This window comes from Bubalus kerabau, chromosome 3 (genome assembly GCF_029407905.1).
Source record: "Bubalus kerabau isolate K-KA32 ecotype Philippines breed swamp buffalo chromosome 3, PCC_UOA_SB_1v2, whole genome shotgun sequence".
Lineage (NCBI taxonomy): Eukaryota > Metazoa > Chordata > Mammalia > Artiodactyla > Bovidae > Bubalus > Bubalus kerabau.
In genome coordinates this window covers 65,928,414-66,000,502 of record NC_073626.1, presented here as the reverse complement: position 1 = coordinate 66,000,502, position 72,089 = coordinate 65,928,414, and positions in this window count along the sequence as shown.

Genomic DNA, 72,089 nt, shown 5'->3' with positions numbered 1-72,089 from the left:
AGTTTTAAGCCAAATTTTTCACTCTCCTCTTTGACCTTCATCAAGAGGCTCTTTAGTTCCTCTTCACTTTCTGCCATTAGAGTGGTATCAACTGCAAATCTGAGGTTTTGATATTTCTCCTAGCAATCTTGATTAAAGCTTGTGATTCATCCAGCCCAACATTTTGCATGATGTACTCTGCATATAATTTAAATAAGCAGGGTGTCAATTTACAGCCTTGTCATACTCCTTTACCAATTTTGAACCAGTTAGTTGGTCCATGTAAGGTTCTAACTCTCCTAATATGATCCTAATATGGTCAGACCTTAATTTGACCACTCATCCAAGTTTTCCCAGGACAGACCTGATTTGTGCTTCTTTTTCCAGATTCTTTCATACTAGGGTTCCATTTCACTCTTTGAAATGTCCTTGGAGAAGGAAATGGCAACCCACTCCAGTATTCTTGCCTGGAGAATCCCAGGGATGGAGAAGCCTGTTGGGTGCCATCTATGGGGTCGCACAGGGTTGGACACGACTGATGCGACTTAGCAGCAGCAGCAAGTTAATGTCCATAGCTGGGTTAAAATCATACTTTTAAAAATAATGTTACAAGAGTGAGACTGCCTCTGTCACTGATGGGGCCTATGACTAGTTAGTAAATTAGGAGATGAAACAAACAAACAAAAAATGTCCTTGTTTAGGTAATTGATGTATAGTTTATCAAACCAAATACAACAGTTAAGTTGACCCCATCAGAGAAGTGGCTTAGGTAGGAAAATAGAAACCAAGTTACATAGTCAAAGCAATGTGGTGGAGATATCAGGAAATCTCACACAGAAAAATAAGCTAAAAGATGATGATTCAGCATCTTTCTATTACTAGAGAGTGAGTATTTCCAACAATGTTTTGTGAAATTTCATCTCAAATTATGTTGGTTTTGCCTAAAATATGTGTGTGATTGAACAGGAAAAATGGAAGGGAACAAATCTAGAGAATATGTTTATGTCTATCTTTGAAAGAAATGCAATCATCAGTGCAAAAGATAATAATTATACCTCAAGATAAAAATATGTACATAAATTTCTATTAAGTAGTGTATTAGGTATAAAGTAGAATTACCAAACTATGCACACTCTGAGTGGTGTTATATCTCACAATAGAATACTTTAAATAATGCTTGTGTTCATGGTAGCTCAATGAAAGCTACCAAAGCCAGTTATGATAAATAGGTGAAAGGATGTATATATTTCACTTTCTCAAGAGGCAGGTCAGGTGGTCTGGTATTCCCATCTTTTGAAGAATTTCCCACAGAATATTGTGATCCACACAGTCAAAGGCTTTTGCATAGTCAATAAAGCAGAAATAGATGCTTTTCTGGAAATCGCTTGGTTTTTCGATGATCCAGTGGATGCTGGCAATTTGATCTCTGGTTCCTCTGCCTTTTCTAAAACCAGCTTGAACATCTGGAAGTTCACGGTTCACATATTGTTGAAGCCTGGCTTGGAGAATTTTGAGCATTACTTTACTAGCGTGTGAGATGAGTGCAATTGTGTGGTAGTTTGAGCATTCTTTGGCATTGCCTTTCTTTGGGATTGGACTGAAAACTGACCTTTTCCAGTCCTGTGGCCACTGCTGAATTTTCCAAATTTCCTGGCATATTGAATGCAGTACTTTCACAGCATCGTCTTTCAGGATTTGGAATAGCTCAACTGGAATTCCATCACCTCCACTAGCTTTGTTCATAGTGATGCTTTCTAAGGCCCACTTGACTTCACATTCCAGGATGTCTGGCTCTAGGTGAGTGATCACACCATCGTGATTATCTGGTTCATGACGATCTTCTTTGTACAGTTCTTCTGTGTATTCTTGCCACCTCTTCTTAATATCTTCTGCTTCTGTTAGGTCCATACCATTTCTGTCCTTTAGTGAGCCCATCTTTGCATGAAATTTTCCTTTGGTATCTCTGATTTTTTTGAAGAGATCTCTAGTCTTTCCCATTCTGTTGTGTTCCTCTATTTCTTTGCATTGATCGCTGAAGAAGGCTTTCTTATCTCTTCTTGCTATTCTTTGGAACTCTGCATACAGATGTTTATATCTTTCCTTTTCTCCTTTGCTTTTCGCTTCTCTACTCTTCACAGCTATTTGTAAGGTCTCCCCAGACAGCCATTTTGCTTTTTTGCATTTCTTTTCCATGGGGATGGTCTTGATCCCTGTCTCCTATACAATGTCACGAACCTCATTCCATAGTTCATCAGGCACTCTATCTATCAGATCTAGGCCCTTAAATCTATTTCTCACTTCCACTGTATAATCATAAGGGATTTGATTTAGGTCATACCTGAATGGTCTAGTGGTTTTCCCTACTTTCTTCAATTTCAGTCTGAATTTGGCAATAAGGAGTTCATGATCTGAGCCACAGTCAGCTCCTGGTCTTGTTTTTGTGGACTGTATAGAGTTCTCCATCTTTGGCTGCAAAGAATATAATCAATCTGATTTTGGTGTTGACCATCTGGTGATGTCCATGTGTAGAGTCTTCTCTTGTGTTGTTGGAAGAGGGTATTTATTATGACTGGTGAGTTCTCTTGGCAAAACTCTATTAGTCTTTGTCCTGCTTCATTGCATATTCCAAGGCCAAATTTGCCTGTTTCTCCAGGCGTTTCTTGACTTCCTACTTTTGCATTCCAGTCCCCTATAATGAAAAGGACATCTTTTTTGGGTGTTAGTTCTAAAAGGTCTTGGAGGTCTTCTTCAGCATTACTGGTTGGGGCATAGACTTGGATTACTGTGATACTGAATGGTTTGCCTTGGAAACGAACAGAGATCATTCTGTCATTTTTGAGATTGCATCCAAGTACTGCATTTCAGACTCTTTTGTTGACCATGATGGCTACTCCATTTCTTCTGAGGGATTCCTGCCCACAGTAGTAGATATAATGATCATCTGAGTTAAATTCACCCATTCCAGTCCATTTCAGTTTGCTGATTCCTAGAATGTCAACATTCACTCTTGCCATCTCTTGTTTGACCACTTCCAATTTGCCTTGATTCATGGACCTGACATTCCAGGTTCCTATGCAATATCGCTCTTTACAGCATCAGACCTTGCTTCTATCACCAGTCACATCCACAGCTGGGTATTCTTTTTTCTTTGGCTCCATCCCTTCATTCTTTCTGGAGTTATTTCTCCACTGATCTCCAGTAGCATATTGGGCACCTACTGACCTGGGGAGTTTCTCTTTCAGTATCCTATCATTTTGCCTTTTCATACTGTTCATGGGGTTCTCAAGGCAAGAATACTGAAGTGGTTTGCCATTCCCTTCTGCAGTGGGCCACATTCTGTCAGCCCGCTCCACAATGACCTGCCCATCTTGGGTTGCCCCATGGGCATGGCTTAGTTTCATTGAGTTAGACAAGGCTGTGTCCTAGTGTGATTAGATTGACTAGTTTTCTGTGAGTATGGTTTCAGTGTGTTTGCCCTCTGATACCCTCTTGCAACACCTACTGTCTTAATTGGGATCTCTTACCTTGGGCGTGGGGTATCTCTTCATGGCTGCTCCAGCAAAGCGCAGCCATTGCTCCTTACCTTGGACGAGGGGTATCTCCTCACCACCGCCCTTCCTGACATTCAACGTGTGATAGCGCCTCTAGGCCCTCCTGCACCCGAAATATCAATAACCTCAGATATGCAGATGATACCACCCTTATGGCAGAAAGTGAAGAGGAACTAAAAAGCCTCTTGATGAAAGTGAAAGTGGAGAGTGAAAAAGTTGGCTTAAAGCTCAACATTCAGAAAACGAAGATCATGGCATCCGGTCCCATCACTTCATGGGAAATAGATGGGGAAACAGTGGAAACAGTGTCAGACTTTATTTTTCTGGGCTCCAAAATCACTGTAGATGGTGACTGCAGCCATGAAATTAAAAGACGCTTACTCCTTGAAAGGAAAGTTATGACCAACCTAGATAGCATATTCAAAAGCAGAGACGTTACTTTGCCAACAAAGGTTCGTCTAGTCAAGGCTATGGTTTTTCCTGTGGTCATGTATGGATGTGAGAGTTGGACTGTGAAGAAGGCTAAGCACTGAATAATTGATGCTTTTGAACTGTGGTGTTGGAGAAGACTCTTGAAAGTCCCTTGGACTGCAAGGAGATCCAACAAGTTCATTGTGAAGGAGATCAGCCCTGGGATTTCTTTGGAAGGAATGATGCTAAAACTGAAACTCCAGTACTTTGGCCATCTCATGCGAAGAGTTGACTCATTGGAAAAGACTCTGATGCTGGGAGGGATTGGGGGCAAGAGGAGAAGGGGATGACCAAGAATGAGATGGCTGAATGGCATCACTGACTCGATGGGCCTGAGTCTCGGTGAACTCCGGGAGTTGGTGCTGGACAGGGAGGCCTGGCGTGCTGCGATACATGGGGTCGCAAAGAGTTGGACACGACTGAGCGACTGATCTGATCTGATGTATTTCACTTTAAATGTGTCTCCTGATCATAAGATAATAAAATATCCATAACAAATATTAAATATTAATTGTTAATTTAAAAATTCTTTTAGCAAATGTACACTGTGGAAATAAAGCAAAGAACACAATGGATTTGTAAGAATAATTTTTTCTGTTTATCATCCAGTAGTTTCCTCAGTAGAATCCAACCAGAACCCTTATGGCATAGAAAATTTTTAGGAACAGGTTTGATGCCTAAGAGGATATGAAGACTGATTGCAAAAGTGAAATAAAAGAATAAATAGTGTTTACTTAGCCAGGAAGCATAACAATTCACAAAGGATATGCATTTTTCAGTTGACAAATCATTCTATATGTGAAAAATATTTGAGTATATACTTACTTAAAACATGTTATTCAAGCACTTGATGAAATGATTCAACTTTTATGGTATACATTCTTAATTTTTTTTTTACTTTTCTTGGATTTAAAACAGACATTGGATTGTTTACTTTTATTTATGTTCATCTTATCTTGATAAATATGCAAATATGTTGCCTTCCAGAAACTCATATGTGAATTTTTTCCTCTTAAAACTAGCAGGATTTTACTGTTATAGAAAGATTAAAAATAAGCAAATTTTTATTTGTGTTTCATTAAATTATGTAGTACCCAATATGCAGGGTATTGATGCAGTGTGGTTTGAAACATGAACAGATGGGATTTTATTTTTAGCTCACATTAGCACACCCCATCAAACACTCATTTGCCTGATATACCAGCATAATAAAGCTTACAACTTTAAAGTATAGCTTTGCCAGTGATGTAAAATTTAAATAATAAAGGAGATATATGGAATAAATATTCAGTTATAACTCTGATGACCACTGAGTTGCTACAGGTATTTATTGTAAACAAATGGTAAAAGAAAAACATCATTTATATTGTTGGAATAAATATCCAGCTCTAAGTAATGAAAAAGCAGAAAGATCTTTTTCATTTAAATTTTTTTTCAAGCAATAGAAAAAGGGAGAAAAAATTAAGAGTATATAAATTGAAGTCAATTAATGAAACAGTTTTCTGTATTTCAAGATTATAAAATTCTGTTCCCACTTTGCTTGAGGCATTATTTCTGCCTCAGAATAAACTATCAGCTTAAGAGTATTTAAAATGTTTAATACAGATGGCTGTTAATGAATAAAACCAGTTATTTTTGTCTATAAAAATTTTATGCATTATTTTATATTGAATATTTATCCTAAAAGTTTAAATATCAGTTTCCTTATCTCACCATTTCAAGAAAATTAATTATATTCCTCACTCAATACTTTATATATGGGCCAATTTCTCATTTGGATACCTAGAGTAGAGGAGTTGTGGTTAATTTTTAAATTTCACTTTGATGATTTCAACAACCTACTGTGTAACCCACTTAACTCTAGCCCATGCTTTCTCAGTAGAAGTAATGGCCCTGAGCAAGTGAAAATGAGTTCTCAGGGAGAGAACAAAAAACTTTATTGTATTATATATGAAGCATAACTATATGAAAAATATACAAATAGATGTATCTATGGTATTAAAACTTCATATACAGAGGTATGATTAGGAAAAAAGTATTCAAAAAAGCTACTGAAGGAGGGAATAATGAGAAAAGGTTGAGAAACACTGCACTAGTCTCCCTTTCATTTCTCCCCCCCTTTTGAAATGAAAGTACGTTTCATGTAACCTAGCTTATTGATCTTAATCGTGGATTTGAATGGGTTTGGCAGATGCAAGTACCTAAAGCAAAAAAAAAAAAGAAAAAAATCCATCATATCAGTCCAATTCTAGTTGATACCTTCACAGGCTCACATGATTACTTGTGTTTCTAAGCTTAATTTCTATCAATATCATCTTGCCTGTTCTTGAGCTTTGTAGCAATAGAATAATACAGTATATAATCTTTAATTCCTTTTATTTCTACATGGTTTCCATGAAGAATACATGGTATGAATATGGCATAATTTTTTTATCCTTTATTCTGCTATTTAAGTTGTTTTCAGTCTTTGGCTATTTCTTCAGTGCAGTTCAGTTCAGTTCAGTTCAGTCTCTCAGTCATGTACGACTCTTTCTAACCCCATGGAGTGCAGTATGCCAGTCTTCCCTGTCCATCACCAACTCCCAGAGCTTACTAAAACTCATGTCCATTGAGTTGGTGATGCCATCTAACCATCTTATCTTCTGTCGTCCCCTTCTCTTCCTGCCTTCAATCATCCCCAAATCAGAATATTTGAAATGAGTCAGTTCTTCGAAACAGGTAGCCAAAGTCCTGGAGTTTTAGCTTCAACATCAGTCCTTCCAATGAATATTCAGGACTGATTTCATCTAGGATGGAATGATTGGATCTCCTTGCTGTCCAAGTCACTCTCAATAGTCTTTTCCAACACCACAGTTCAAAAGCATCAATTTTTGGCACTCAGGTTTCTTTACAGTTCAACTCACATACATACATGACTACTGGAAAAACCAAAGCTGTGAGTAGATGGAACTTTGTTGGCAAAGTAATGTCTTTGCTTTTTAATATGCTGTCTAGTTTGGTCATAACTTTGCTTCCAAGGAGCAAGCATCTTTTATTTCATGGCTGCAATCAGCATCTGCAGTGATTTTGGAGCCCCAAAAATAAAGTCTGTCACTGTTTCTACTGTTTCCCCGTCTATTTACCATGAAGTGATGGGACCAGAAGCCATGATCCTGGTTTTCTGAATGTTGAGTTTTAAGCCAACTTTTTCACTCTCATCTTTCATTTTCATTAAGAGGCTCTTTAGTTCTTCGCTTTCTTACAAGTGTGGTGTCATCTGCATATCTGAGGTTATTGATATTTCTCCCGGCAATCTTGATTCCAGCTTGTGCTTCATCCAGTCCAGCATTTCTCACGATGTACTCTGCATAGAAGTTGAATAAGCAGGGTGCAGCCTTGAAGTACTCCTTTTCCTATTTGGAGCCAGTCTGTTGTTCCATGTCCAGTTCTACCTGTTGCTTCTTGACCTGCATACAATTTTCTCAGGAAGCAGGTCAGGTGATCTGCTATTCCCATCTCTTTCAGAATTTTTCAGTTTGTTGTGATCCACACAATCAAAGGCTTAACATAGTTAATAAAGCAGAAGTAGATTTTTTTTTTTTCTGGAACATTCAGTTTTTTGATGATCCAGCGGATGTTGGCAATTTGATCTCTGGTTCCTCTGCCTTTTCTAAAACCAGCTTGAACATCAGGAAGTTCACGGTTCACGTACTGTTGAAGCCTGGCTTGGAGACTTTTGAGCAGTAATTTGCTAATGTGTGAGATGAGTGCAATTATGTGGTTGTTTGTACATTCTTTGGCATTGTCTTTCTTTGGGATTGGAATGAAAACTGACCTTTTCCAGTCCTGTGGCCACTGCTGAGTTTTCCAAATTTGCATGCATATTGAGTGCAGCAGTTTCACAGCATCATCGTTTAGGATTTAAAATAACTCAACTGGAATTCCATCACCTCCACTAGCTTTGTTCGTAGTGATGCTTCCTAAGGCTCACTTGACTTTGCATACTAGGATGTCTGGCTCTACATGAGTGATCTCACCATAGTGATTATCTGGGTTGTGAAGATCTTTTCCCATAGTTCTTCTGTGTATTCTTGCCACCTCTTCTTAGTATCTTCTCTTCTGTGAGGTCAATACATTTCTGTCCTTTATTGTGCCCGTGTTTGCATGAAATATTCCCTTGGTATCTCTAATTTTTTGAAGAGATCTCTAGTCTTTCCCATTCTGTTATTTTCCTCTATTTCTTTGCATTGATCACTGAGTAAGTTCTTACTATTTATTTATTTTTGACTGTTCCAGGTTTTTGTTGCTGCACACAGGGATTATCTCTAGTTGTGGTGAGTCAGGGCTACTATTTTTTTGCGATGTTAGACTTCTCATTGCAGTGGCTTCTCCTGTCGCAGAACATGGGCTTTAGGATGCCTGGGCTTCAGTAGTTGTGGCACATGGGCCTAGTAGTTGCCACTTGAGGGCTCCAGAGTGCAGGCTCAGTAGTTGATGCATACAGGCTTAGTTGCTCCATGATATATGGGATCTTCCTGGACCAGGGATTGAACCAGTATCCCTTGCATTGCAAGGCAGACTTTACCACTGAACCACCAGAGAAGTCCAGTCTTTGGCTATTAATATAGCTGCTATGAACATCAATAAGTCTTTTTGTAAAAATATGTTTTCATTTTTTTTGGTATACACCAGGATGAGTCTGGAATTGCTTGGTCATAGTTTAAGTGTATGTTTAATGTCATTAAAAACTATTTAAGTTTTCCAAAATGATTATAAATTTTAATATTTTAACCAACAACTTAAGAAAGTTCTAATTGCTTTATACTCTTGAAAACATTTGCTATTGCTAGTCTTCTAAAATTTTGTACATTCCAATAGATACCTCATTGTGGCCCAGACAACAGGTCTTATCTTTTATTCAAACTTTTGATATGTTTTATTATTATTATTTTTTAATTTTTAAAAATGTTTCACCAAAATATCATTTATCTTAATCGCTGTGGGTTTTTTTTTTTTTATCACTCCCTTAAATTTTGTTGTGGATGAATGCCTCACCTTACTCTAGCCTGGCTTTTTAACTTGCAATATCTCAATGACTAATGAAAAAACTTCTGCATATGCTTACATCTTATCTATTAAACATGTATTCAAAAGGCAGGGTTCTTATTATTAACCTCCACTTATTGACTGCAGTTTAGCTATTTTCTGAATAACATCTTAATGTCAAATATTTTCTGCTTGTTTATATTTCCCATTGTTAATGTGGTAAGTCTAGGAGCCTTCTCTCCCACATCTGATTTCCTACTTTGGAAGTTAATCCACTAGTGTATCAATTCTGGCATCTCTTTTTTCTCTCTTTCAATCATCCTGAGGAGCAGGAAACATTTATTTTAGTGGTAATTTTCAAAGAAAAAGAAAAAAGAAAGAAAGCCTGTTGTGTTGATCCAGTCTCTTCTTTGTGGGATAAAGTCAATAGTGCTAGAAGTTTTAAAGCCATCTGCTCTGTGGGGGAGTCAATATGGTGTTGTCATTGACTATGTGGGATAGAGTACCTAAGTCATTAATTTAGTATAATGAAGCTCAAATACACAAGTAAAACTACTAACCAAGGGGAAGGAGGGAAGTTTTGGATTTCATATGTTGACTCAGTTGTTTTACTTAACATTTGGATATGATGCCAAGTGAAGCAGTGAGTGTGTGTGTGTGTGTGTGTGTGTACAACATTGTAGTACAACAACCCTGACAAAGAAACAGAGAAAGTAGAAGAAATAAAAGGATGAAATTTTTAATTTCAGAGGAAAATATTATAAAAATTTAAGACAATAAGTCATAAACCTTATATCCAAGTTATACAACAGTTCATGTTTATATAAAAATTAAATTAGTTTCAAATCAGAGGAGTTTTGAATAGAAACATATTAAATATGTCAAATATATAAAAATCTGGAAAGTAGTGATTTCAGAGGGAAAAAAAATCATCAGAAAAATCAGACAGTATTCTTTATCTTCCCCCTTTAGGCATATGCTTCCGATATTAAAAAATGTCTAGACTTGTAACAGTCAAGCAAATGGTACACACTTGTTTTTTCTCCCATGTTGCACAAAGCTGATTAGAAAATAAATAAGTTACAAATTATTGGGCAAGTTTTTCTTCAGATATTTCATCTCTGACTTATACTTGCAGATCTGAGAAATAAAGTATCCATTATAACATGTTTTCTTCATTAGCTTTTATTATTAAAGTTATACAAAAAGAATAATTAGAAATATTTTATCATAACACAAAAATGTAAATTACATATGTAATTTAAGTTAATTTAGCAAAGTTAAAATTTAACAAAGGTTTGCTTGTTGTATAAAACAATATACTAATCCGACTGACAAAACAAATTGCACAGGTGGGAGTATTGTTTTGTAAGGATTATTTCTCCTATTTTCAGTAAAGATTTTTCAAATTACTACTATTAAATCTATCTGAAAATGCATCATAGTTGGAGATATTGGAAAACATTTTTGAATGCCACAGTTATTGCTGTGCACTAAATTTACCTCTCAGAAGCATCAATCTTAATTTTTTTCTACTTCGTCTCTGTTTCATAGTTAATACTTCTTATGTTTTACACTTAAAAATAGTTAAATGTTTAACCATTTACATTATAATTACATTATATTATCATTACAGTGATAGCATTTGAAATAAAAATAAGAAAGTAATCTTAGTTTTTCACTACTTATCTCTGAAGAATACTTAGCAATATAATAGTGCAAGCTGTAAAGTGAAGCTATATTCTACATCTGTATAGTCATCAATCATTTAAGAGTCTCTTCAAACTGGCTATCACTGTCAGACCAAATGGTACCGTTGACAGTATATAAAATAATGTCATTTACTGGGGAAAGGTTAAATTTTATCAAAATATTAATGTTTTACATTGCATTAGTGCAAACTTTAAAAAACATATTATGCAACAAAATGTAATATCTAAACCTTAGACATGATAAGGATTTCTTATGCCCAACAACTACACATGATTGATTATATTATAAATTGTAACTTTATCAAAACTCTTCAAAAGCCATGTTAGGAGAAAGAAATATAAATCCACAGATTGAGAGAAATATTTTAAATCCTACTTCTGTAAAGGACTTATATCAAGAATATATAAAGAATTCTCAAAATTTAATAAACAGCAAACAAACTAATACTAATTAAAAATAAGTAAAAGTTTCATACAGATAAATGACCAACTAGTACACTTTGAAGGCATATAAGTACATGAAAAGATGTTCATCATTATTCACTGGTAAAATTCAAATTAATATCATACTAAAGTATGACTAAGACCTACTAAAATGGCTATGTTTTTAAAACAATAGTTAGAAAACAGATGATACAAAGTTTGGTGAAGCAGTTGAAGTCCCATTTTGGTGGGAATGGAAGCTGGCACAGTCATTTGACTTGAAAGATGATGTTCCAGTATGCTTCCTAAAAAACTATGTAGTTCTTAAAGCTTCAGATAGCAAATTCAGGCTAAATATACAGTATTTTAAGCATAAACATTTTATTACTATTTTATCATTAGAGAACCCAGTTTTTCCTCAACTACTCTCAATGCTCATTGAACCAATTAACAAAAGTCACCTAATTAACAGCCAGCCTAGAATAGTCACAAACCTTAGTAATTATATAGATTTAGATATTCTGACCTTTCAAGCTCTCCAACACCCATGACGCTTACTGAAGTGGCAGAGATTCAGGAGCAACTCTTTAAGGAGTAGAAAATGAAAGTTTTGCATCATGGCACAGAAAGCCTCGGCCACACATTAAGAAAAATTATGTTAGGGGATTCTTCATTTTTCACCCAGTTTTACTTAGATATAGAGGAAAAGAACAGAATGGGAAAGACTACAGATCTCTTCAAGAAAATTAGAGATACCGAGGGAACATTTCATGCAAAGATGGGCTCGATACAGGACAGAAGGTATGGACCTAACAGAAGCAGAAGATATCAAGAAGAGGTGGCAAGAATACACAAGAACTGTACACAAAAGATCTTCATAACCCATATAATCACGATGGTGTGATCACTGACCTAGAGCCAGACATCCTGGAATGTGAAGTCTAGTAGGTCTTAGGAAGCATCACTCCGAACAAAGCTGGTGGAGGTGATGTAATGCCAGTTGAGCTCTTTCAAATCCTGAAAGATGATGCTGTGAAAGTGCTGTACTCAATATGCCAGCAAATTTGGAAAACTCAGCAGTGGCCACAGGACTGGAAAAGGTCAGTTTTCATTCCAATCCCAAAGAAAGGCAATGCCAAAGAATGCTCAAACTACTGCACAATTGCACTCATCTCACGTGCTAGAAGAGTAATGCTCAAAATTCTCCAAGCCTTCAGCAATATGTGAACCGTGAACTTCCTGATGTTCAAGCTGGTTTTAGAAAAGGAAGAGGAACCAGAGATCAAATTGCCAACATCCACTGGATCATGGAAAAAGCAAGAGAGTTCCAGAAAAAACATCTATTTCTGCTTTATTGACTATGCCAAAGCCTTTGACTGTGTGGATCACAATAAACTGTGGAAAATTCTTCAAGAGAGGGGAATACCAGACCACCTGACCTGCCTCTTGAGAAACCTATATGCAGGTCAGGAAGCAACAGTTAGAACTGGACAGGGAACAACAGACTGGTTCCAAATAGGAAAAGGAGTACGTCAAGGCTGTATACTGTCACCCTGCTTATTTAACTTATATGCAAAGTACATCATGAGAAACGCTGGGCTAGAAGAAGCACAAGCTGGAATCAAGATTGCCAGGAAAAATATCAATAACCTCAGATATGCACATGACACCACCTTTATGGCAGAAAGTGAAGAGCAACTAAAAAGCCTCTTGATGAAAGTAAAAGTGGAGAGTTAAAAAGTTGGCTTAAAGCTCAACATTCAGAAAAAGAAGATCATGGAATCCAGTCCCATCACTTCATGGGAAATAGATGGGGAAACAGTGGAAACAGTGTCAGACTTTATTTTTTTGGGCTCCAAAATCACTGCAGATGGTGACTGCAGCCATGAAATTAAAAGAAGCTTACTCCTTGGAAGGAAAGTTATGACCAACCTAGATAACATATTCAAAAGCAGAGACATTACTTTGCCAACAAAGGTTCGTCTAGTCAAGGCTATGGTTTTTCCTGTGGTCATGTATGGATGTGAGAGTTGGACTGTGAAGAAGGCTGAGCACCGAAGAATTGATGCTTTTGAACTGTGGTGCTGGAGAAGACTCTTTAGAGTCCCTTGGACTGCAAGGAGATCCAACCAGTCCATTCTGAAGGAGATCAGCCCTGGGATTTCTTTGGAAGGAATGAAGCTAAAGCTGAAACTCCAGTACTTTGGCCACTTCATGTGAAGAGCTGACTCATTGGAAAAGACTCTGATGCTGGGAGGGATTGGGGGCAGGAGGAGAAGGGGACAACAGAGGATGAGATGGCTGGATGTCCTCATTGGCTCGATGAACGTGAGTCTGAGTGTACTCCGGGAATTGGTGATGGACAGGGAGGCCAGGCGTGCTACGATTCATGGGTTCGCAAAGAGTCAGACACAACTGAGTGACTGAACTGAGCTGAACTGAACTGAAAATCACTGCAGGTGGTGATTGCAGCCATGAAATTAAAAGACCCTTACTCCTTGGAAGAAAAGTTATGACCAACCTAGGCAGCATTTTAAAAAGCAAAAACATTACTTTTCCAACAAAGGTCCATGTGGTCAAGGCTATGGTTTTTCCAATAGTCATGTATGGGTGTGAGATTTGGCCTATAAAGAAAGCTGAATGCTGAACAATTGATGCTTTTAAGCTGTGGTGTTTTAGAAGACTCTTGAGAGGCCCTTTGGACTGCAAGGAATTCCTACCAGTCCATCCTAAAGGAGATCAGTCTTGAGTATTCATTGGAAGAACTGATGTTGAAGCCGAATCTCCAATACTTTGCCCACCTGATGTGAAGAGCTGACTCTTGAAAAGACCCTGATGCTGAGATAGATTGAAGGCAGGAGGAGAAGGGGATGACAGAGGATGAGATGGTTCGATGGCATCACAGACTCAGTGAACTTGAGTTTGAGTAAACTCTGGTAGTTGGTGATGGACTGGGAGGCCTGGCATTCTGCAGTCCACGGGGTCGCAAAGAGTTCGACATGACTGGACTGAACGACTGAACAGGGAAGATTCTGGGAAGATTCCTCAGTCAGATCCTTATGATCAATAATTCAATCTTAGAGGCATATTTTCCATTATTTGGACTTTTTTTTCTTCTTAAATTTTGGCAATTATATTTAATTTCCAGCACCTCTGATTATTTTGTTTTTTTAACTTTTTTTTTAATTAAGTTTTTTTTAACAGCAAAACATTTTGTATCAGGATATAGCCAATTAACAATGTTGTGGTAGTTTCAGGTGAACAGCTAAGGGATGCAGCCATACATATACAGGTATCCATTCTCCTCCAAACCCCTCTCCCATCCAGGCTGTCATATAACACTGAGCAGAGTTCCATGTGCTGTACAATATGCTTCTGTTGGCTATCCATCGACTATCTTCTTTTTGTACAACAGTACTTTGGGAGAAATGTAATCTCTATAGATGTGTATTATATATTGTTTTATATGTTCTTCAATGTCTTATTAGTGCTTCAATGAGTGTCTTCACATAGGATTGGTGCCCTCCTTCAGCAGTTGAATTCTTTTATATACAATCTATCTTTGATTTTCTGTTAGTGTTTCTTTCTGAAAAACTCAGATAAATGTCACCTGTACTTACATTGTATTTCCGTAGCCAAAGTAAGTGCTTCCCATGTGCAGTGGTAAAGAATCCACCTGCCAATGAAGGAGACACAAGAGATGCAGGTTCAATCCCTGGATCAGGAAAATCCTCTGGAGAAAGAAATGGAAACTCTGCTCAGTATTCTTGCTTGGAAAATTCCATGGGCAGAGGAGCCTGGCAGGCTAGAGCCCATGGGGTCACAGAGAGTTGGACACAACTGAACCCAAACACACACACACATAAATACATACATACACACAGTCAAAATAAGCATCTCTTGTCTCTTGCAGTGAATGGCAGTTTCATTTAGAGCAGCTCTGCCTCTAAAATTTGAGTAAGGCTGTGGGTGGGATTGTGGGAGTGTGGAGAAGGGTAATGATCTTTCTTGGCAAGGATTAATACTGGGCGAGCTACATGCTGTCAGACTGCGCAAACCAGTTTGTTTTCTGCATATGTTGAGAGGGTCCACGTCTTTCAGGTGAGCTCTGAGTTGGCAGGGACATGACCTTTTATTTTGATCCAGTGCACATTTGGCAGGTTTTTGTTTTTGTCCTTCTGCCATAAATGTATATAGTTATATCACCAATTTTAGGTTTATAATCCACTGCGTTTCAGTAAACTCAGAAGGCTGTGCAACTATAATTGCAAACAAGTTTCTGAATAGTTAAATCACCCTCAGAAAAGTGTCCTCCCAACACTTTACAGTCAATGTCCAGTCCAAATAAAAGCACTGATCTGTTGTACTTTTTCTAGAAATTTCATATAAATGGAATTATATTAATATGTAGTGCTCAATTTAGGGTGCAAATATCAGAGTCATTTGCCATAAATGAAGAGAAATAACCCAGATGATTTATTTTTCTTTTATTAATTATTTGCCAAAAGAAAATTGTCTTCATTTATCTTCCATTTCCTCTCATCTTGAAACAATTCTTTGATTTCACTGGGAAAACTCACTGTGGAGTTCCTATCACTTGCCTCCCAGAATTGATGTAAGAATTAAGTATAATAACAGTATAGGGATTATCTCACAAATGCTAAATAAATATTTTTGTTATTGTAGATATAGTCTGTGGCTATTGTAGTATTTATAAATATAGGCCTCAGAGAAATACTTACTTTGTATATTAAGGTGACTCAGTCTTTAGTAAACTAGAGGGCAAGAACTTAAAACATGCCTTCAAATGGCACAATAGTTTCCAGATACTGAAACATAAATGATCTAACTTTGGTAAACAAGATTATATTAAGCTGGGTTTAAACACATTTACTTTTTGTATAAAAAACTTACCAAGAATTGATAAATTTATATTGCATGGCAGCAGAAGCACCCTAAATTTTTGTTTTGAAATGGGGATAAAGAAGCAATCTTGAGAGTTTTTATTTAGTAGTCATTCTTTATATTGTTAAAAATAACTTCCATTTTGGGAGATTCAGCTTTTAACTCTGTTCTCACAATGTTTTAAGTCTTCGTGTAAAAAAAAGATGTTGATTCTAGGAAAGTGTCTCTTTTTCCTTCAGGCACTCCATAATGTTTTGTTATTGGTGTAAGATTCATATTATTATTATTATTATTTTACTGGAGGCAGATGCAATAACCAAGAAGGTGTTAGAGAAAGAATTCAGTTTAATCTCTATTTTTAGTTTAAATGCAGCTGTAATGGGAAAAAAAAAACAAAAACCAACTTAGAAATGTAACTTGCAAGCATTAATGACTGAGTTTCTGAATCTATTTTATAAGCAAAATAATTTTAGTTAATTGAGTTGATCTTTTCTGTAAGTGCAATATGAGGTAAGAGAGACTCTAAATTAACCCCTTCAATTATTATTACTTTTACTAGCTTTATTTCCTCTTATGTGAAAGATTGGTAAAATTAAATGATTGTTTCAAATAGTATATGTAAATAACCAAACAACCATTCTTTTATATCCCCTCAACTTTTTTTTTTTTAACAAGGTGAATGAAGTGTAATTTACATTCAACTAAAAGAAATCAGCAATTTTAAGTTTACAGTCCAATGAGTTTCAGTAAATCCATATGTTATACAATTATGATCACAACCCAGTTTCCCATTAATTAAATCACCCCTCCGAATCTCTGCTCCTATGACCCGCTCCAAGTAAAAGCACTGGTATGCTATTACTTTTTCTAGAAATTTCATTTAAATGGAATCATACAATATATAGTTGTCTCCTGCTTTTTTCAGTTAACATGATTTTTGTAAGTCATTCTTACTGGTGCATCTATCAGTACTTTGTATTTATGCTAAGTAGTATTCCATGGTTTGTCATATTCCAAGTCCTAGTTTATCTGTTTGGCACTGGATGAATCTCTGGGACATTTCTATTTTGGGGCCAATCTGGATACTGTTTCTGTGAACGTTGTGTACAAGCTTTTGTAAATGTATGAATTCTTTTATGTTGGGCAAATATTTGGGAGTGAAATTGTTGGAGGGTACTGTAAGCATTATGTTTAACTCAAAATATTCCAAGTGTTTTACAAAATGGTCTTACTACTGTAAATTTTACCAGATATGTATGAAGATTACAGCTGTTCCAGATCCTTACCAGTACACCATATTGTCAATATATTTTGTATTATCTATTTTAGGCAATGTGTACTGTTATTTCATTGTAATTCTAATTTGCATAACCTAATAACTAGTGATATTAAACATGTTTTCATGTGTTTATTTTCTATCCATGTAAAGTATCAATACACAAACTCATTTACCTATTTAATGGCTAATGTCCACTTTTATTTATTAAGATGTCAACTACTTTTCCAATTGTAAATTTTTTTTTGTATATTCTGTATAAAAATCTATATAATCTATCCTCCCTTCTTTTTCTTCTCCTGCCCTCCCTTTTCTTACATTCCCCTAAACTGAAGCTTCTCTTTTTATTTTCATAACAATGTCTTTGAAGGGCAGAAGTTTTTAGCTTAGATGAAGTTGCATTTTTCAAATATGTCTTTTATCATGTTTTGGGGTCATCACAACATTGTTAATAAGTTATATTCCAATACAAAACTCAAAGTTTAAAAATCAATAAATTTATACCATAAAAAAAAAAAAAAAAAATAGAGAGAGATATATTTTCACAAAGGTTTTCTCCTACATTTTCTTCTACGTTTTTCAGTTTTAACAACAACGTTTAGATTTGTCCCATTTTTAGTTAACTGATGTTTATAGTAAGGGAAGTCTGAATATTTTTGCCTATAGATATCTAATTGCTTCCATTCATTTGTGGAAAGGCTATCCTTTCCTGGTTGAATTATCATTATTCCTCTGTGAAAAATCAGTTGAAAGTGAGATCTGTTTCTGAAATTTATATTTTGCTATCTTGATTTATATGTCTATACTTACAGTAATATTAGACTGTCCTGATTTTTATTTAGATTTTAAATGTTTGAAGTCAAGAAATTTTAATCATCTTGCTTTGTTCTTCTTTATAATTGTTTTTGTTTACTACAAATCCTTTGTATTTCCACATAAATCTTAGGGAATCATTTTAATATATATTAAAAAACTGCTAGGCATCTGATAGATGTTACCTTGAATCTTTAAGTCAATTAAGATAAAATTGTCATTTGAACAGCATTTAGACTCCCAAATAATTAGCATAGCATATCTTTCTACTGAGGTCTTCTTTATCTGACAATATTTTGTTGTTATAAGTGTATAGGTCTTACACTTATTTTGTAAAACATATTCCTAAATATTTCTTTCTTTTTTGTACTACTTTAAATGAAAGTTATTTTTTAAAGTTTCATTTTTGGATTACTTATTGTAGTGTACAGAGGTTTAATTTCCAAAGTTTATTTCCTCTGTATCTAGATATATGGCTAACTTTGCTTTATAGTTATAATAGCTCTTTTTTGTGTGTTTGTGGATACCTTAGGATTATCCACTTTTTTTTCCCATTTTTTAAAAATTTTATTTTATTTAACTTTACAATATTGTATTGGTTTTGAGATCTTGTTATCTCCTAGTAATGATTGCTTTAATTCTTTCTTTCCAATTTTCGTTCCTTTATTTTTTTTCTTATTTTACTAAACTGTGGTTGCTAATTTTGATAAAAGTGATGAAAACTTATATCTCTGCCTTATTCCAACATTAAAATATTGTATTTTACCACTACCTATAGTATTATTTTTTGTTCTTTTACTGAGCTTTATCTGGTAGAGAAAGTATGCTTTCATTACTTAGTGCTAAGAGCTTTTATCATGAGTCGATGTTAGGTTTTGTAAAATTCTTTTTCTGGCTCTGTCAGGATTATCATATGATTTCTGTCTTTATCCTTTAATGTGAAGCATTATATTCACTTCTTTATCAAAGTTAGTCTAAATCCCATTTCTAGGATATATCTCACTTATTTCTGATGTGTAATCCCCTTTATATATAGTTGAATATTGCTGTCTAGTATTTTATTTATAGCTTTTACATCATATTGATGAGGAAATTTGTTCTTCAGGTTTTTTTTTTTTTTTTGTAATATTTTTATCAGGCTTTGATATCTGAGTAATGCTGTGCCATAGAAGAAGTTGGGCAGTTTTTCTACTTCTCTATTTTCTGAAATAAACAGCTATGTGTGTGGATAAGTATTATGTCTTTCTTAAGTGTTTGATAAATAGCACTAGTGAAATCTCATGTGCCAGGCCTTGACTTTGTAGTAACACATACAACATCCAATTAATTTTACCACATGATAAATATATATATGTATATACATTTTGCACTTATCTTGAGTCAGTTTTGAGTTTTTGGTATCTTTCTAAGAATTCATTCATTTAATGAAGTTATTATATATGGTTTTAGAAAAAGGCAGAGGAACCAGAGATAAAAATGGCAACATCCACTGGATCATTGAAAAAGCAAGAGTTCCATAAAAACATCTATTTCTGCATTATTGACTATGCCAAAGCCTTTGACTGTGTGGATCACAATAAACTGTGGAAAATTCTGAAAGAGATGGGAATACCAGGCCACCTAACCTGCCTCTTGAGAAACCTGTATGCAGGTCAGGAAGCAGCAGTTAGAACTGAACATGGAACAGCAGACTGGTTCCAAATAGGAAAAGGAGTACGCCAAGGCTATATATTGTCACCTTGCTTATTGCAGAGTACATCATGAAAAGTGCTGGGCTGGAAGAAGCACAAGCTGGAATCAAGATTGCCAGGAGAAATATCAATAAACTCAGATATCCAGATGACACTACCCTTATGGTGGAAAGTGAAGAAGAACTAAAGAGCCTCTTGATGAAAGTGAAAGAGAAGAGTAAAAAAAAAAAAAAAAAAAAGTTGGAAGCTCAAAATTCAGAAAACTAAGATCATGGCATCTGGTCCCATCACTTCATGGCAAATAGATGGGGAAATGGTGGAAACAGTGGCTGGCTTTAGTTTTTTGGGCTCCAAAATCACTGCAGATGGTGATTGCAGCCATGAAATTAAAAGATGCATACTCCTTGGAAGGAAAGTTATGACCAACCTAGATAGCATATTAAAAAGCAGAGACACTACTTTGCCAACAAAGGTCCATCTAGTCAAGGATATGGTTTTCCAGTAGTCATGTATGAATGTGAGAGTTGGACTGTGAAGAAGGCTGAGTGCCTAAGAATTGATGCTTTTGAACTGTGGTGTTGGAGAAGACTTTTGAGAGTCCCTTGGACTGCAGGGAGATTCAACCAGCCCATCCTAAAGGATGGGTGTTCATTGGAAGGACTGATGTTGAAGCTGAAACTCCAATACTTTGGCCACCTGATGCGAAGAGCTGACTCATTTGAAAAGACCCTAATGTTGGGAAAGGTTGAAGGTGGGAGGAGAAGGGGATGACAGAGGATGAGATAGCTGGATGGCATCACTGACTCAATGGACATGAGTTTGGGTAAACTCTAGGAGTTGGTGATGGACAGGGAAGCCTGGCATGCTGGGGTTCATGGGGTCGCAAAGAGGTGGACATGACTGAGCAACTCAACTGAACTGATATGTTAGCGTAATTTTTTGTTAGCTCATAATTATCCCTTATGGTTATTTTAATTCATGTTAAATCAGTAATGACATTCTTTCTTTTATTTCTGATTATTAATTTGATAACTTGCTTTCTTGACTAGATATTTATCAATTTGTAAAATGCCATGTTTTGTGATTTTTTTTTGTTTTTTCTCATTGAATTTCTATATTAGTTACCACTTTATACTTTCTGTTTGACTAGCTATTCTTTTTATAATTTCTTACATTTAGCATAGATTACTGACTATAGTATTTTCCTTCTTAATATAAGCTTGAATCTATAACTTCCCCTTTAAGTGTTGCCTTAGCTGTACCATGTATTTAGAGTTGCATTTTAATTATTTCCATGCTTCTTTCAAAATTCCCCTTATGATTTCTTCTTTGAAACTTTCTAAGAAGTTTCCTGCTTAATTTTCACATTTCTGATTTCCATATTGGGCTGATTTCTAGCTTAATTCCATTGTGCTCAGAGAAAATATTTTGTTTAATTTTAATTCTTTAAGGACTTATTGAAAGTTTTTGTGAGAGCTGGTTAAATGGTTCTTCCGGGGGAATGTTCTAAATGCACTTGAAAAGAATGTGTTTTCTGTATTGTTCTTTGGAGTGTATGATATAGATCAATTCAGTCAACTTAATAATGTTTAAGTTTCCTATGTTCTTACTGGTTTCTACCTTAATAATTCTATCATATTCACTGCCTTATTTGGGGTTCTGTTTTCTTATCATTATGAAATATCTCTATTTATATAGAGAAATATCCTTTGTTTTAAAGTTTATATTGTCTGTTATTAATCCATTCACCCCAGTTCTTATGGTTTTTTACCAACTGCATTGTATTTCTTTTCTTTGCCTCAACTTTCAACTTATTTGTGACTCTGAAATTAAGTTGCTTCTGTGTTAGATAGCCTATAGTTTTATATTCACTTTTTTGTTCAATCTCACAATTTCGGCTTTTCCTTTGGAGTGCTTAGTACATTTACAGTAGAAATAATTATATTTTTTGTAATAAGATTTGCCAATTTTTATTGTTTTATATCCTTTTGATTCCTAATTTTGTTCCTTTTACTGCTTTATGTTAAACAAATATTTTTAGTATACCATTTTATTTTCTCTTGAAAGTTTAACTATATCTTCTGGTAATTTTAGTAGTTAATCTGCACCACAATATATATATTTTTAATTTATTTATGGTTCATTTTAGGTTAATGTACTCTTACATCTTTTAAATCATATCAACTATGTTTAACATAGATCTGTTTTGTCCTAATTCTTTGCACTATTACTATTTTACAAATTTCATCTAAATATGTTAAAAATCCAACAATGTGGTGCTATAAGCTTTGCTTTAGACAATCATCTGTTGTTTAAAGAAGATTTTAAGAAATGAGAGAAAGAGTGTACATGCTTTTGGGTTTTCTTGCATGTTTAATAATTTTGAGTTGACAGTTGGTATTTTAGATAATACATTGCAGCAGCTTTGGAGTCTGTTTTGTTTTTCTGAGAGTAGCCTGGCTTAAACTGTATAATCTATCTCCCTCAAAATATCCTGTCACTGATTTCTTTGCTCAATTTTTTTAACACTTTTATTTTTATTTTTAGTACTATTTCCCACAGGGTGACAGTTGTGTCTTACACAGATACAACTTAAGTGGTAAACCAGTGGTTTGGAAAGATTTTGATAAGACATCTCATCTGTCTTAGTCAGCTTGAGCTGCGACAACAAATACCATAGATTGTGTGACTTAAATAATGGAAATTTATTTTTCACAGTTCTGGAGGCTGGAAACCTTCTTACTGTATTCTCACATGGTAGTGAGAGAGAGAGAGAGAGCACTCTGTTATCCTCCTCTTATAGTGGTACCAATCCCATTATGGGAGCTTCACCTTCACAACCTCATCTAACCTGATTACCTCTGAAAGGTCCCACCACCAAATATCATTGCATTGAGGGATTACAGCTTCACCATATGAATTTAGGTGGGGCACACTTAACCTATAATATTATACTTCTAAGGCTTTTGTCCTCTGTCAACTCAACTGTGTGTGTATGTACATTTTTTCTTAAACTTTATGCAGCCACTTATAAATATAAGGAAACATTTTGAGTGTTGTTCAAAGTGTTGTACAAATTTTGTAAGTTTAGAACATTTTTTAAGTTTCAAGTAAAATAAAAAAAATTAAAAAAATATAGAATTTTAGAGGAGGGATGGCTCGGGGATATGAATTATATAAAGATTTTGAAGCAAAAAAGAAAATTAAGACATTTTGGTCTTGGTATGAGCATTTCTCTGAGTTAGTACAACACTGGAAAAATGAAATAGAAAGGGGTATGAGTCTTATTATTGAAGGAAAAGTGGAAGAAGATCAGAGAAATGTCACTTCTTAGATAAATAATGTAAAAGTGAGCTAACTAAAAATACTCAATTTGTCCAATGATCAAAACTTTATAGAATGAGCAGGCTAAGTCAGCTTAAAAGAAAAAAAAAATTATATTGAGAGTGGGCTCCCTAGAGTGGTTTGTCTGGTCTTTTAAAGCACCACTGCATACTTTGTGAAACTGTAAGAGAATTCTGCAGCCAAGCTTTTTACAGTTAAAATGGACACAAAATTGTTTCGTTGATAATCACAATTTGAAGTTATGCTAAACTAACCTAATTGTTTTTGGTGAGATCATAAAAACATAAACTTCTCAAAGGACAAAAGTCATATTTCATCAGATGCTGGTTTGGACTAAACATGTGAACAATGAAATGAATAAAACTAGCTGGCTCTTGTATGTTCAGTTAAATGGGATCCATGGTTACAGTGCAAGTAATCAAAATTAATACCATTACTCAAAAATATTTTAAAAGAGTGTAGTATGGGCTGATTGGGACAAGAGACAACCAGAAATAAGCCACAGCTCTGATTCGTAGTAGCATTTTTTTCTTCTTTCTTTTTTTTTTTTTTTTTAGCAATTTATTGAATCTCATTACATCTTAGTTCTGTAATCTATAACATGTCAATAGTCGTATTTACCTTCTGGAAATATGATATTAACTATCAATAAATATATGTAAGGATTCAATAAATGTTAGTTTACTTCTTCATCCTTTACCACTAAAGACTCCACACTATGAAAAGGATAATCACATGTGTAATGAAGTAACTTAATTTCAGCAGTTAGAAATGCTCAAATAAGACAAAACTAGAGTGATTAGCACAGTTTGCAAAAGGTGCCTGGAATTATTGAAAATTTACTTATACAAAACTACTTAAACCTGAAATAGAGTTAAGGTGATTGAAGTTTTGTGAGTAACTATGTTATCTTGATGCAGGTAGGAACATACCAGTCATGTTGTTGGTTATATCAGCAGGGGCTTGTACGCAACAGCTTTAATTTAAGATTGATTTTACTTATTGATTGAATGGTGGTGTTCTTTATTTACTCCTGAATAATTTAGGGTAACATCAAAAAATACAATATTATTATTTTTTTTAATGCTTGGATAGCATCACTGACTCAATGGATGTAGTTTGAGCAAACTCTGGGAGATGGTGAAAGATAGGGGAACCTGGTGTGCTGCAATCCATGGGGTTGCAAAGAGTCTGACATGACTGAACAGCAACAACAATCAAAGGTTTTTTGAAAAATGATATATTTGCAATATATGAGGAAGATGTGTAGCACACACACACAAATTGCAATTCAATGCATTTTAGTTCTTTCAGACTCCATAGGGAACTTTAAAAAATGCCTATCACCATTTCTCTGTCATGAAAATGTGAAGTGCGATAGAAAACAGCTCAGTCTCTCAAAGGTATCACAGACAATTCCAATTTTTAGTGGCATAATCTGTTACCTTCTGTAGTCTCAGACTAAAATAAACTTACTGTTCCCACTAAGCTTCAAACATTATGCACACACACAAATACACAGTAACATACACAAACAGACACACATACACACAGATGTGGAAAGTTATTTTTGATCTTGTCTTCCAGTAGAAAAGTTTGACCATATGTTCAGTTCAGTTCAGTAGTGTCCAACTCTTTGCGACCCCATGGACGGCAGTACACCAGGCCTCCCTGTCCATCACCAACTCCCAGAGCTTACTCAAACTGATCTCCAATGAGTCGGTGATGCCATCCAGTCATCTCATCCTCTGTCGTCCACTTCTCCTCCTGCCTTCAATCTTTCCCAGCATCAGGGTCCTTTCAAATGAATCAGTTCTTCACATCAGGTGGCCAAAGTATTGGAGTTTCAGCTTCAGCATCAGTCCTTTCAATGAACACTCAAGACTGATATCCTCTAGGATGGACTGGTTGGATCTCCTTGCAGTCCAAGGGACTCTCAAAGGTATTCTTCAACACCACAGTTCAAAAGCATCAATTCTTCAGTGCTCATCTTTCTTTATGGTCCAACTCTCATATCCATACAAGACTACTGGAAAAACCATATCCTTGACTAGATGGACCTTTGCTGGCAAAGTAATGTCTCTGCTTTTTAATACGCTGTCTATATGACAGGTTGGTCATAACTTTCTTTCCAAGGAGCAAGTGTCTTTTGATTTCATGGCTGCAATCACCATTTACAGTGATTTTGGAGTCCCCCAAAATACAGTCTGTCACTGTTTCCATTGCTTCCCCATCTATTTGCCATGAAGTAATGGGACCAGATGCCATGATCTTCGTTTTCTGAATGTCGAGCTTTAAATCAACTTTTTCACTCTCCTCTTTCACTTTCAAGAGGATCTCTAGTTCTTCTTCACTTTCTGCCATAAGGGTGGTATCATCTGGATATCTGAGGTTATTGATATTTCTCCCAGAAACCTTGATTCCAGCTTGTGTTTCATCCAGTCCAGCATTTCTCATGATGTACTCTGCATATAAGTTAAATAAGCACGGTGGCAATATAAAGCCTTGATGTACTCCTTTTCCTATTTGGAATCAGTTGTTGTTCCATTCCCAGTTCTAACTGTTGCTTGCTGACCTGCATACAGATTTCTCAAGAGGCAGGTCAGGTGGTCTGGTTTCCCCATGTCTTTAAGAATATTCCAGAGTTTATTGTTATCCACACAGTCAAAGGCATTAGCATCATCATTAAAGCAGAAGTAGATGTTTTTCTGGAACTCTCTTGCTTTTTTGATGATCCAACAGATGTTGGCAATTTGATCTCTGGTTCTTCTGTCTTTTCTAAATCCAGCTTTAACATCTGAAAGTTCACGACTCATGTACTACCGAAGCCTGGCTTGGAGAATTTTCAGCATTACTTTGCTAGCGTGTGAGATGAACGCAATTGTGTGATAGTTTGAATGTTCTTTGTCATCGCCTTCTTGGGGACTGGAATGAAAACTGACCATTTCCAGTCCTGTGGCCACTGCTGAGCTTTCCAAATTTGCTGGCATATTGAGCGCAGCACTTTCACAGCATCTTCTTTCAGGATTTGAAATAGCTCAACTGGAATTCCACCACCTCCCCTAGCTTTGTTTGTACTGATGCTTCCTAAGACCCACTTAACTTCCCTTTCCAGGATGTCTGGCTCTAGGTTGGTGATCACATCATCGTGATTATCTGAGTCATGAAGATCTTTTTTTTGTACAGTTCTTCTGTGTATTCTTGACACCTCTTCTTAATATCTTCTGCTTCTGTTAGTTCTATACCATTTCTGTCCTTTATTGTGCCCATCTTTGCATGAAATGTTCCCTTGGTATCTCTAATTTTTTTGAAGAGATGAACATATGTAGACAACATTAAATATATCTATAAAATGAAGTAGAGAGTTGTTGATTATTCTGTTAATCTGATAAATACAAAACCCAAACCCAGTAACATAATGATTTACGAAAATAAAATGTCTTGGAGAGGTGAAGTTGAAATATTTCTTTTTCCATATGGCGGTATGAAATAATTCACACATGTTTGTCTAACCAGGGTAAGAAATAATCATTGAATGTAATTTTCTCCCAACAGTGTTTGATTATTCATCTATAAACATAGGTATGCAAAGGTGTTTGCAATGAGCTTTCAATGTAGTTTTCAAATTTGAACATGTTTTATACAAACATAAATTTTTATGGCCACAAGGATATTTGAAAATAGCAACAGATAAGCAGACATAATTTTGTTTTAGAATTGATAGATAAAACATATTATTGTGCAGACACTTCCAGCACTATCAGTCAACCTGGAAAAATGTATTTGAAAATAGAAGGTTATAGTGTAAAATATGAAAACTCTGAGTAGTCATATACTTTTTGAAGCAAAATAATCTTTTTTTCTTCCATATAACAACTTAGTTACTTAACTGCAAATAATACTGATCTAAGACATAAGCATTTTCAATTAATACCTGTTTATGATTCTTTTATGACCAATCTAGATAGCATATTCAAAAGCAGAGACATTACTTTGCCATCAAAGGTCCGTCTAGTCAAGGCTATGGTTTTTCCTATGGTCATGTATGGATGTGAGAGTTGGACTGTGAAGAAGGCTGAGTGCCGAAGAATTGATACTTTTGAACTGTGGTATTGGAGAAGACTCTTGAGAGTCCCTTGGACTGCAAGGAGATCCAACCAGTCCATTCTGAAGGAGATCAGCCCTGGGATTTCTTTGGAAGGAATGATGCTAAAGCTGAAGCTCCAGTACTTTGGCCACCTCATGCGAAGAGTTGACTCATTGGAAAAGACTCTGATGCTGGGAGGGATTGGGGGCAAGAGGAGAAGGGGATGACAGGATGAGATGGCTGGATGGCATCACTGACTCGATGGACGTGAGTCTGAGTGAACTCCGGGAGTTGGTGATGGACAGGGAGGCCTGGCGTGCTGAGCTTCATGGGGTCGCAAAGAGTCGGACACGGCTGAGCAACTGAACTGAATTGATGATTCTTTTAAATAAACTTATTCTTAATAAAAAAGTTGAAGAAATAAATATAAATTTTGATTCAATATCTTGATTTAATGAGGTTTCTTTCTTATTAGTTGCTATTCACTTGGCATTTAGGTAATTTTTCTTCATCACAGGTTTTCCCATTTATTTTTTTATTCATTAAACCCCTTCCCCAAAACAAGTATCATAAACAACTCATTAAACTGAGAAGAAAATGATACTGTAGAATTGTTCTGATGTTAAAAAAGATAGCAAAGTGTTTAATTCCTGTCTTAGTCAAATACTATCTGTATGCCTGCAAAATCACTAAACTTTTTATGCTGCAGTTTCCTCCTCTTGAAAGTGAGGACAGCAACATTACCTACCTCAATAGGGTTGCTGTAAGAATTATGAAAAATAATGTCAGAAAGAATCTATCACTGTGTTTATAAATAGTAAGCATTAAATAAATAATTGCTATTGTGGTTACTATATAATATTTGTACCACTGCTGTGATACATGACATTTCAAAGATCATTTTTAACCAGTTATGGCTCTAAGCTAAGACAAAGCACTGCCTTTATCCTGGTGCTCATGTGCAAATAAGGCACATTGTTTTCTTTCACAACACATAAATATCGACATTAATAACTCCAGAAATAATGTTTGGATACCTATAAAAGATAGTTACCCCACAGGTGAAATGTAATTTGTAGATTTACCTGTTCAGATTTTTGTAGTAGTTATTTTCTGATTGCCCCCTAATACATTATGTTCAGGACATATTTTGTAAAGATTTATAAATCTTTGGACTATTGAATACCTCAACTAAATAAAGCTATGATGAATTATGAGAATGACTGATAAGGATAAAGTTTGAGTTGTCTTGTGAAATTAAATTGTTTAACATTATTAGAAAAGTTGTGTGATATTTAAAATAAACTGGAAAATTCCTTGTAACTTTTTTGTCATATTTATGCTGTTAGCTTTTTCCATTCCTGTGGAGAATTGTCATTAAGGACTTAGCAATCTCTACTGTTAATCGAAGATTGATTGATTGTGTGGGGCAAAACGAAATTGTTTATACAAGTTATCCGTTCACATACACACATATGCTGAAAAATGCATTTATACACATACATACATAATTGTACATCTATATGTAGTTTTGCTGAAGCCACTTAAATTCAGTGAAAATCAACCATAGTCTACTTGTTTTTAACAGTAATTTCTAAATTGGAGATTTTCATTTTCCTGTAATTTATGCTAAACAGAAAAACAAAGAACCAAGAATATATTTCAATTTTACTTTTTCCTCAATAATTTTTTGAAGTATAGTTGACTTATGATGTGTTAATTTCTCTAAATAGCAAAGTAATTCAGTTATATGTATATAAATATTCATTGTTTTATATTCTTTTCCATTACAGTTTATCATAGGATATTAAATATAATTCCCTGTGCTGTATAGCAGTACTTTGTTATTTATCCATTCTATGTATAAATAGATAACACCTGCTAATCCCAACCTCCTACTCTATCCTTCCCCCAACCCTCTCCCTTGGCAACCACCAGTCTGTTGTCTATGTTCATGATTCTGTTTCTATTTCATAGATAAATTCATTTGTGTCATATTTTAGATTCCACATATAAGTGATATTGCTTGCTTTGTCTTTCTCTTTCTGACTTAATTCATTTAGCATGATAATCTCTAGGTCCATTTGTTGTAAGAAAGGGAACCCCTGGCACTCTGGCCAGTTGTCTGTGTCAAGAGGAGACCAGAGACAAAAGGGTCCCAGTTGCAGCCGCTGGGTCTAGTCCATTGGCAGGCAAGCTGGCCCCTGAGGACCCTGAGTGGTCAGGATGTCAGTCTCAGCGAAGAAGAGTCCCACCAGAGTTTCCATTTGTTGCAGGAAGGGGGACCCCTTCCAGGGCCCGAACCCGGGCTCCTGTCTAACACTTGGAAATGAATTGTCCGAGGAGACACATGTGCTGACAAAGCAAAATATTTTATTGGGAAAGGGCACCCAGGTGGAGAGCAGTAGGGTAAGGGGACCCAGGAGAACTGTTCTTCCGTGTGGCTCACAGTCTAGGGTTTTATGGTAATGGGATTCGTTTCCAGGTGGTCTTTGGCCAATCATTTTAATTTAGAGTTTTTCCTGGTGGCTCACGCATAGCTCAGCCAAGATGGATGCTAGCGAGAGGGATTCTGGAAAGTGGACGGACACACGGTGTCTCCTTTTGACCTTTCCCTAGCTCTTCCAGTTGGTGGTGGCTTATTAGTTCCATATTCTTTATCAGGATCTCCTGTTATAAAACAACTCATGCAAGTTGTTACTATGGTGCTTGGCCAGGGTGGGCGGTTTCAATCAGTGTGCTTCCCCTAACAACTTCCCCCTGAGAGACTTCATACTCAAGATATTTTTTGGGAATTGGGGTGGAGGTCTCTTTTTGTTGTAACTTTTTTTTTGTTGTGTATGGGCGTAAGCCTGCCTAGCAGAGCAGAAGTCTCTCTCTATCAGATCTAAGTCAAGCTATTTATTTGTCTGAAACCAGCATTTACCCTTGTAATATCAGCAATTTAGTTTGAACCTGTTGGCCCCTCTCAGAGATGAAATAGACAAGGGCCAAACAGGAGATCTAACAGGATGATCATCTTTGGTCTCTGGAAACAGAAGGCAACATTTGGGGTGAGGGTTGCAGTGTTTGTGACCCTTTTTGATTGGTTGGTGGTGAGGCAACAGAGCTGTTTTCCAGGAATCTTGTGTTTAGTCTAAAGTCATGAAATTACCTGGGTGGGGGCTCCAGTTTCATAGAACTCAAAGACATTGTTATGCTTTTTTTTTTTTTTTGAGTAGGAACCAGAATTCTGTCTGGAGGCTGTATCAACTTTTGATTGTTTATCCTTTTTCTGTATCCCCTCTCTTCCCTGATTAGCAATTGTTTGAATCCACCCTTTGGAAGTCAGGGAAGGTCAAGGAGGCTGAATGAAGCCTATATCTTACAGACAAGAAATGGAGAGCACAGAAAAGATCTCTACTCCAGAGCCCCACAGAGTTTTATTCAGTTTTAATTTAGGGAACTAGGCAACTATGACTGTGATAACTTCCTGTCAAAATAGAGTATAGGACTATCTCAGCTTGGAGTATAGACAATGAATTGGAAGTATTTTTGAGTTCCAAGTTTTAGATCTGAGTCTTGTATGATTAAAATCTCAATCTCTTGGTCTGCCATTTTGGTGTAACAGACCCAATAACAAGTAGTTGGAGGAGTGATAACTGGAGTTTAGTAGACAAAATAAATCTCATTTTTTTTTTTTTTTTTTTAAGAACAATAGGTCTGAAACCCAGTCTGGACCTGGTACTTCAGGGAGACTTGTAGCCAGGTAGCCAGTTGCCTAGTTTTATAAAAAGTAAGTGTCACACGAGTGTATGTTCCTCGGTTCTTTGTCTCGTCACAACAAAGATTTGGAGCAAGGGACATTAAAGCCCTCGGCGCGTCACAGCTCTCGGGTCTTGGACAAATTGTGCTACAGCTCTTAGGCAAATCAGGGTTACAGCTCTATTTTATTTATAAGATAGCAGGAGAGAGAGAGAGAGAGAGAGAAATAAAAGAGTGCACGCACACAGGAGAGAGAGTCCGAGAGAAAGTGCTTTGGCTCCTCCTTTTATATGTTTTTTTCCTCCACCTGGGCCTGCCCTATGCAAATTGGGCTTAGCCAGGAGTGCTGTTTGTTCTGTTTGTTCTGCCTGAAGTCTTCACTCTGTTCCTCAGACCTTCCTTGTCTTTTAGCTACCACCATTTTGGACTCCTTTTCCCTATTCTACCTACCTAACAGTAAGATTGTAGTTACTAGCTTTAAGCAGACATTGTTTTGAGAATGGTGGCATCTAAGCCTGACATGACTCAGAAAACTCAAGTGTTTAGCAATACAAGGTCTAATCTGAAAGTACACCCATTGCATCACTTGTTATTTTTCAGGATATCTGAACCATAGTTATTTTATTTTGACTTTTAATTGAAAACTTTTTTTTTAATAGCTAAAGCAGATTTTACCGTTAATGACACAAGTGTTTTTCTAGGTATGAGAAGATGTAAGAATTGGGACTCATAAAATCTTTTCTTGAAAAGATTTAACTATTTGAAGGCCTGTTTGTCAGTTTTTTTTTTATAGAGCACAGAGTGTCTCATTTCTGATTTTTACCCTGAACTCCTTTTAGGGGCACTGAAAGTCAGCAGTTGTAGTGGCCATGATTTCATCTTTGTAGATGTAGATGGCAAGTGTCAGTCTTTAGTTGGAAGAGTCCCTTGTTGTTCATAATCTTGACTATGATTTTGAGGGGGGCGTTTTATGACCATTTTATCTCATGGTGTTGAGAATGTCCATTTTCAGGTTTGGCAAAGATTTTGTTGACAGGTCACTTAATGTGTTGTTATTGGACTAGGCCATAAAACAGTATCTAAACTTTTCTGGACCACCTGTCTTACTAGCCTCTTGGTCCAGGAAAATATTTTCTCTTGTTGTTTCTTTTCATATCTAGAGTTACATTGTTACCATCATCAATTTCATATGGGACTATATATTATTTTATTAGAGGCCTCAGACACACATTTGACAGTGTAAGGAACAGCAATTTTGTAAAACAGGTGAAATACAAAAAACATAGCCAGCAGTATTATTAAAGTCACAAGTAAGACTTAAGTTAAGAGCTTTTATTAGATGTAGCCCAGTATATCTCAGGTCATCTGACTTGGTCTGCTCTGTAGAATCTTTATTTTCTAGGGAAATTATATACTGGCACCATTTATAAGGCACATAGCCTAGTTTTTTAGTGTTACTAGACTGATTGTCTTTAGTATGATTTAATTGTTTTTAACACAGAGGAGACTTTAAACCTAAATTACCATAGCCTGGTGTTATCCATATAAATCTATCTCATAATTGCGGGAGATTTTTTTTTCTTTTGTTGAAACTTTGTTGTCGTTTTCATTAAGCTTGAGTAATACAAAAAAGCTCAAATTTATGGCCAGAGTCAGAGCAGGCATTATTAATTGGCCTGGTGAGGGGATCTCATCTAGTAATATCACAGTGACCTGAATATGACTATAATTTTTTTTTTTTTTGAGTAAATTTTTTCAGGCCCAACTAGAGTCTTGTAGTAGAGAAATTTACCAAGGTAACCCAAAACTAGACACAGGTAATTGGCCACAAACTCAACAATTGAATTGATTTTTTAAACTAGCATAGAATCAGGGCTATGATAGAAAAGCATCTGATTTATATGTAAAGGTCTAAGAAGTCAAGAAAACATAAATGATTATACAAATCAGGTCCAGTATCTTGGGCAAGCTTTCTACCTTTAATGTCATCATCTTTTTATCCTGATGTAGTCTAGTTTTTTCCTGTTTGAGCATCATTTTAAGGTGAGATCAGGTCAGCTGTCTTTTTTATAGACCAATCTAGTATAGGGGCCTTTGAAAGTGGGAGTTAATCTAAGAGTTAATTTTTTTTTTTTTTTTAGTTTTATTGTGCATGAGCTAGTTAAGAGTACCTGATAAAAAGTCTGTTTAACCAGGTCAGAGACAGTCTCTTAAATTATGTATTTTTCCAGTCCTGGTTTTAGGTCATGAGGCATCTGATCTTTATCCAAAGATAGATTACTGAGATAAGCTTTAGAAACAAACTTAGGTTCTTTTTTTTTTTTAAAGAATTTAATTAAATTTTACATTAATATCACATAGCAGCAAAGAGCTATCTAAGAGATGAGTCTTACTAGATGTAGACCTCTATTAACAAACTGGGATTTAACATTTTTTGAAATACCTTTTTTTTTCTTTCTTTAAGTTACCCTCATTTTTATAAATATAACCAAATTAAGGCTAGTTTGTTTTTAAAATAGGTCTGTTCTCACTAATTTTGGTCTGATGATTTATATAACCATAACTGATTATAGACTTTTTATTTTGTTGCAACATTTATAGAGTCTCAGACTGAAGTTTTAAAATAAAACAGAGCTGGGAAACTCACACCAAAGGCTTATCACAGATTTTGTCTAACAAATCTAGGTGAATTCTGTTTTTTTTTTTAAGGTCTCAAAATTTTTTTGAGATTTTTGTAACCGTGAGATAACCTTTTTAACTTATTTGATAAACTTAGTGGAAACTTAAGAATTTCCAATTTTTGGAGGAGTCATATAGAGAGAAAATATAATTGTTTTGTTTATAACATTTAATTTTACCAAATTATTGTCATAATTAGTTTGAGAGGAAGGTTTTCCCTACTCCCTGAAAACATAAGATTTAAACCCATAATTTTTTAGATAGAAACCATAAAAGTTATAAGTATATTTGCTGGTTCATTCAGTCTCTTTTTTAACTTTTGTGAAGTCATCAGGTTTTTTATTAGAATACCAGGGCATATCAGAATGTTAAGAACTCCATATAATTTTTAGGATATCTGTATTAGTAATTTTACCATACATTATAACATGAGTGGATTTATTACTCATGTAATTTAACCAACCAAATAAACACAGTTTAATATCTCTCTTTGGGATGTTTCAGGGGCCCTCTGAAGCACCCCAAAGTTAGCTAGAGGTCAAAAGAACTTCAAAAGTGTCTGGAGCCACGTTAGGCATTACTGACAAAATGGAGGCATGGCCCCAACCCCCTCTCCTCATCCTGCAGGCATGGTCCTGGGATGAAGGAGTTAGGTCTTGTGATTCTGACTTGTTTCTTCCTTTCTTAAGTTGAGTTGGCTGGAAAGAATGTTAAGGTGTTTATTGTTCTTGAGAGGAGCATGAGAAAGCACAGAGCTTTCTGCAGTTGTGCCCAGAAAATAATCTATAAAGTAACCATTAACATTTGTCCAAGGATCTTTACAAAGAATGTTCCAGGATGAGCATCTAGGCTACAGCTTGAGGCCATGGGAAGGATTGTTATCTGAGACCTGTTTGTGAGGGAAATGTTTATGGCAAAAGAAGTTTGCTGAATTTAGGGTTTAGGAATAATTAAGAATATAGAAGCTAAAAATTTAAGGAATGTTGTAGTGTTAGCATATTTTACTATAGCTTATAGACATTAGGAATTTTAGAGATATTAATAGCTGCTGAGTCACTTCAGTTGTGTCCGACTCTGTGCAACCCCATAGACGGAAGCCCACCAGGCTCCCCCGTCCCTGGGATTCTCCAGGCAAGAACACTGGAGTGGGTTGCCATTTCCTTCTCCAATTTATCTAACTAATTGTAATCTGATTTTAGAAAATCTTGATCATTTATAACTCTTTTTAGTATTTTCTCATACCTTTTTTTTTATTGAAAACACATTTTTTACTTTTTTTTTTTAGCAACTAAGAACTAACTTTTATATTAGCATTTTATAGATTGGTGAGCATAAATACCAGGGATAATTGTTAAAACTCTTGTTTTTTTAGAACATTTTAGGATGGCACCAAACATTATGTATTTATAGTCCCAAATCTCTTTAGTTTTTCTGTAAAAGGAAATTAGTGTTTAGTAGTAAACATTTCAAACTCTTATTTTATTTGGAAATGACCTAACTATTCAATAGACTTTTAAAATTTAGCACACTTGGCACAACCCTTAGAAATTTAAGTTATGCCAATCTGGAGAGACTATTTTAGACAGATATTTTTAAAGAATAATTATTTTTAATAGCATTTATATAAAAGCTCATATCTCATTTACATTTTTTTTAGAAGTTTTTTCATTCGAGGTAATTTCCTTGTTGATAAACTTGTAACAGATATAATATTTAACTTATATTAAACCTAGGTACAATGAAAATATTTTACTTAATGTTAATTATTTTAAGACATGTCTATATTAGATAGGTCAACAAACAAACATTAATATCACATATTTAATACTGAATATTTTCCAGTTCATGTGAACCTGGAATTTATTGTTTAATTTAGAATTATTTGATTTGTAAGCACTTACCTTTTTTTAAGCCAAATAAATAGAGCTCATTTACAAATTAACCTAAAAAATATTACCCAGAGACAAAGACATACCAAGACATATTTAGACAGACACAGTGCAAGATCTAGCTTCATTTTTTAAGTTTAGTCATGAATTAGATATTACAATATAAAATTTACTAGTTTATAAAAAAAAAAACAGTTGAAATAAATAAAAATTTTAAAGTCTTTTTCCCCTTTTCCCTCAGTCTCAGAAGTTATAGATGGTCTAGATAAGTGTTCCTTAGAGCCCTGGTCTCAAGGCACAGGGAAAGAAAATCAAGTTCTAACAAAAGGGCGGCAGGTCTAAACCAAATGGTGGCCAAACAAAGCAAAATGGCCATATCAAAAATCACAACACAGAACACAGAGTTAAAACACACACATATAAACCTGGCAGTCCTCATCAGACATTCCCTTAAATACAAGAATACAGTCTGTCAAAAAATCTCCTATAGAGACACAGGAAAGATTTCGAAGGGAGGAAAGGAAGCCAGGTTGAAAGAAGAAGGGGAAGGAGGAGGGAGAAGGTGGCAAAAGGGGTGGCCTTACAGACGTCTCCTGCCACCTGTAGATACCCAGGCGTTATGGGATTTTACCCTGGGCCTCCAGAGAAGGGAGGACTGGAACTCAGACCTACCAGAAATCAGACCAGACCAGAACCAGAATTCGAGTTCTCTGCCAAGAGGATGTGATCTGTCTCCAATCCTCAGCTCAGGCTGAGGCCCTTCTACCAGATTCCTGCATCCAGGACCAGAGGACTAGAAAAATGGGGAAGGATAGGACGTGTTAAGGAGAGGAAAGAGAGAGGGAAGGGGAGAGAGGTCAATAAAGTCTCTTGTTCCTTACCTGTTGGGGCACTCTGGCCAGTTGTCTGCGTCAGGAGGAGACCAGAGACAAAAGGGTCCCGGTTGCAGCTGCTGGGTCTGGTTCATTGGCAGGCAAGCTGGCCCCTGAGGACCCTGAGTGGTCAGGATGTCAGTCTCAGTGAAGAAGAGTCCCACCAGAGTTGCCATTTGTTGCAGAAGTGGGACCCCTTCCAGGGCCCGAAACTGGGCTCTTGTCTAACACTCGGAAATGAATCGTCTGAGGAGACACATGTGCTGACAAAGCAAAATATTTTATTGGGAAAGGACACCCGGGTGGAGAGCAGTAGGGTAAGGGAACCCAGGAGAACTGTTCTTCCGTGTGGCTCACAGTCTAGGGTTTTATGGTAATGGGATTCGTTTCCAGGTGGTCTTTGGCTAATCATTTTAATTCAGAGTCTTTCCTGGTGGCGCACACATCGCTCAGCCAAGATGGATGCTAGCGAGAGGGATTCTGGGAAGTGGACGGACACATGGTGTCTCCTTTCGACCTTTCCCTAACTCTTCCGGTTGGTGGTGGCTTATTAGTTCCGTATTCTTTATCAGGATCTCCCGCTATAAACTCATGCAACTGGTTACTATGGTGTTTGGCCAGGGTGGGTGGTTTCAATCAGTGTGCCTCCCCTAACACATTCATGTTTCTGCAAATGACATTTCATTCCATTGTATTTATGTGCCACTCTTTTTTATCCGTTCATCTGTCAATGGACATTACTGTTGTTTTCATGTCTTGGCTATTGTGAGTAGTGTTGCTATAAACATAGGGGTGCATCTATCTTTCTGAATTATAGTTTTGTCTGGATATATGCCCAGGAGTGGGATTGCTGGATCATATGATAATTCTATTTTTAGTTTTCTAGGTAAACTCTGTACTGTTTCCCACAGTGGCTGCACTAACTTACATCCCCACTAACAGTGTAAGAGTGTCCCCTTTTCTCCACACCCTTGCCAGCATTTGTTCTTCATAAACTTTAAAAAAATAAAATTATTTATTCTTGTCTTTGCTGGGTTTTCATCGCTGCACAGGCTTTTCTGTAGTTTCAAAGAGTGGGGCCTACTTTTGTGGCAGTATGCGGGCTTCTCACTGCAGTGACTTTTCTTGCTGCGGAGCACAGGCTCTAGGCACTCGGGCTTCAGGAGTTGTGGCTCCCAGGGTCTAGAGCACAGGCTCAACAGTCGTGCACAGGCTTAGTTTTTCTGCAACATATGGGATCTTCCTGGATTAGGGATCAAACCCGTGCCTCCTGCATTGATGGGAGGATTCTTCACCACTAAGCCACCAAGGAAACCCTGGGGACTTTTTCATAATGGGCATTCTGACTGTTGTGAGATAGTACCTCATTATAGTTTTGATTTGCTTTTCTCTAATAATTAGTGAAGCTGAGCATCTTTTCATATGCTTATCAGCCCCCTTTACTTCTTTTTTGGAGAAATGTCTATTGAGGTCTTCTGCCTTTTTTTTTTTTTTTTAAACTGCTCAGGATCTGAGAATTTTAAAGAGGCAGGGATTTTAAAAAATTCTGCTTGTCTTATAAAATTTATTAATGAAAGACCTATATGATTTTAATTCAAAAGCCAAAAGGATTTTAGAGGCCCTGTGATACATCTTCCTAGCAAGAATTGCTGAAGCAATTTTGCTTTCTAATAAGGTGGCTTATTTGATTTTGAACATTTTTTTTATTTAACCTGTATTAAGAAAGATCAATGCTTACTCTAAATTTAATTCTAAATATTTAGTAATCTTTCAACTTGGGCAAGACGAATTGAGCTAGTTATAGAGTGATTTATTTTCCATTATATATATCTACAAATAAAACAAAATTAAATTTTGAGATTATTTCAAGTGGCCTTTAGATTTACGGAAAAGTCATGGGATTTATATTAGAAAGAACCTTTAAAATAAGGAATAAATGTTTTTATTTTAAGAAATAAATGAAATGACATGAGAAAATCTTTAGTTAAGAATAGAATACAATGAAATACCATTTTGTTTTACATATACATATATATAATATAAATGATCTTGACAATAAAGTATGGATTCTTGCTCTGGTACAGAGTAATTTAGGCAGAAATCATTTATCTTGGGTCTAATATAGGAATACTTATAAGTTTTTCACTTATTATTTCAAGGATACAACTAAAGATCAAATATTTAGATATCCTTGGAGTTAGGATAAAAGACTCCATTTGTTAACCCTTTGTTTTTTGATAGCAATATCCCAAGTAATACATTTGTCAAATGTTGATCCTTTAACACTTGTGGTACCTTTTGAGGTTCAATAATTGCAATTACTTTCTATGACTTTATTATATCGCAGTAAACAATAATATTAAAATAACTTTGCAGTGTGCTCAATGCATTGCATAATTCAAGAAACATTGTTTGTAGTGTTTATGTGTACTTTATAAAAGAATCAGGACTTCACATTTCTAACATACTGATAGATGTTTTATAATAAATTTAAGTGTAAATGGCATCTACTTCCACAAAAACCTTAATAGAACAAGTATTTAGACTGCCACTAATTGGATTCTGATCAAGTTACATATTCTTAATAGAATTTTAAGTTTTTTTTCAGAATGAGGTCAATATATCTATGTTTATTCAGAGTCTGAGTTTTTAATCCATAACTCTTTGGTAATAAATGCCTGAATAATAAAAATATACATTTTTATACATGTCTAATGTATTCAAATTTTGACTTTTTAAAACATGGACATGTTTGATCAAAGTTTAACATTTAAATTTAATATTCCAATATTTTAATTCTGACTTAGCAGTTTTCTTTCTTAAAGGAAAATTTAAAATAAAGTTTAAACATAATTTTATATAAAATTATATCAGGGTGTAAGAAATAGGTTAATATTCATCAAATTTAAATTCATATCAATAAAAATTAAATTTAAGGGAGCAGTTAAAATGCAAATAATAAGAGATAGGGAAACAGAGTCAGTTAACCAAGTCTTAAACATGATTCTATTGCTGAATGTTTGTAGGATTTTTCCAAAGCATTGAGACTCCTTGAATTTCCATATCTGTGTTCTCAGTCAGGATGTATGTGTCCATGCTCAGTCGTGTCTGGCTCTTTGTGACCCTATGGACTGTAGCCTGCCAGGCTCCTCTGTCCATGGAATTTTCAAGCAAGAACATTGGAGTGGGTTGCCATTTCCCACTCCAGGGGATTTTCCCAACCCAGGGATTGAACCCAGGTCTCCTGCATTTCCTGCATTAGCAGGCAGATTCTTTATCTACTATACCACCTGAGATAAATTTACCTAAATCTCCATAGAGGCTCTGTTCAAATTTAAGGTTTCATAATTTGTATAGTTCATTTACTATTACCCAAAATAAAATCTTATAAATCAGAACTTTCATTATTATTCTATTTTTATAGAGGCTTCAAGTATATTTATTTTTATACAGGCTCCAAGTATGACTTAGAATTATCTCAAAAATTTAGAAGACATCTGCTAAACAACCTGCAACAGTTGTTTATTCATTATTTCTGCATCATTTTAAACTACAAATAATATACTATTTTACTAAATGTTTACTCATCTTTGCATAAAATAAAATTTTTGCAAATAGCAAAGCAGTTCCCAGATGGTGTTACACATGGATGTCCAGATGAATATACTAAAACTTCAACATTTCATGAATGTTAGTGAGATGAAGTAATCTATACAATTTTTCTGTGATTTTTTTAATGTCAGTAGTTAGAACAATTATTAAAAAACAGATTTTCACTATTTTTGCACCAAATACATTACACCTTTGTTATTAGTTACTTTGTTTAAATATCTATCCACACCTTTGTAGGTCTTAATAGTAATGGTTAAGAAAAATTCACAGTATTACATATGTTTATAGAGGCTTTATTCATAATTGCCAAAATTTAGAAGCAACCAAGTTGGCCTTTAGTAGTTGAATGAATAAGTAAAGTATGGTACACCCAGACAATGGTACATGATTTAGCACTAAAGAGAAATAAGTTATCAAGCCATGAAAAGACATGGAGGAAAGTTAAATGCACATTACTAAGTGAAAAAGCCCGTTACAAATCATACTATATCATTTCAAGTATATGACATTAAGGAAAAGGTGAAACTATGAAGACAACAAAAATATCAGTGGTTTCTAGGAGGTGATGTTGGGGGAGAGATGAATAAGCAGAGCACAGAGAATTTTTAAGACATTGAAAATACTCCACCTGACATTATAATGATGAATATATATCATTATGAAAGCAAAAGTTTCAGTCACTCAATTGTGTCTGACTCTTTGTGACTCCATGGACTGTAGCCTACCAGGTTTCTCTGTCCATGAAATTCTCCAGGCAAGGATGGTGGAGTGGATTGCCATTCCCTTCTCCACGATATCTTCCCAACCTGGAGATTGAACCTGCGTCCCCTGCATTTCAGGTGGATTCCTTACAGTCTGAGCCACCAGAGAAGTCCATGTGTCAGTATACTTTTATCTAAATCCACAGGATGTACAATATCAAGAGTAAAATATTAAGTAAGCCATAGACTTTAGATGATTATGATGTATTAGTGTAGGTTTAACAGTTTTTTTTTTTTTTTTTTAAAGTACCATTCTGTTTATTGATGTTGATAATGAGGGAGACTATGCAAATTTTAGAGCAGGAAATGTGTGAGAAATATATGTACCTTCCCCTCAATTTTGTTGTAAATCTAGAACTCTCTGAATAAATAAAATATTCTAAAAATGAAGTCTTCTAAGCTCCCATAAACTTCTGTTGTGACAAGAAGTTAGTGCCTCCTGGTGGCCAATCTTCATTGTAAAGCCATGTCTGGTTTTAAGCCCTTCCAGATATTTTCCATGATGAAGTTACCACTTGCAAAGTCAGACAAATTCTCGCCTATTCACAATTTTGGTTCTGAGTTTAGGGTGATTTCAAGTAAATATTTCTGTAGCCTGCTATTAAGTCTACAATGCTAATGGGTATTTTTCATTATTTAATGATCAGGTGATCCTGGGACCACTTTGCTGCCTTTTGCTTCAGTTTTAAAAATCAAATCACTTTCTTCTTTCCTATCTTACTCTAATTGATGCTTTACTGCTCTATTTATACAAACCTGCCATTTAAAAATTAGACATTGCCTAAAGTTAACCAAGTTTCCTATCTCAGCAAGACATATATCACTATAGTTTCTTCATGCTTAGAACTTTCTATTCTAGATTTAAGACAATTCCTGGTTCAAGAGTTCCATTATACTATATATGTTTGCTGTGATTCCAGACTTTGTGGTACAAGGGAAGCTTTCCTAGTAGCTTTCTATGACTTTATTATGATCTTTTTATCTCTAAGTTCAGTTCAGTTGCTCAGTCGTGTCTGACTCTTTGCGACCCCATGAACCACAGCACGCCAGGCCTCCCTGTCCATCACCAACTCCCAGAGTTCACTCAAATTCGTGTCCATTGAGTCAGTGATGCAATCCAGCCATCTCATCCTCTGTCGTCCCCTTCTCCTCCTGCCCCCAATCTCTCCCAGCATCAGAGTCTTTCCCAATGAGTCAACAATTCATATGAGGTGGCCAAAGTATTGGAGTTTCAGCTTCAGCATCAGTCCTTCCAATGAACACCCAGGACTGATCTCCTTTAGGATGGGCTGGTTGGATCTCCTTGCAGTCCAAGGGACTCTCAAGAGTCTTCTCCAACACCACATTTCAAAAGCATCAATTCTTCGGCGCTCAGCTTTCTTCATAGTCCAACTCTCACATCCATACGTGACCACTGGAAAAACCATAGCCTTGACTAGACGGACGTTTGTTGGCAAGGTAATGTCTCTGCTTTTCAATATGCTATCTGGATTGGTCATAATTTTCCTTCCAAGGATTTAGTGTCTTTTAATTTCATGGCTGCAATCACCATCTGCAGTGATTTTGGAGCCCCCAAAAATAAAGTCTGACACTGTTTCCCCATCTATTTCCCATGAAGTGATGGGAGCAGATGCAATGATCTTTGTTTTCTGAATGTTGAGCTTTAAGCCAACTTTTTCACTCTCCTCTTTCACTTTCATCAAGAGACTTTTTAGTTCCTCTTCCCTTCTGCCATAAGGGTGGTGTCATCTGCATATCTGAGGTTATTGATATTTCTCCTGGCAATCTTGATTCCAGCCTGAGCTTCTTCCAGCCCAGCGCTTCTCATGATGTACTCTGCATATAAGTTAAATAAGCAGGGTGACAATATACAGCCTTGACGTATTCCTTTTCCTCTTTGGAACCAGTCTGTTGTTCCATGTCCAGTTCTAACTATTACTTCCTCATCTGCATATAGGTTTCTCAAGAGGCAGGTCAGGTGGTCTGGTATGCCCATCTGTTTCAAGATTTTCCACAGTTTATTGTGATCCACACAGTCAAAGGCTTTGCAATAGTCAATAAAGCAGAAATAGATGTGTTTTTCTGGAACTCTCTTGCTTTTTCGATGATCCAGCAGATGTTGGCAATTTGATCTCTTGTTCCTCTGCCTTTTCTAAAACCAGCCTGAACATCTGGAAGTTCACAGTTCATATATTGCTGAAGCCTGGTTTGCAGAATTTTGAGCATTACTTTACTGGCATGTGAGATGAGTGCAATTGTGCGGTAGTTTGAGCATTCTTTGGCATTACCTTTCTTTGGGATAGGAATGAAAACTGACCTTTTCCAGTCCTGTGGCCACTGCTGAGTTTTCCAAATTTGCTGGTATATTGAGTGCAGCACTTTCACAGCATCATCTTTCAGGATTTGATAGCTCTTCCTTAACCTTCATGTTCTATACCCAGAAATTTTCTCATTCTAAACCTGTTGGTGTGAAAAAAAGAGGAAAAGCTGTACTTACTTTCTTCAGGCTAAGAGGCTGTATGTATGTATGTATGTGTATATGTGTGTTTTCCCACATAAATGAGAAGTGGCAATTTTTATAGCTATTGGTATGTGAACACAAATGAGATAAAGCAAGGCTTAACTCTTGACTCTATAGTTTTCCATATGTAATATGCCTGTATGTTCTCATTTGCCTGGGACAGATTCGATTAAATCCAGCTATCCTCATATAATTATTAAGTGCCTTTCTTCACCCACAGAAGTGTACCAACTCGAGATATAAATTATATGGTTATCTCAGCCAGAAAAATGAACTTCAGTAAATAAAAAGATAATTTAATTGCTTAGACTATGACTGGAAAGAGAGCAGCCTAAAGGAAAACATCATAAAATAAGAAGTATGATGGAAAATTAATGATTTTAGAGAAAATGCTTAATGTATATTTATGACCCAGCTACATTCACTGCTTCCCAGGTGGTGCAGTGGTAAGAAATCCACCCGCCTGTGCAGGAGATGCAAGAGACACGAGTATGGAAGGGTCAGGAAGTTTGGGTCAGAAAGATCCCTGGAGCAGGAAATGGAAACCCACTCCACTATTCTTGCCTGAAAAGTTTCAAGGACAGAGTAGCCTGGCAGGCTACTTTGTGACACAAAGAGTCAGACATGACTGGGCATGCATACCTACATTCATTGAAGTTAAAGCAGCACGAGTTAAAGAAATAAGGTCCAGTGAGGGCAGTAAAATTATAGCTAAGAAAGTCCTTAACATTAAAGAAAATACAGATTAGGAGAAAAAGGATGAAAAAAGAGTATGATCCTCCATGTTGAGAGAATAGGGATACAATAGCCTGAAAAATGAAGTGAAAATATAGAGAAGGTTATTCCAGGAAGAGAAAAAAAAAAAAAAAAAGGCCTTTAGAAACTTGCAGTGGGCTTTCCTGGTGGTCCCGTGGTTAAGACTTCATCTTCTAATGCAGCCAGTGTGGGTTAAATGCCTGGTGGAGGAGTTAGCATTCCACATGAGTTGCATCCAAAGAAACCAAAAACATAAAACAGAAGCAATATTTTAACAAATTCAATGAAGACTTTAAAAGCTGTCGACATTAAACAAATCTTAAAAAAAAAAAAAAAAAAAAAGCTTACCAAAACTATTTCAAATAATAAAAAGCACTCAAAGGTGAAAACCAGTGAAGGCATTAAAAAATTTGGAGAGATTTTATTAGCAAGTGAAATTTAGTGAAGAGAAGAATACATTTAAGATATATATGTATATATGTATAAATAAGATTAAATCTGAAATGTTACTTTTTATATTAAGGCCATAACGCTTCTTTTCAAATTAAATATTTCCAAAATCCAAAGTATTTAGGTTTCATTTTAAATAGTAATGCTCATATACAATGAGCTTCATTTTTACAAATACTTATGACCAAAAGTATGAAGATATATGATATTAGCTAAAGACTCATTTAGTGGTCAGTTGCTTCAGAAAAGAAGTAACAAAAGAAAAAAAAAAAAGAAAAGAAGTAACTCCTCCACAAAATCCAATCTTTAGTGATCAGGTCAGAGAATTCTAAAAAGAAAGTTTATTTAGGATAAAAACATATTGTGGTAGGCAATAAAGCAATTGTAAACAAAAACAAGAAAGAGGAATAATCTAACATAATTTTCCCTGCCTTTATAGGGAAAATTTTAAAATATATGTAATATATGTATATGTATATACAGTCATATATAGTTTTTAATTGGAAGATAATGGATATATAATATTGTGTTGGATTATGCTATACATCAACATGAATCAGTCATTGGCATATTAATATACATATATACCTTATAAACCAAAATATGAAACAGTTTATTCTGAGGAAATCACTAAAAATGACCTGGTGTCACTTGTCCTATGGTATAAAATTTATCACTTCATTATCTATTTAGAAGGACCTCATCTCAGAAAGGAACTGTAAAATCGTGTCTTTATTGAACCTAGGTACAGAGGTACTTCCCATGGTATTTTACAATAATTACTGAATCCATAAAGATACAGTATTTAGAGACTGACAGAGCTAGTGGCATTTACTTTCTGAGAAAACTTATGGAAAATCGGTCAAATTGATTAGTTTGTAATGATGCAGAATGCAAATGCTAAATGGATGCCTGGAAAAATAATTTAATAAAAAAGAATGAGACATGACCATGTATAATCATAATGGCACATGGAACATTTGTAATTAAAGTGATTACAAAGAGTAGGCTGATGTGGAATCAGTGAAGGGCTAAGCTTCATAAAGGCAGGATTCTACAATGGATACTTTTTGCCTGGTATGCCTGCACACCTTTGAAAAAAGGTGTGCCAGCATACCAATAATTCCCTGTACTTATTGCTGAAGTGTAACTGGTATTACAAGAATAACAATCCTCAAAGAAAATTTATACAAGTAGCTCAGGAATAGGAATGACATGTATTTTAAAAGGCCTAAAATTCAATGCATAAACTAAATATTTATTAACATTACTCTAAATAGAAAGCATCTAATACATGTCATACGTCTCAAATACCAGCTTATTTTTTCCCTGAAAACAAAATTTATGTGTTTATAAACAGAAGGATATGGTTTCTAATTTTACATATAATAGTAAAGATGAGTACACAGAATATGATATGTATTTTTGTTTGGTACAGTTTTACTAAGTGAATTTTCTTTAACCAAATTTGTTTTATGTCCTTATCTCAAGATCAGAAATCTCTATGAATGCGATAGAACAATAGCTTTTTGATTATGTATATAAATTGTCTTCCAAACTTTGGATTGAAGTGGTTAATATAAAACTTTAAAAAATCAGAATGTCAAAATAAAAACTATAAAACCATTAAGGATAATGATAATTCATTGATAAGAAAGAGGTATAAGCATAAAATATAATTATTGAAATGAATGTAGAGAATATCTTTTCAAATTGCCAGCTTTTTTTTTTTTACATGATCACTGTCAACATATAAAAACCACATGTTCATATAAAATGTGAACAACCGTTAGTTAAAGGTGAATGGTAATTCATTCTCACTAAATTGAGTTAGTCACATTATAGTTGTCTTTCGTATCAACTCCAATTCTGACTTTTCCCTGCTTTCTTATATGCTATTCACTTATATTTCTCTAGGTCTCTCTGCTTAGAAGGCTCGATAAGGCAGAGACTCTGCTTCTCCCATAAGTTGCCCTACTCCCAACACCTAGAATAGTATTAGTCATGGAAAAGACACCAGTATTTAAGTGATGAATAGATGTGTAATAGTTAATGCTTCTCTGAACTTAGTGCTAGGTAGTTAGAATAGGAAAAAAGAGTCCAAAAGAGCAGTGGCTAAAAGACAAAGAAAGGAAAAAGCCCACAAAAATAGAACAAACGAACGTCCGAGGACTGGAGTGAGAAACTCAGGTGAAACAAACAGCCCTCCTGGCTAGCCCAATTTACATAGAGCAGGTTCGGGAGAGGAGAAAAAACTTATAAAAAGAAGAGCCAAAATTGAGCTCCCCTCGTCTTTTGGGTCAGCCCACCCTTACGCCTTGAGGATGTATTTTCCTTTGCTTGCCAAATAAAACTGAGCTGTAACAAAGCTGTAACACTGGTCTGCCACTTCAAATTTTTTGCTGTGCTGAGACAGAAATGAGGAAATTACACGCTCCCCCAACTCTCTAATGCCATTACTTGGATTTAACCTGGCTGAAACAACCTCAGCAGGGCCAAGCACACCAGAAACCCAACTCAGTGAAAGGTCTCATGGTGGAAGCTGAACGCAAAGAAAACCCAGCACAGGGGAAGTGACAAGAAGTCCAGTGTGCTGGAAACCAGGACAGCTAAAACAAACTCGCCAGAAAGCTCACACGGCTATCTCAGATTCAAGATCTTCAGTTAAAGTAGGAGGTCCTCGCTCCTAGAGCTGGAAGGACATATGGCTAAAAAAATCTTAATTCCTTTACAATCTCTTATTTCTTGTTTCCTCAAACCCCCTGTGAACAGGAGAGTGGCAGTGGGTGCAACTGAGGGACTCTGGTAGGGGATACTCCCCAGTGTGTCTTGAAGGTTCTACTATCTGCTATGCCTTAGTAGCTATTGCCCAAGCAATAAGGGTCCTTCTGTCTTTAATATTCTTTGTGCCAAGGATCAGGCCAATGAAAACTGTGAGCATGGGTCAGGTATTTAGCAGAGTTTCTGGCAGGTTATGAAGTGGATTCTTTGGCACATTCTTTCCACTAATTTTTCCTCCCATCCTTCAGCTGCTCTCTCCATCTATGCCACTGCTTAAAAAATATTGGAAAGGTCATTATCTTTTGGAGAAGGCAATGGCAACCCACTCCAGTATTCTTGCCTGGAGAATCCCAGAGATGGGGGAACCTGGTGGGCTGCCATCTATGGGGTCACATAGAGTCAGACATGACTGAAGTGACTTAGCAGCAGCAGCAGCATCATCATCTTTCCATTTCTAAAAGTTGTACTTGAAACAGTTTACCTAAGACTGGGACTCAAACCCATGTGCCCAGAACTCTGTGCTATGTCATATCCAACTGGGACTTGAGCCGGCCAAAACCCATGGTGCCTGGCTTCAGGACCTAATGAAGCTCAGGTTCTTGATTTCTCATTGAAAAAATTCAGTGAGAGACACAGTGACAGGTAACAGGTAGATTTGTTCAGATTCAGAGAGAAGCACACTCCACAGGGTGTGGGGACTTGCAGAGGGTGAGTGGGGCAGCCATGGAATGTGTTTAGTTTTTTATGAGCTGGATGATTTCATATGCTAATGAGTGGGAGGATCATTTCAACAATTGAGGAACCACCCAACTGACAGTGCCTTGGAATTGTCCTGACACCTCTGGGTGTGTCATTTAGCTTGCAGATAGAGGATCAAGGTTTAGTTGAATTTGACTTGTCATCTTGGACCCATTTGATTTTAATTGCTTTATGTTATGCCCTTGAGCTATGTTATTCTTTTAAAGTTGTGCCCTGCTCCCTTCCCTCCTGTTTCATGCTCCTTTCCTTAGGCCCCTCCTAGCCCTCAGTGTTTCCTCTACAATCTACTGGAGGGATAACCAGAAAACAGCTGGCCCTTGGGAGGGAAATACTATGTAATATCCAATCCCTCTAGATATTCAGGCCTTTGTCTTCCATGTTTCCTACAACATGTGTAACAATAGCATCTCTCAGTGAACCGCTAGGGCAGGTGACAGGCACACAATGCCTGCTAGAAGTCCATCTGTGGGTGGCATCCCTTCAAGGGCGATTTAGTTTCCAGGGATAATGTTTACCACTTTGAGAGTTGCCCTGCAGGCCTTTTGGGCCCAAACTCTTACCACCTTTCTCCTAAAGTTACAAACATACCCCTGGATCAAATCTCCATTCCACTTTTATGAAACATCTGATCTGTTGCCTCTTATCAATTTGTTCTTAAGCAAGTTACTAACTCCTACAACCGGGACCCTGCCCCCCTGTAGGCAACATAGCTCCACCCAGCTTATTATTAAAATACTCCTAATGCCCCTAACAGAATCAGATAACCCACTCCTTTGTCATTACCTAAAGTGGGTCTATGACAATGAAATTTTACCATTGGAAACACCCCAAACTGCTCTTATGGAGGACTAGGGGACAAAATCAGTGACTCACATTCCCTCAGAGCAATGAGGATAAGGCTTATGGCTGTTTCACCAGATTCCCAGTCTCAGAGTACAGGCTTGGATTGCTTTATATCATGATATCTATTGCCATCCACAGTGGACAAACCACCAATGAGTTAAGATTACAACCCTTAATCCTACCCAGCACTGATCACACTGGAAACCTTGGGGACTCCCAAGTCCAGTCCTGGGGTCCCAGAAGGTTGACCTGCCTCAACCTGCCTAGGGATCTGGTCGTTGGAAGGTTGTCACACCTCAACCTGCTTGGGGATCTGCCAGTCCAGGGGTCTCAGGAGATCGACACACGTCGACCTGTCCAGGGACCCGATTCTTGGGAGGCTGACATGAGTCAACCTGCCCAGGAATTCGGTCTCCCAGTGGTTGTCATGCCTCAAACTGCCTGGGGATCTGAACACTGACCCGAGGATGCCCAGCTCTCAGTTTGCAACAGTACTGGGTAGGGTAAGCTTCAGGAAGCCTCACTCCTAAGGAAGTCCACCCATAAAAATAGAAGGAGGCCTATTAGGTGTTTTTTTTTTTTCCTATCTGTCACCATTATCTTTCAGAAAGGGCATAACCAATCCACTCCCCAACAGACACCCTTGAGATGCATCCTTGATAACTGGAAGTTGTTCTATCCTCTAACTCTACGGAGAAGTTGCTTAAAATTCTTTTGTGCCACTGTGTGGCCATGGTATCCTCTGGGGGATAAGGAACACTGGCCTGAGTATGGGAGTTTAAATTACAATACCATTCTGTAGCTAGACTTATTCTGCAAAAGACAAGGGAAATGGACAGATATCCCTATGTCCAAATTTTCTTCCAACTAAGAGATATGAAGGAACTCTGTCTTAAGTATTGGATTGCTATGTGCCCTAAAAATGAGCCTACTAGGCAAATGGTGTTAGGCACAGACAACCAAGAGAAGGAAGCCCCCCATGAAGACTCACCTCCCATGGCTCCCTAGTTGCCTGGTACTCCTTCCTTGTATCCAAAAGTGCCCCCATATCTGGAAGCACCCCCTCCACAAAAGCCAACTTGAGTATGTCCTTTAGTTGAAACTGGAGGAGAATTTGGACCAACCCAAGTCCATAAGCCTTTCTCCCTCTTAGAACTAAGACAGATCAAACAAGACCTGGGAAGCTATACAGATGACCCAGGCAAATATATAGATACATTCCAACACATTACCTTGGCCTTTGACTTGACATGGAAGGACATCATGGTCATATTTAGTCAAACTTTATCTGACCCTGAATGTGCTAGGGTTTTAAAGGAAGCCAGAAGGTATGCTATGGGGCTTCACATGTTAAGCTATAAATACCCAGTGGGGGAAACTGCAGTCCCCTTCTCAGATCCTAATTGGAGTTATAATGACCCTGAGAACATCTGGGAAAGGGATCCTTTTCTGATCTGTATAAAGGCAGGACTAAAAGCAGCCCAGCAAAAAGTAATCAGTTCTGCCCGGGTCCCAGCAAGAACTCAGGAGCCCAGTGAGAACCTTATTGCCTTTCTGGAAAGGGTAAAACAGGCCCTCCAAAAGTTTAACAATCTGGACCTAGATTCTTATGAGGGACAGTGATTTTAAAGGACAAATTCCTATCCCAGTGTGCATTAGATATCAGGATAAAGTTACAACAGCCACAGCAGAAGGATGATCCAGACAACCACCAATACCTTTTATAACAGAGAAAAGGAGAGGGAAGCCAAGTCCCAGGACAGGGAGAGAAAGAAAGAGATAAGGCATGCCCAGATGCCCTATGGCAAACCCTGAGTCCTTAAAGGACAGGGTACAAGGCAAATGCCTAATCTGTAGACACTGGGCCAAAGAGTGTCCAAACAGTGACAAATCTCCTAAAACAGCTTGCTGCAAATGCCATCAGTTGGGACTTTGGGCAACACTTAGCTCTCAGGACCCAAGAACCTCAAGGTCAAACACCAAGCCTTCCCTCAGGATGGATCAACAGGACTGAAGCTCCAGCCAGCCTGCCTGTCACAGATAACTATCACAGGGCTGGAGCCAAGGGTGCAACTGGATGTGGCAGATAAGTCTGAGAATTTGGTTGATACAGGGGCTACCTATCCTCTCCTGACCTCCTACTCAGGAGGCTTCTCCCCCCAAATCTGTACCATTTTGGGTGTTACAGGAAAAACCAATTACAAAAAGATTCACCTGAGCATTTTTGCTGCTTGGATGGACAAATATTTTCCCACCAGTTTCTGATGGTCCCTAAGTGTCCTACTCCCTTATTGGGAAGAGATGTACTCACTAAACTGGGGACCACCCTTATGATGGGAAACTTTTCAGCCCCTAGAACCCTACAGCATCTGGTTACCACCGAGAAAACCATTACACCCTCTCCAATAGGAAGGGACCAAAAACTATGGGAGCGAAAAATTAACCCCCTGGTGTGGGACCAGGGGACCCCTGGACAAGCCCACCAACCAGAACCAGTCATCATTTTCCTCCGAGATACCACTCAATTTCCAAACTGGAAACAATACCCCCTCAGAAGAGAAGCTCAGGAAGGACTACTGCTGCTGCTACTGCTAAATCACTTCAGTCGTGTCCGACTCCATGTGCCCCATAGACGTCAGGCCACCAGGCTCTCCTGCCCCTGGGATTCTCCAGGCAAGAACACTGGAGTGGGTTGCCATTTCCTTCTCCAATGCATGAAAGTGAAGTCACTCAGTCGTGTCCGACTCTTAGCGACCCCATGGACTGCAGCCTACCAGGCTCCACCATCCGTGGGATTTTCCAGGCAAGAGTACTGGAGTGGGATGCCATTGCCTTCTCTGAAGAATGACTACAGCCTCTAATAAATAAATTCTTTGCCTGTGGGCTATTGATTCCCACCACTTCACCGTGTAACACCCCGATCCTCCCTGTAAAGAAAAAGGATGGTACCTGGCAAATGGTTCAAGATCTCTGGATCATAAATGAAGCTGTAGTTTCCCTCTACCCCACAGTACACAATCCCTATGTAATCTTGGGGAAAATCCTACACAGTGCCAAGTGGTTTATAGTCCTGGATCTCAAGAATGCATTCTTTTGCATACCATTGGCTAAAGAATCCCAATATCTTTTTGTCTCTGAGTGGAAAGCTCCAGGAGAAAACACCAACAGATGACTTGGACAGTATTACCTCAGGGGTTCAGAGATAGCCCCCACCTGTTTGGGCAGGCTGTTAGCTGGGATCTCCTAGATCTAGACCTGGGACCTAATGGGAAAATATTACAATATGTAGATGACCTACTAATCTGCTCTCCAGATGAGAAGAATGCCCAACGACATGCAATTCAGGTTCTAAACTTTCTGGGAGAGAGGGGATATAAAATCTCCCATACTAAGGCACAAATGTTCGAGACACAGGTCACTTACCTGGGAGTTCAGATTTCACACAGGTCTGAGAGGCTGTCCTCTGATCGAGTACAAGGAATCCTCCAGTTACCCTCCCCTATGATTCAAAAACTATTAAGAGATTTCCTGGGGGCTACATTGGAAAAGACTCTGATGCTGGGAGGGATTGGGGCAGGAGGAAAAGGGGACAACAGAGAATGAGATGGTGGATGGTATCACTGACTCAATGGATGTGAGTTTGAGTGAACTCCGGGAGGTGGTGATGGACAGGGAGGCCTGGCTTGCTGCGATTCATGGGGTCGCAAAGAGTTGGACATGAACTGAACTGAACTGAGTGACTGAACCTGGGTGTTGTAGAATATGAATACCCAACTGTGGTCTAATTGCCTAGCACTTATATGAAAGCTTGAAGGGACAGGATGATTCAATCACACTGATGTGGGGAACTCTGCAAAAGAAGGCAGAGGCTACACTAAAACAAGCCTGAACTCAAGCACTCACCTTTAGGTTGCCAGACCCAGAAAAAGCATTCCAACTTTATGTCCATTAAAAGAAAGGAATAGCCTTGGGAATGTTAACTCAAAGGTTGGGACCTGAGTCCCAGCCTGTGGCTTACTTATCCAAGACGTTCAACCCAGCTGCCTCCCTGCCTTTGAAATCTTGCAGTTGCTGCAGTCCTGATAGAAGATGCTTTAAGACTATCTTTTGTTTTTTGATGGGGGGGGGGGATGGGGTGGGCAAGCTAGCTATTTTTAACAGCCACTGAGTGAAATAACTCCTAAATGGGAGAGACCATTTATGGATGTCTGATCAAAGGATCCTCAGATATCAAGTAGTGCTGATGGAAAATCCAGGCCTAATTATATCCCCTTACGAAGCTCTTAACCAAGCCACCCTCCTGCCTACCGTGAGGGCTCTCTTCCCTTTCATTCTTTCTTAGAAACCTTGGACCACTTGACAAAACCCCCAGAGGGATTGTCAGAAGATCCTCTGACCAATTGTGAGGAACTGTGGTACACTGTGGGAAAGACTAGAGATCGCTTCAAGAAAATTAGAGATACCAAGGGAACATTTAATGCAAAAATGGGATCAATAAAGGACAGAAATGGTATGGACCTAACAGAAGCAGAAGATATTAAGAAGAGGTGGCAAGAATACACAGAAGAACTGTACAAAGAAGATCATCATAAACCAGATAATTACGATGGTGTGATCACTGACCTAGAGCCAGACATCCTGGAATGTGAAGTCAAGTGGGCCTTAGAAAGCATCACTACGAACAAAGCTAGTGGAGGTGATGGAATTCCACTTGAGCTCTTTCAAATCTGAAAGATGATGCTGTGAAAGTGCTGCACTCAATATGCCAGCACATTTGGAAAACTCAGCAGTGGCCACAGGACTGGAAAATGTCAGTTTTCATTCCAATCCCAAAGAAAGGCAAAGCCAAAGAATGCTAAAACTACCACAGAATTGCACTCATCTCACATGCTAATAGAGTAATGCTCAAAATTCTCCAAGCCAGGCTTTAGCAATATGTGAACCGTGAACTTCCTGATATTCAAGCTGGTTTTAGAAAAGGCAGACGAACCAGAGATCAAATTGCCAACATCCGCTGGATCATGGAAAAAAGCAAGAGAGTTCCAGAAGTACATCTATTTCTGCTTTATTGACTCTGCCAAAGCCTTTGACTGTGTGGATCACAATCAACTGTGGAAAATTCTGAAAGAGATGGGAATACCAGACCACCTGATCTGCCTCTTGAGAAATTTGTATGCAGGTCAGGAAGCAACAGTTAGAACTGGACATGGAACAACAGACTGGTTCCAAATAGGAAAAGGAGTACATCAAGGCTGTATATTGTCACCCTGCTTATTTAACTTCTATGCAGAGGACATCATGAGAAACGCTGGGCTGGAAGAAGCACAAGCTGGAATCAAGATTGCCGGGAGAAATATCAATCACCTCAGATATGCAGATGACACCACCCTTATGGCAGAAAGTGAACAGGAACTCAAAAGCCTCTTGATGAAAGTGAAAGTGGAGAGTGAAAAAGTTGGCTTAAAGCTCAACATTCAGAAAACGAAGATCATGGCATCCAGTCCCATCACTTCATGGGAAATAGATGGGGAAACAGTGGAAACAGTGTCAGACTTTATTTTTTGGGGCTCCAAAATCACTGCAGATGGTGACTGCAGCCATGAAATTAAAAGACGCTTACTCCTTGGAAGGAAAGTTATGACCAACCTAGATAGCATGTTCAAAAGCAGAGACATTACTTTGCCAACAAAGATTTGTCTAGTCAAGACTATGGTTTTTCCTGTGGTCATGTATGGATGTGAGAGTTGGACTGTGAAGAAAGCTGAGCACCGAAGTATTGATGCTTTTGAACTGTGGTGTTGGAGAAGACTCTTGAGAGTCCCTTGGACTGCAAGGAGATCCAATCAGTCCATTCTGAAGGAGATCAGCCCTGGGATTTCTTTGGAAGGAATGATGCTAAAGCTGAAACTCCAGTACTTTGAGCACCTAATGTGAAGAGTTGACTAATTGGAAAAGACTCTGATGCTGGGAGGGATTGGGGGCAGGAGGAGAAGGGGACGACAGAGGATGAGATGGCTGGATGGCATTACTAACTCGATGGACGTGAGTCTGAGTGAACTCCGGGAGTTGGTGATGGACAGGGAGGCCTGGCGTGCTGCGATTCATGGGGTCACAAAGAGTCGTACATGACTGAACGACTGAACTGTGATACACTGAAGGAAACAGCTTTGTCTTGGATGGAAAAAGAAGGGCCAGATATGCAATAGTCTCTAATTTTGAGATGATAGAGGCTAAACCTTTGCCACCAGGTACTTCAGCCCAATTAGCTGAGCCCATTGCCCTGACTCAAGCTTTTGAGCTGGGAAAAGGAAAAAGAGTAGCCATTTATACTATCCCCAAGTATGCCATTCTGGTGCTACATGCACATGCTGCTATTTGGAAAGAAAGAGGCCACTTGACCACTTTGAGTGTCCCCAATCAAGTATGGTGATCAAATCCTCAGGATCTTTTAGACAGTCCATCTGCCTACTGAGGTTTCAGTCTCCCATTATAAAGGACATCAAAAAGGGACCACAGAAGTGGCACAAGGGAATCAAGTAGCCAATCATGTAGCTAAGAGAGCAGCATTACAAAACAGCAACCTAATAGTGGTTGCCACCTTAGTTCCACAGACTAATTTTCCATAAACTCCTTCATATACTGAAGGTGAGACTCTTAAAGCTAAGAGTGAGGGCTTTCAAGATCATATGGGGTGGTTTCAAAAGGATGGACTCTTTTTTTTTGCCTGGAAACCTTCAATGGAAGTTGTTTAACTCCTTACAAGCCATCACTCATTTAGGGGAAAGGCCCTCCAAAGATTACTAGAAAGGTCCTTCAGAGGAACAGACCTCCAAATGATCATAGGGAAATTGGTCTCCTCTTGTCCCACTTGCCAATTAAACAACCCCCAAGGAGCTCGAAGACCCCAGCTGGCTAATCCCGGCAATGACATGGGACCTACCCAGGAGAGGACTGGCAGATGGGTTTCAGACAGATGCCAGTTTCTCAAGGGTATAAATACCTATTAGTCATGATAGATACATTCACAGCATGGATTGAAGGTTTCCCACCTGGACTGAGAAGGTGAGGAGGTGGTAAAAAACTGCTCCTTGAAATCATTCTGAGATTTGGTCTACCCAGGTCGTTACGAAGTATCAATGGGACGTCATTTACTTCTAAGGTAACACAAGGGGTCTCTAAAGCATTGGGCATTACTTATTATCTCCATTGTACTTGGAGGCCTCAGTCTTTAGAAAAAGTAGAAAGAAGCAACTAATTGTTAAAACCAGTGATAAAGAAGATAACCCAGGAGACCGCTATGGGATGGAAGGAGGCTTTACCAATAGCTTTCCTTAACACCCATATTGCCCCTAAGGACCAGGTTGGTCTTAGTCCATATGAGATGCTATATGGGAAACCTTTTGTTTATGTCAATGGCCTCTTCCTAGATCCAGAGGCTCAGATCCTCTGGTCTTATATAAAGGCCACTGGGCCATTCCAACAATGTATATGCTTGTCAGGTGTCAACCAGGACACAAAAGACTAAAGAGCCATCACTACATGCTCCAGAGATTCAAGTCCTAATTAAAGTCTGGAAAGATGGGTCCCCAAAGGCTCAACTCCAGTCCACATGGAAGGACCCCTCCCCTGTAACACTTTCTACCCCCACAGCAGTCAAGGTACCAGGATATGACTCCTGGATTCACTACTCATGAGTCAAGCCATAGAACACAGGAGAGGACACTAAATACACCTGTGAGCCCCTGAGAGAGCTCAGATACTTATTCAGAACTACAAATGAGTACCATTCTAATGAACACCCTCAAAATTAAGTTTCTCGGGATAAGATTTCTTAGGATAGCTCTGAAGAGCCAACACAGGTTGGCAGGGGTTGTACTCCAAAATAGACAAGAGATAGATCTCCTGATCCCTGAACAAGAAGGAACTTGAGCCATCTTGAATGAAATGTGTTGTTTCTGGGTAAATACCTCCAGCTAAGTTAAAGAAAGTCTCACAGTCCTCAAGAAAAACATTCAGATCATGCAGGATCTCAAAGAATGAGCTAGAGAGTTCTCAGGGTGGCTACAATATCTCTTTGGGGGCTCCTTCTCCTGGCGAGATGTAATTTGGTGTTGGCTAATGCCCCTACTAATCCCTGTTATTACCATATTGATGCTGCTTATGATTGCTCCATGTATTATCAATTGTCTAACCCGTTTTGTTTCTGCCCAGGTCAACAAACTACAAGATGCAAGCCAGTTCAACAAGGATATATGAAACTACATCTGACCATGGAAAATATCACTCACCCATGGATGGACACCGCTATAAGGACTCTGAGGCTTGAGACTAGCAAGAAGGGGAGGCCCAATGCCCCTCACCATCCCAGCTCAGCAGGAAGTAGCCAGAGAGACCTCGATGCCCCTATTTCCAAAGAATTGGGTCACCCGTCTCTTGAGGGGGGATGTTAGGTTGTTAGAATAGGGAAAAGGAGTCCAAAATAGCAGTGGCTAAGACAAAGAAAGGAAAAAGCCTACAAAAATAGAACAAAGGAACGTCCAAGGACCAGAGTGAGAACCTCAGATCCTCTCTTCTTTTGGGTTGGCCCGCCCTCACACCTTGAGGATGTATTTTCTTTTGCTTTCCTAATAAAACTGAGCTGTAACCAAGCTGTAACACTGGTCCACCGCTTCAATTTTTTTGCTGTGGCGAGACAGAACTGAGGAAATCACACACTCCCCCAACATTAGTATACCCAAAAAAGAATTTGTAATTTCCCCTTCAGTTTACTCCCAAATCATTGTTACTATTCATGAAGACAAAAGTCTTGGTGTCATTCTTATACATTTCTTTCCCACTCACATCTAATCTTTCTAACTGTGGATTGTATCTTGAAATCTATTGAGAAGCTAACCACCTATTACTATCTTTACTGCTACCACTCTGTGTCCTGCCTGGACTGTAGTAATTTCTAAAATGTCTTTCTTTCCTTCTGTTGCTCCTTCCATAATCCATTGTTCAAACCAGGGCTACACAAATGTATACAAATCTTCCAAAGGCTGACTATCTCATTTAGACTATAAACCCAAGCCTGTTCTGACTCCTCCGTCCCCACATATCCTACCCGCCCCCTCCTCCCCACCTCACAAGTACACTGAGCTCCATCATTATTGCCACATGCTCTCCACAACCATACCAATATAATTTTCTCAGGTCCTTGATACTTCCATTCTGCCTGGGATGCTCTGTCCTCAGGCATCCTCATAGCTAGAAATCTCACTTGATTCAGGCTTCTGCAGGAGGGTCAGGGAGGCCTCCCCAACTACCTCACCTAAAAGAACAAGTCTCCCCAGGCTGGTTCACTGTGCTCTTTGCTCACCTTGTTGTGTCATTCTTTTGAGAGTTATGGCCAGAAGACATTTACATATTTATTCAATTGTCCTTTTATTTTTGATCCCTATCTTCTGCCTGAGACTTTATTCATTGCAAAGCCTATAGATCATATATAGTACCTCTTACATAATAAACATTCAAAAAGATATTTGTTGAATGAGGAAATAAATGACTGAATGAATTATGGGAAGAGCTTCTCAAAGAGACTAGCTAATATTTCTGAGAACTCTCTAGGTGTTGTCTTGGTAGGGGGACACTATATATTCTACTTGGCTAACTACTACTACTGAACATTATATTGCTTTTCTGCTGTAAAGAATTTCTCTACTTCTGGATATAGTTGGCTGCTATTACTACACTATTAGAGAGGGGTTGGTCCATTGCTCATCAGTCACTCTTATTTTAAGCCTAACCACCAAAACTGAGACCAGACAGTGACATTTAACCTTAGATTATGGAACACTGGATGACAATGAACAAGATATCTGATACAGAAAATACTACTAAATTAGGCTATATTAGCATGAGAATCAAATATTGTTTTTATTATTAGTTATATATTTTAAATATTATGGCTTAGGCTACTTATTTACTATTTATGCCTGGAAAATCCCATGGACGGAGGGGACTGGTGGGCTGCAGTCCATGGGGTTGCTAGGAGTTGGACACGACTGAGTGACTTCACTTTATTTTTTCCCTTTCATGCATTGGAGAAGGAAATGGCAACCCACTCTAGTGTTCTTGCCTGGAGAATCCCAGGGACGGGGGAGCCTGGTGGGCTGCCGTCTATGGGGTCACACAGAGTCGGACATGACTGAAGCAACTTAGCAGCAGCAGAATCTATAAAAAAACTTTGACCACTTCCTGATCAGTGCTAGGATCCTAAAATAGTTTAGATCCACTTAACACTTTTTTGGATTTTGTGCTTTTTTTAATGTGGGTGTGTGTGTGTGTGTGTGTGAAAAATACAGTTGACACTTGAGCAACATGGATTTGAACTGCATGAGTCTATTTATTTGTGGATTTTTCTCCAATAGTAAATAATACAAGACTGCAAGGAAGTTCTGTGGTTAATGCAACTGTGAATGTGGGAACATGGATGTGGGGGAACTGCTTGTATGGAAGACCAACTATTAATTATATGCAAATTTTCAAGTATATTGTTCAGGGTTCAAGGTATTTTAATTCTACATCAATTTAGCCCCCAGGAAGTTATGTTTAATGCTTTGAACAGATATATTTATTTACATTTACCCTAATACTTACCTTTTAGTTATTATATTCTTTCTTGCAACCAAGGTTATTTTCCTCTAGTCTGAAAGAATTAATGTTGTTTTTACAATTGGTTTATTGGTAGTATATTTTTATTTTTCTGAAAACCTCTTTATTTTGCTTCTTTTTGGTAAAATATATATATAGTAAATATATATATATTTATTATATTTATGCATTTGGTAATATATATTTTTTATTAATATAGGATTAAATATATATATTTAATGTTATATATATTTGTATATATATAAATATATATTTAATGTTATATATATATTTTACCAAATATATAAATATAATAAAAATATATATATATTTACTATATATAGTTGCTTTTTTTTTTAACAACTCAAGATTGTCTTTTGGCTTCTCTAATTTTTATTTTAAAACTCAGCTTTTATTATTTTCTTATTTTGAAAGTAATTTGCCTTTTAACTCAGGCTATTTATATTTGTTATCTTTAGTTTCTAGCAGTTGCATTATATTTAAAATGCTTATTTCTTAGAATTTACAGTTTGAATTTTGTAATGTTTCTTAACTATTTTGAGAAATCCAGTCTACTATTTTGACAAAATTGCTGCGTCTTTCTTTCATTGACATTCTGTGACTCTACATTTACATGTTTGTTAAAGCACTTCACCTTATTTTATACGTTGCTTGTGCCCTTTTGTATTTTTCCATATTTTTATAATTTTTTTCTGTACTTCAACTTGATAGTTTTTTGTCCTTTCCCAGTTCCCTAATTTTCTCTCCTCCTGTGTCTGTGATTTATATTGTACTTTATTGTTATTTATGTCATACTTTTCAGTTTGAGAAAATCCATTTGATTCACATCTATAGATTCCAGTTATCTAATTAAATTTTTCGTCTTTCTGTTTTCTTGATCATATCATTTATGGTCATTTTAAACCAATGGAGTCTGATAACTCAAATATCTGGATTTCCTATTATTTTATTTCTCTTCTCTACTTATTCCTTGTATTTTGGTCATTTAATCCTGCTTTCTATGTGAGATGATATATGTTTTTGAATTTCAAATATTTTCTATGAAAAACTAATACTCTAAATTAAGGTATATCCCTCCAGAAAGAATTTGATTTTCTCATAAAGTTAGAATACTGGCAGCTCATCTTAATGCAATCAAGGCTGAGTTTCAGACTTTGTAAAGGGATGTTCTTTCTCTGATTTGCCTTACTCCTGAGGCATATCCATGAAGGGGTCTTAGCTGAAAGACTGGACTGCTCTACTTTTTCATAGGACTCTCTACTTTTTCATGCTCTGAACTTCAATCTCCAGCTCTTCTTCATTTGTAGACTGTAGGAATGCCTCCTCAGACTCTTAGCACCTTGCCAGCTCATTTTGCTTTTCTCAGGTCACAGAATGCTGGAGTGGGCAGTCACCTTGACAAATGATTGCAGGTAGAATACTAGGTTGAGCTCCTGTAATCTCTTTCTGTAGGGCATGTTGGCTATTGCAAACATATCTGTGGGCTTTAGATTCTGTGTCTCCAGCGCAGAAAACTCTGAGCACTCTTTATTTATTTTTTTTTTTAGTTCATTTTATTTTTTTATTTTTTTTAATTTTATTTTATTTTTAAACTTTATATAACTGTATTAGTTTTGCCAAATATCAAAATGAATCTGCCACAGGTATACATGTGTTCCCCATCCTGAACCCTCCTCCCTCATCCCTCCCCATTCCATCCCTCTGGGTCGTCCCAGTGCACCAGCCCCAAGCATCCAGTATCGTGCATCGAACCTGGACTGGCAACTCGTTTCATACATGATATTTTACATGTTTCAATGCCATTCTCCCAAATCTTCCCGCCCTCTCCCTCTCCAACAGAGTCCATAAGACTGTTCATAAGACTGTTCTAACTACAGGCCAATATCACTGATGAACATAGATGCAAAAATCCTTAACAAAATTCTAGCAATCAGAATCCAGCAACACATTAAAAAGATCATACACCATGACCAAGTGGGCTTTATCCCAGGGATGCAAGGATTCTTCAATATCTGCAAATCAATCAATGTAATACACCACATTAACAAATTGAAAAATAAAAACCATATGATTATCTCAATAGATGCAGAGAAAGCCTTTGACAAAATTCAACATCCATTTATGATAAAAACTCTCCAGAAAGCAGGAATAGAAGGAACATACCTCAACATAATAAAAGCTATATATGACAAACCCACAGCAAACATTATCCTCAATGGTGAAAAATTGAAAGCATTTCCTCTAAAGTCAGGAACAAGACAAGGGTGCCCACTTTCACCATTACTATTCAACATAGTTTTGGAAGTTTTGGCCACAGCAATCAGAACAGAAAAAGAAATAAAAGGAATCCAAATTGGAAAAGAAGAAGTAAAGCTCTCACTGTTTGCAGATGACATGATCCTCTACATAGAAAACCCTAAGGACTCCACCAGAAAATTACTAGAACTAATCAATGACTATAGTAAAGTTGCAGGATATAAAATCAACACACAGAAATCCCTTGCATTCCTATACACTAATAATGAGAAAACAGAAAGAGAAATTAAGGAAACAATTCCATTCACCATTGCAACGGAAAGAATAAAATACTTAGGAATATATCTACCTAAAGAAACTAAAGACCTATATATAGAAAACTATAAAACACTGGTGAAAGAAATCAAAGAGGACACTAACTGATGGAGAAATATACCATGTTCATGGATTGGAAGAATCAATATAGTGAAAATGAGTATACTACCCAAAGCAATCTATAGATTCAATGCAATCCCTATCAAGCTACCAACAGCATTCTTCACAGAGCTAGAACAAATAATTTCCCAATTTGTATGGAAATACAAAAAAACCTCGAATAGCCAAAGCAATCTTGAGAAAGAAGAATGGAACTGGAGGAATCAACCTACCTGACTTCAGGCTCTACTACAAAGCCACAGTTATCAAGACATTATGGTACTGGCACAAAGACAGAAATATAGATCAATGGAACAAAATAGAAAGCCCAGAGATAAATCCACGCACATATGGACACCTTATCTTTGACAAAGGAGGCAAGAATACACAATGGATTAAAGACAATCTCTTTAACAAGTGGTGCTGGGAAAACTGGTCAACCACTTGTAAAAGAATGAAACTAGAACACTTTCTAACACCATACACAAAAATAAACTCAAAATGGATTAAAGATCTCAACGTAAGACCAGAAACTATAAAACTCCTAGAGGAGAACATAGGCAAAACACTCTCTGACATACATCACAGCAGGATCCTCTATGACCCACCTCCCAGAATATTGGAAATAAAAGCAAAAATAAACAAATGGGACCTAATTAACCTTAAAAGCTTCTGCACATCAAAGGAAACTATTAGCAAGGTGAAAAGACAGCCTTCAGAATGGGAGAAGATAATAGCAAATGAAGCAACTGACAAACAACTAATCTCGAGAATATACAAGCAACTCCTACAGCTCAACTCCAGAAAAATAAATGACCCAATCAAAAAATGGGCCAAAGACCTAAACAGACATTTCTTCAAAAAAGACATACAGATGGCTAACAAACACATGAAAAGATGCTCAACATCACTCATTATCAGAGAAATGCAAATCAAAACCACTATGAGGTACCATTTCACACCAGTCAGAATGGCTGCGATTCAAAAGTCTACAAGTAATATATGCTGGAGAGGGTGTGGAGAAAAGGGAACCCTCTTACACTGTTGGTGGGAATGCAAACTAGTACAGCCACTATGGAGAACAGTGTGGAGATTCCTTAAAAAACTGGAAATAGATCTGCCTTATGATCCAGCAATCCCACTGCTGGGCATACACACTGAGGGAACCAGAAGGGAAAGAGACACGTGTACCCCAATGTTCATCGCAGCACTGTTTATAATAGCCAGGACATGGAAGCAACCTAGATGTCCATCAGCAGATGAATGGATAAGAAAGCTATGGTACATATATACAATGGAGTATTACTCAGCCATTAAAAATAATACATTTGCATCAGTTCTAATGAGGTGGATGAAACTGGAGCCTATTATACAGAGTGAAGTAAGCCAGAAAGAAAAACACCAATACAGTATACTAACGCATATATATGGAATTTAGAAAGATGGTAACAATAACCCTGTGTACAAGACAGCAAAAGAGACACTGATGTGAGCACTCTTTTTGATTGACCTCAGTCCTCAGCATAGTGTATTGGAATATATCCTAAGGGAATAGAAGAGGTTCACCTTAATGTGCTTCCATTCTCTTAAGATTTTAACCTATCCTTTTCTGGTTGTACTGTTTTATCTGGACACCTCAAACAGCTTACAGTTGTTTTTTGTTTGTTTATTTGTTTTGTTCTTGTTTGTTTGCTTGTTTTTGGTTGCTTAGTTTGTATTTATTGAGACTTTTGTTGTTCACTCCAGGAAGGCTGAGGAAAGCTGACCAGACAATTTGGATTTAAATAGTATTTTATATAGGTCATCACATCTCCAGTTCACATTTTTGTAGAAAAATAACTAGTTGTGGTTTTTAGTTCTGCTAAAAGAGACCTCTTGGATGTTGAGTATAAACATCTTTTAAACTTTGATTCAGGTTTTTTTCCCCATTTAACACATATTGATAAATTTTAATTTTTGTGTTGTTAAAGAATCCAGTGCAGTATTTTTGTCAGATATATAAGGTAGGTGGATTCTATGGGAAAAATACTATTTACAATTTAAAATTAATAGTTTTATCTTATACTTTTCAAGGCTATACAATTCTGAGGACCTGCTATTATTAAGAGTCCCCTGCTTTGTATATATCTATTCATATTTATTTTCTACCTCTTTTCTTTGACACAGTTTCTTCATAGACTTTAACAGAGGAGCTCCAAAACTTGTAAAGTCACTGTCACTATTTTTTCCCTAAATTAAGGCCATCTCTTCTTTTGGAACTAAGGTCAGGCTTGGGAACATAATACTAATCTTTAGTATGACTTTCTCTCCGCATGTCCATGAAGCTGCTGCAGAGGAAAAAAGCAAAGCAACAAAGCAGGTCAGTGGCATTAGATATGAAAGGAAAATCCTCTTTGCAGGCTCCCTAGAAAATCAGACACCATGTCAGGATTAACTTGACACCTGATAAAGCAGAAAGTTATTGAAGTGAGTTTTCCACATGTTTTTCTCATTTTCTGATTTTAACTTTTCCCCTAAAAGAATAGATTTTCAGCTAAACAAGGTTAAATTACTGAGAAAATGAGTCAAAGTAAATAAATAACAATTAAGAATGGTGAAGAAATGACTGATAATGATTAATATCTGGCTTTAGAATCATAGTGTTTAAATTTAAAACTTCAATTTGAAACCTATTGACTTTAATAAATTTACTCAAACTTTCCTTCTTAACTTCAGAATACTTCTCTCAAAATAGGCATAGAATACCATCCATGTATAATGTTCTATACTGTTTAAATAAATGAAACCCTCAGTAAAATAACTAACACATAATAGGCTCTCAACAAATGTTAGATATCATGTTCATTCTCTCCTCAGTGCCCATTACTAGGGATATAAGTGGTATAATATAAACTACGTATTTTCAAAAAATCAAATATGCTTCTTGTAGTTTCAGACTCCTTTTACATTCTATTTCCCAATTAAGAGTGTTATGTTAGATTTAATTTGCATCTTCCCTTAATCTATTTTTTTTTGAAAATCAAGTCAATAGAAGTAACATTTGATTTTGATTAAGGAAGCAGTCTATTAAAATTTTGTTTTTTCTTTGCTGATGCACAAATCATAATTATCTTGTCATGTGTCACTAAAAGCACTGACAAGGTGGTAACAAAGCTTGGCAAGTTTAAAATAAACTCAGTTTTCTTTATTATCAAGCCTGTGAAATCTTGAGATTTTAGTCAAGTAAGAAAAATATTTTAAGGAATAATTGAAATAAATAAAATCTAGTGTCAAAGCACCTTGCTTTCAAAGTTATGGTGTTATTTGGGTAGGTATTAATAATGCCTTCCCACACCCAGTACAAGGTAGAGCATATGGTGCTCACTAAACACTTAACTGTAAAATCTAAATTAAATGAGGTTTCAGGCAGGTGTAGCTAGGACATAAATGACAATGAAAGAGATATAAATGAGCAATCCTAGAATGATGTTTACATTTAAATATCTTAGCTTAGGTTAAGAAATAGGTGTCAATCACGGTGTATGTGTGCGTTCAGGTGCTAAGTCAAATCCAAGTTTTTGTGACCCCATGAACTGCAGAACACCAGGCTTCCCAGACCTTCATTATCTCCCAGAGTTGGCTCAAACTCATGTCCATTGAGTCAGTGATGGTATCTAAAATCATCTCATCCTCTACCGCCTTCCCTCTCCTTTTGCCTTAAATCTTTCCCACATCAGGTCTTTTCCCATGAGTCGGGTGTTTCCATCAGGTGGCCGAAGTATTGAAGCTGCAGCTTCAGCATTAATACTTTCAATGAATATTCAGGATTGATTTCAATTAAATTCAGTTCAGTTGAGTCGTTCAGTCATGTCTGACTCTTTGCGACCCCAAGGACTGCAGCATGCCAGACCTCCCTGTCCAACACCAACTGCTGGAGCTTGCTCAAACTAATGTCCATTGAGTCAGTGATGCCATCCAACCATCTCATCCTCTGTCATTCCCTTCTCCTCCTGCCTTCAATCTTTCCCAGCATCAAGGTATTTTCCAATGAGTCAGTTCTTTGCATCAGGTCCCCAAAGTATTGGGGTTTCAGCTTCAATATCAGTCCTTCCAATGAGTAACCCAGACCGATTTCCTTTATGATTGACTGTTTTTATCTCCTTGCAGTCCAAGGGACGCTCAAGTCTTCTCCAACACCACAGTTCAAAAGCATCAATTCTTCAGCACTCAACCTTCATTATGGTCAAACTCGCACATCTGTACATGAATACTGGAAAAGCTATAGCTTGACTATATGGATCTTTGTCAGAAAGTGATGTCTCTGCTTTTTAATTTTGTCTAGATTTGTCATAGCTTTCTTCCAAGGAGCAAACATCTTTTAATTTCATGACTGCAGTCACCATCTGCAGTGATTCTAGAGCCCAAGAAAATAAAATCTGTCACTTCTTCCTCTTTTCCATCTTCTATTTGCCATGAAGTGTTGGGGCCAGATGCCATGATTTTTGTTTTATGAATGTTGACTTTTCAATGTTAACTTTTATGAATGTTGACTTTTCAGCCAGCTTTTTCATTCTCCTCTTTCACCCTCATCAAGATGTTCTTTAGTTCCTCTTCTGACATTAAAATGGTATCATCTGCATACCTGATGCTGTTGTTATTTCTCCAAGAAATCTTGATTCTAGCTTGGGATTCATCCAACCTGGTATTTCACATGATATACTCTTCAGATAATTTAAATAAGCAGGGTGACAATATACAGCCTTGACAAGCTCCTTTCCCAATTTGGAACCAATCCATTGTTCCATGTCCAGTTCTAACTGTTGATTCTTGGCCTGCATACAGATTTCTCTGGAGGCAGGTAAGGTGGTCTGGTATTCCCATCTCTTGAAGAATTTTCCACAGTCAAAGGCTTTAGCATAGTCAATGAAGCAGTAGTAGATGTTTTTTTCTGGAATTATCTTGCTTTTTCCATGATCCAGAAGATGTTGACAATTTGATCTCTCATTCCTCTGCCTTTTCTAAATCCAGGTTGTGCATCTGGAAGTTCTTGGTTCATGTATTATTGAAGTCTAACTTGAAGAATTTGAGCTTTACCTTGCTAGCATGTGAAATGAATGCAATTGTATCATAGTTTGAACAGTCTTTGGCATTGCCCTTCTTTGGGATTGGAATGAAAACTGATCTTTTCCAGTCCTGTGTCCATTGCTGAGTTTTCCATATTTGCTGGTGTATTGAGGGCAACACTTTAACAGCATCATCTTTTAGGATTTTAAATAGCTCAGCTGGGATTCCATCATCTTCACTAGCTTTGTTTGTAGTAATGGCTCCTAAGCTCTTCTTGACTTCAGACTCCAGGATGTCTGGCCTCAAGTAAGTGACCACAGCTTCATGGGTTATCTGGTTCATTAAGATTTTTTTTTTTAATAGTTCTTCTGTGTACTCTTGGCACCTCTTCTTAATTTCTTTTACTCCATTAGGTCCTTACCATTTCTGTCCTTTATTGTGCTTAACTTTGCATAAAACATTCCCTTGGACTTGTATTTCCAATTTTATTGAAGAGATCACTAGTCTTTCTCATTCTATTGTTTTCCTTTATTTCTTTGCAGTGTTTACATGCAAAGGCTTTCTTATCTCTCCTTGCTATTCTCTGGAATTCGCCACTCAGTTGGGTATATCTTTCCCTTTCTCCTTTTACTTTCACTTCTCTTCTTTTCTCAGCTATTTATAAGGCCTCCTCAGACAAGGACTTTGTCTTCTTGCATTTCTTTTTCTTTGTGATAGTTTTGGTCACTGCTTCCTTTACAATGTTATGAAACTCTGTCCATAGTTCTTCAAGCATTCTGTCTACCAGACCTAATCCATTGAATCTATTCATCATCTCTACTGCATAATCATAAAGGATTTGATTTAGGTCTTACCTGAATGGCCTAGTGATTTTCCCTACTTTTTTTCAATTTAAACTAAATTTTGTAATAAGGAGCTCATGATCTGAGCCACAGTCAGCTCCAGGTTTGTTTTGGCTCACTGTATAGAGCTTTTTCATCTTTGGCTGCAAAGAATATAATCAATCTGCTTTCAAATGCTTATTTGCCATCTATATATATTTTCAGTGAGGCGTCTATTAAGATCTTTAGCTTATTTTCTTAGTTTTTTGTTTCCCTATTGTTGAATTTGTGGGTTTTTATGTATTTTGGATAATAGTCCTTTATTAAATGTCTTTTGAAGATACAGTTGACCCTGGAACAATGCAGGGATTGAAGGTCCAAACTCCATGCAGTCTAAAAGCTGTGTAGTTTTACAGGTAGAATTTTGTATCTACAGCTCTTCATCCATGGATTTAACCAACCACGGATCATGTATACTGGAGCATGTACCTAAGTGAAGAAAAAAAAAATCCAAATGCAGTTCAAAATTGTGTTGTTCAAGGGTTAACTGTATTTTCTCCTATGATTTACTTATAGAATTTATTTCTTCCTGCTTGAAATGCTTTGGAGAAATGAGCAAACACCTCTGAAATGACACTCTTACCTGTTGATTTTGATTAACTTGACATTTCCACTTCCTGGGTGTCTGTATTAGTTTCCCATTGCTGCTGTAACAAATTATTAAAAACTTGGTGGCATAGAACAATACAAATTTATTCCCTTACATTTCTGGAGGTTGGAAGTCCAGAATAAATCTTATGGGACTTAAGTCAAGGTATCAATTTTTGGATTTTCTAGGAGATAACCTATTTACATAACTTTTCCATAGCTCATGCCTCCATAATACTTTAATCTCCTGCTTCTGTTGTCTCGTGTCTTACTGCTGACTCTGATTTTCCACCTTCCTCTTATAAAAAATCTTATGATTACATTGAGTCCACCTGGAATATTCAGGATACTCTCCCCAACTCAAGATCTTTAACTTAATTATATTTGAAAAATTCCTCTTACCATAAAAATAACTTTCACAGGATTGAGATATAAACATCTTTTGAGAGAGTTCATTTTATTTAAGTTTTTAATTAATTCTTATTGGAGTACAGTTGCAATGCAGAGACCTGGGTTCGAACCCTGAGTCATGAAGATGCCTCAGAAAAGGGAATGACTACCCATTCCAGTATTCTTGCCTGGAGAATTCCATGGACAGAGGAGCCTGGCTGGCTGCAGTTGATAGAGTTGCAAAAAGTCAGACATGACTGAGTGACTAACACTTTTTTAACATGGTTGCTTTACAAAGTGTGTTAGCTCCTGCTGTGCAGCAAAGTGAGTAAGTTATATGGTGGCTCAGACAGTAAAGAATCTGCCTGCAATGCGGGAGACCTGAGTTTGATCCCTGGGTTGGGAAGATCCCCTGGAGGAGGGCATGACAACCCACTCCAGTATTCTGGCCTGGAGAATCCCTGTGGGCAGAGGAGTCTGGTGAGCTACATACAGTCCATGGGGTTGCAGAGTCAGACATGATTGAGTGACTAAGCAAGCACACACACACACACACACACACACATACACATACACACACACACACACACACACACACACATACACACACACACACATGCACTCTTTTTCTATTTCATTCCAACAGTTTAGGTCACCACAGAGCATTGGGTAGAGTTCTCTGTGCTATACAGTAAGTTTCCATTAGTTATCTATTATATACATAGTAGAATATATGTGTCAGTCCCAATCTCCCAATTCATCCCTCCACCACCCCTTTCATGACAGGGTTCATTTTGAAAGCCTCCTCTGTGGTGACAAAGACTAACGTTATATAATTAAATCTAGAGAACTGTGGTGGTGGGAAATTTGGCCAATTTTGTCATAGGGCATGCTTTTCCTGCATGTTATCCTAGGAGAGAGGTCATTCATCCTCATCCAAGTAGTAATGCTAGTGTCTGAAGCAAAAATCACAATTTTGGCCATGTAGAGTTAGAGATGTTAGACACAGAGGTGTATCCTGATGCCAGGGAAAGAAATGACAGAGAGCAACTTAGGGATGTATGTGTTTTGGCTATGAAGCCAGGCTGTGGCTGTGCTGGTGCATTCTGCTGCTGCTGCTGCTAAGTCGCTTCAGTCGTGACCGACTCTGTGCGACCCCATAGACGGCAGCCCACCAGGCTTCCCCATCCCTGGGATTCTCCAGGCAAAAGTACTGGAGTGGGGTGCCACTGCCTTCTCCAATGCATGAAAGTGAAAAGTGAAAGTGAAGTCGCTCAGTCGTGTCCGACTCTAGCGACCCCATAGACTGCAGCCTACCAGGCTCCTCCATCCATGGGATTTTCCAGGCAAAAGTACTGGAGTAGGGTGTCATTGCCTTCTCCGGTACATTCTAAGCACCCAAATAAAATTACTTGCTAAAATATTGGTATTATAATAGACAAAATTTTTGAGACTGTAAAGGAGCACTACAAAGTCAAGGTGGTTTTGGATATGAGCAGAGAAGAAAAAATTAATTTTGTATTAGAACCAACCCTAGATATGTGAGTAGCCAGAATAATTTAACATTAGGGGAGAGTAAGCTTGCAAGGTGGAAATGGGCACACTTAAGAGCCTTACTCAGAGAAGGAAATGGCACCCCACTTCAGTACTCCTGCCTGGAAAATCCCAAGGATGGAGGAGCCTGGTGGGCTGCAGTCCATGGGGTCACTAAGAGTCAGACACGACTGAGCAACTTCACTTTCACTTTCCTGCATTGGAGAAGGACATGGCAACCCATTCTAGTGTTCTTGTCTGGAGAATCCCAGGGACGGGGGAGCCTGGTGGGCTGCCGTCTCTGGGGTCGCACAGAGTCGGACAAGACTGAAGCGACTTAGCAGCTGCAGCAGCAGCAGCAAGAGCCTTACTGAGGGAAGAACTGTGGCCAGCAATTTTTAATCTTATAATTACAGATCTTAACATTCTGTTTTAACATTTTACTTCATTATAATTTAATGTTTTATTGTAAGAAGAGTATCAACAGGTATTTTTCCTACTCATTAAATTTTCTATGGCCATTTAATTATAGGAAAATTAAGTGTTTTGAAGAAATAGTCAATAAATTATCATTTTATTTACCTGTCAGAAAGATTAGTTCATTTCTTAGAAATTATTACTTATGCTAACTAGAACTTCTGAATACTTACAGTTAGCTGCATATGGCCTAATTTCTTTCAGCAGGAATCATTTACAGTTTTCATGGAACTTATGTTAATTACTCATAACTTTGATGTTCTTTATGAAAATGAATTGCTCTTATCCATTCTATTGCTTTTCAAATTAAAATATTATTTACAGAAACTCATTATATAATAATTTTTATAGTAATATAATTCAGAACCTAATGCATTTTTATTCCTCTAGCAACTTCTTAAATCTTACCTCAGAGTAAATTTGACCACCAAAAAAACACACCTTCATTAATCAGTCTTTCACATTGCCAACTATTTCTGATCAGCAAGTTAGTCACCTTGGTTTCATCGTGAGGTTAATGTCTTTATCACTCATATATTTTCATAAATATTGATGAGAATATCCTCCAAATAGATAAGTAAAATATAAGAAATATATTAAACCTGGGATATGAGAAGAAAATTCATGTTTAAAATACAGAGCTTTAGAGTTTTATAAATAGCCAGTGGTGTACAAATAAGTTCAATTCTCTGCCAAGTGTCCCTGAATATAGTCAATGTCAACTCTTTTTAAAGTTCAGATGATATCTCTTATAATATATACATTTTCATACTAGAGGGTATATGATCCTTTATATCTGAAAATATCCTTTAAATATTTGGATTTCTAGGAAGTTGTAAAAAGGACTGAACAGTACAAACTAGAAAAAATAATCCCTTATATTGATAGCTATTCCAAGGCATTCTGATT